Consider the following 72,089-nt stretch of genomic DNA (forward strand, 5'->3'; position numbering starts at 1 on the left):
ACATTACTGTTCATTCTAATCTGCAGAATTTACATCAAATTTAGCCTCAGAAAAACTCTGCACAGTTCTTCAAGGGTATTGTTGCCACATCAGAACCACAGATATGAAACTAATTTACTAGTTCCTTTTTTTGTGATGGACCCACATAAAGAAGTTCATATTTGTGAGTTGTAAGGTAAATGATTCAAAGTTTTCAATTGTCTGTTACAAATAGAAATCCAAAAAAGTGGGGTGAGTATCATCCATCCTAAAAATGGAAATAGTACAAACTTTAAACATACCACAACAAGGAACATGGTAACAGAGATCCACAATTTAGAGGGGAAAACCTGGCAGAACAACAATTATGATTTAGGCTCTCCATAAATCTGGCTTTTATGGAAGAGTGCTGAGAAGAAAACCACTGTAGAATGCCATAAGAGGCAGTGTTTGCCACAAGCCAAGACACACCAAACATGTTGAAGAAGGTGCTCTGACTTGATGAGACAATACCAGAAATTCTTGATTGAACCAGAAGCAAAATACTGTGTTTTGCAGAAAATATGCAATTTAATACTTGAGATATGTTTTTTAAAATGGGTAAACTTTTTTGTCCTTTTACTATGTTATACTGGTGTTGGTCTATCATGTAATTGTCAATTCACGTTTATCAGGTGACAAAATGCGAGAAAATTTAAGGGTTGTGAAAACTTTCGTAAGGCGCTTTGTATATCTTTCTAGAGTAATAAAATTAATTATATAAAGATGGCTTTGTCAATTAAACACGATATAATTTCTCTGTAACACATTCAGTCATGCACCCGCTCCCCTTTTCCCAGAGTGAATAAGCTGCAGTCAGTGACCCAGATCTATGTGCAATGAACTGCTTGACTCAGACTGTTGTTTTATTCAGCGCACTCACTGTCAACAGACGGGCGAGGAGAAGGATGAAGGGCGGGACGTCACGCTGATATTCCATTCTGATTGGCTCCCCATCTCATAACCCTTATCGCTATTGGCCGCGCGGGGTGTCCTTTCGGGGAAGATCTGTCATCGCCGCCGCTTCCCGCGCCATTCGCGTGCACGCGCGTGAGAGGGGACCAAGCACGCAACCGTTAGAAGACTGTCTGGAGTCTGTCTCAAATTGATAAATTTGGAAATGGAGTTTTACGGGTCTCTGTGCATCTACAAGGAAGCCGGCTGCTGGGATATTTGGATCTTTGCACTCATCCTCAGACGTCGCTTCACCTTGAGTCGCCACGCATTGACGAAATGTTTATTTTTCTTCTTTAGAAAACAAAAAACCCAAAGTTTTTCCCCCCTCTTCTGCAGTCCATCAGCAGGCAGACAGCTCCTTATGCCCAGGTAGGTTATGGCAAACCCTGGAGGGCAAGCAGCCTAACAGAGCGGATGCTGCAGCATTACAGCAGTGCTTTTCGTATTTTTAACGCTTTTTCTCCAACATCTTCCTCAGCTTACATACGCAACAGAGTGAGAGAAGAGATACTCCCATTCATTTGTGCTGTTAAAAAAATAATTCGCACCGTATTCGCGTTCGTATTATTTTGTGCAACTCATGCCAGACAATAGCGGTGTTGTTGTGGGGACTTGACCTCATTCACTACTTCAGGAAGATGCGCAGGTGACGCACCTTTGCTGACGCGAGGCTTTTTGATTAACTCCACGCGCGCTCGAGCTCTGTGTTTACTCAGCAGTCACCTGAGGGGCACAGCCTGGCTTTAGTGCGTTTACTTTAACCCTTTCAGCCACAGCACCAAGCACTGGGGATTTTTTCTTTTTCCCGAAAAAGCTGCATTCTATTTATCCTACGCAACATGCACCTAAATTGTTACATCATGATGAATTATGAACTCTATAAAATGCTTCCCTTTATTTTGTCTGTTTATGCTCTGCAGGGAGTTGTTCCTCACCCATGGAGTTCAAGATGAGTGCATCATGCACGAGGCAGCCTATAAAAGCACATAAAGGTTTGTTTTGGCATAAATTTTAGGAATAGATATTTTTCTCCCATAGATAGATAGATAGATATTATGAAAGAATGAAATTAAGTGTTATTGTTGAATTGGGTCTAAGTTATTAAATTCCACATTACCACCCTTGAAAGGCATCAGTGCCAATTAAACTGAATCCAACTGGTCAAATTTATCACTAGCATGGGGAATATGACTTAATTGTTATGATGTCTCAGATATGTGATAATGCAGTAATAATTACAATTCAATATGTTCAGCAGCTCTAATACTATGTTGCTTAGAAATTTGGCCTAAACTACACAAGGCCTTTAACGTTTAAATAATAAATGCACCATAGTTTGGAGCCTGTATCGAAACTCTTATTCTTTCTTACTATATTTATTGTTTATCTCCCAAAAACTTCCCTATAAGTTCTCTCATTCATCCCAAGATTTTACCGTCATTTTAGCGTCAAAGTACAACAATCCGTAAAACAACATGTAGGACTAAGTTAGATAAGATTAAACACTCAAAGTCCACAGTGAAAACCAAAACTCATATTTGAAGCATTAAGCAAAAAAATAATAATTATAAAGTTGTGAGTTTGCTGAAATCCGGAAACCCTAGAACGTATGTAACCTCACCTAGTTTAATGCGCTTGATGGTCTTCATTATTTACAATCAATATGTACATTTAAAAAAAATACTTTTTAAATGATTTAATTAGATAGAAAGACAATCAGAATTCTTTGATTTCTGGAAAAATCACAACTAATCTGTGTGAGATGATGCTAGTCTTCTTCATCTAAGATGAGCTTTGATTTGTCTAGACACTTTTTTCCAGTCGCTGCTGTTGTCTGCAGACTGTGCAGTCATATGACTCAGTCAGACAGGCAGTTCCTCCTTCCTCGTCTCAGCTCTGTTTTGGCAAGATGGCTGCTGAAGCTCTAATGCTGCATTCGTGACGTGTACAATCAAAGATAGGATTAAAAAATTGAAACACGAGACTAATGGTGAATCAGCAAGTCTAGATTGCACTGGATTGCAATGCATTAGTATAAAGAGCTTGCGGACAACATAGGGAGGTCGCATTTTTGAACCGACATTTCTGACTGAAATATTTTTTGGTTTGCGATTTAGAGGCTTCTTTCTCTTCTTTTCAGCAGGTTGCATGCATTGATCAACTGAACTCTGTACAATTTTATTATTTTCATCTGGTTCTCAGTCACATTTTCTTTCACTAGCTCATCGAGTGCTGCAGATCTGAGACGCCTGGTAGCCATTTTGTCTGCTACGTGCATGCAAGAGGCTTGCAGGACATCGAACTATTAAGAAAAACACTAAACAAACACTCTCCATGTTGTCCTCTTGACTCTGGATTTTTAAAAACATGTTGAAATATCGTAGTGTTACATAGAACCAGTTTAATATTAAATCTGAATGTTTATTATTTTAACAACTTGCGACTGCCTATGATTATACGTGTGTAAGGATAAACAATTTAATGTTGCCAATAAGTGCTAATTTTATAATTCAAACATTTTTTTAATTACTTAGCTGATGTTTTTAAGAGCTGTAGCTAAAGGTTATTGAAAAATATACTGACCTACTAGAGTTTACTATTTAGTGGGGCAGAATTCAATTCACGGTATTTGTGTACATTTTGTCTAATGTTGAACTAATTTGCTACTTATAAATTCTATTATTAGAAGGTATGTGATTAAGGACAAAGTTTTTTATTTACAGTAGTAATTTACAGTATATTTTTATGAAGAGGAATACAACAGTAGGTTTCGGGAAAGTAAATATAAACTTTGATGCGCTGTAAAAAATATTATACAGTAAATTATGTTCTTTATAGCTTGTATAATCATTAAAACAAACCAAAAAAACAAACAAAACCTTTCCTGCAGTTGAAAGTTTTTTTTTCTTTACAACTTTCTTTTCTGAGGGAGTAATGCAAGTAGCTGAAATTAACTTTGGCTTAAAAAGTGCTCCGAGCGTCCGTCTGACATTACAAGTTACATCCACTCACTGAGTCTGTGATGTTTATCTGTTTGCCATATCATTGACCAGCCTGGACAGATCTCTTCATTATCATCTACTTAGTGCATACTCATCTGCCGTCAGAGGAGCTCCTTTAATCTCTTGTGGTCCTGGTCGCTTTAATGCTTTCTGAGTGCTTGCTGATTGTGTTGCTTACTGAGGCATGAAGCCGCCTTTGAAAACATGCAGAAGTTTTTACAGGTCCTGAGTTTCTCTGAGAAAAGTAGAAAGTAGAGGTATTTTCAGGCTCGTCTATTAATTTTGTGTATTCAGCGATAAATTGGCAAACATGGATTATTAAAAATTTTTCATGGGAATAAATTATGCACAAAAGATAGTTTTTGCAAAACGTATAACGTATACTTTTATAACTAAATGTATAACTACGTTATAAAGAAGTACAAATTTCTCTGATAAATGCGGCTGGTGTTTTGATGATAAATTATAGAAATGCATCTGTTCAAAATAAAATTATTTTGTATACATGTCCTACATTATGTGTGCCAGAAAGAAGCATTTGCAACCTTTTTATAATTTCTACGTTAAAAATTAAATCAAGCTTAATTTATCATTATGAAAACAAGCAGCTAAAAATTAGTTTTTGTATTTTTCAGTTGATGTAGTTTAAGTTGTTTTGAACCGTTCAGCGCTACAATGACAGCGAAATATATTTTATTTGAAAATGTTTTGTGCTTACAGTCAAATCTTCCACACAGTCTCACACTTGTTTGCTAGCACTTCATTCTCACACGTGATTCATGTTTTTGCTTTCCTTGCAGCTGCTGACATTGACAGTTATGATTTCCTGTCAACAAATGGTAAGATATGTGTTGACCTTTTCATTAAAGCACATTTGGGTAAATTTAAAATGGACTAAAGTAATTCTAGGAAGGTTTTAAGGCACTACATCTATTGAATATGATTGCCTGAGGGAAATATCACTCCATGGCACACAATGATGTTTGCAGAGGTCGAGCTCTTGAACTGCAATGCCGATTCTGTACGCTACACAGCTGAAAATTTGACTAATCAGCACCGTCGCCATCGCTCACTTCTAAACTGTGATTGGTTTCTATCAAGGGGGATTTTTTTGATCTCTTTATGACATAATCATGGATATGAAACTCGTAACTTTCACTTGAGGCTCGGTTGAAAAACGCTGATGCAAAAAAGCACTCCGAAGCATCCTCCCTTCTTTTCTATTGGCTTGCTGTCTCCACCCACTGTGAGGTCATGAGGTCCAACATCGTGACGATGTCTGGTGAAAAACAGGCTTTCATCTTGGCTCTAATGCTTCCTGAGGTTTAATGAAAGGATTTTTCTGGGTCTATTTCTGAGTGCGAACAGAGTTAAATCTGAGCACGTTTCAAAACACGGCCCTCTGGAAAAGCGTCCGCAGCAACACTTTTTGCCTGGTGGCGTGTTTATCTCAGCAGTTCTTGCTGCATGATGATGCAGTCTTTTCTGACACTGTCGTGGGACATTTCAAATGAATACCTTGTGTGTACTTCAGAATGTCTTTTGGCAGTCTGGCAAAGCTTGGGTCCACTTACTTGGGCCCACAACTGCGCAACTGAGACCCTGGGTTGGTGTTAGCCTTTATCTCAAAGCCATCAGCGTCCATTTTACTTCGTGGCAGTTGAGATAAACTGTACTCAAGCTTTTAAAAAGAAGAATCTGAACTCGCAGTCTAAGTACTTGAATAAAATCCTAAAACTTTTATGCACCACATAAACTTTTCCTCAGAAGATATTTCGAAAACAATTATGCACGAACGGATGCATTAATAAAAATGTGGTTAATAGTTAATAAGTTAAATTTTCTAGACGGCAGCACAAATAATTATGTTTTTTTATGCTGTTATAATTAAAACCTTTGTGAATTTTCTGAATTTTAAACATAATCTTACGCAAGCTATGCAACGTTTGATACAATGAATTAAAATACGTAGAAATGAAAGTTTCAAACATTTTGAAGCAGTATTTAAATCTTATTATATACGGCAATTATATGTTGTTATAAAATGATTTCGGTTACCATATGATATATGCCATGCACCTTTTTTTTTTTACCAATTACATTACACAAGAAATTATACAAGCCATATGTTAATTAATTAAATGAAGTGTTTTTAAATGAGATATTTAAGTCTTAAAAAATACTTTGACTGTGAATTTTTTTTTATTTTGAGTTTTCTAAACCAATATAAAAAACTCCCTCCTTAACTGTAGCTAAGTTTTGATTTACAGCTTATGAAAACTGAATAAAAAATATTTACATAATAAGATAGATTTTAACAATGCAGCAAGTCATGTTAAAGTCATCAAAAACACTACATAATGCAAAAATAAATATTGTATCATTTCATCGTTCAGTATTCCAGTATAAAATTTTAAGATAGATTGTCATATTTATTATTTAACGGTTCATATCTTTTTTTGCTTACAGATTTATGCGCTCATATTTATCCATTTATTTTCATTTTAAATCTAATTACTTAATTCACAAAATATTTGATTCATATTAAATATGAATTCCTATTAAATATGAATTTATTTTAAAAAACAGCAACTAAATGATGCTATTTGTGTGTTAGGTTGCAATAGTTTAAAATGAAAGATTTGAACGATAACGAGGTTGCATTATTTTGGGAATCTAGGTTGAAGTAAAAAGAAGCTTTTTCAAGATTTTTTGGAAAGTACAGTACACTGTGGTTTAATTGAGCTAAACTGAGTGATGTGGAGGTTTAGGAGACCCTCCTCCTTACTTCTTGTTTTCGTCCACTGTTAAGATTTTGTATGAAAGCCACACTGGGTTCTGATGCCACGTAGCACAACAGTGGCTGTCCATAGCGTCAAGTTTAGTCTCCTCTCCGTAGTGACGCAAAAAGTGAGAGAAAAAGCTAATCTTTTGGGATCATGCATATGCAGAAATTCCATGTTCCCAACTTATAGCTTAATGTCAGACTAATCAGCTTTTTCCTTATTAAACATACAATTTCTTGGCTTTTGTGGTGTGAGTGTGTATGTGAATGGTTGTGTGTCCTGTATGTCTCTGTGTTGCCCTGCGACAGACTGGCGACCTGTCCAGGGTGAACCCCGCCTCTCGCCCGGAACGTAACTGGAGATAGACACCAGCAACCCTCCCGACCCCATTAGAGACAAGGGTGAACAGAAAATGGATGGATGGATGGATTTCTTGGCTTTTGTAACAATGGGAGATAACTTCACCACATTCATTTCAATGCATTTTTATAGTTTCAGTTTATGTTTCTTAATGTTGAATTATTGAAAACATTATGCGATTTAGAATTTAAGTTTGTTTAGAGCACAAAAATATGCAGAGAATGAACCACTGTTGGTTTTTAACAGTTTTTTTCTCTTTTTTTAACTAATATTCGGTGTTTAGCGTTCTCTATGTTTCTTTATCAGATGGATTTTTCTAAATAAAATTTCGGCTTCTTAAAGCCATCTTGAGCTAACATCTGACTGTTGTTTGGTTAACCACAAGTTCTGTCTTTCTGCTGAAGCCGCAAAATAATTAATGAATATTAGGATCACATTAATTACAGTATGTCGCTCTTACATTATAGTGCAAATGTAATCTGCTATTTTTGGAAAGGTAAATGATTTCACTGTCAACAGTCTAAATGTTGGGTGTTTGCCCTGCTGTCGTTGCACTTTGTGATCCTGCCACTCTTCAGATGTGCACATGTTGCATGTCCGCTCCCCTTTGCCAAAAAACTGCAGCAGTGACAGCTTTAGCAAAATACTCCCTATTCTCATTTATCTTCAAATTTATCCTGACTTTAACAAAGAGCGTGCCCATCCTCAAACATTTAAACGACTCGAGGAAGGCTGGCAAAGTCCGGCAGACCGCTGTTCATTGTAATGTTTCTTCTCGTCAAGATATTCTCCTTGTCTCAGACAAACTTCTGCTAACTTTAAGTCTTGAATAGTAGAATTGAATCAGTAGAATAGAATAACATTTTAATTTGATTAGAAATCTAAAGAAGCCATCAGATTTTTGAACAAAAAGCAAGTGTTAGACATATCTTTAGGGGTTAGTCTAGTCTTCACTTAACCACATATTTGGTGTAAATATAATAACACCGAAAGGAGTTTATAAAAAACCCCCCGACAGATTTCTCGTAACAAAAAAGGGAGAGAGCTGGACAAAATATGATCGGAGAATAATGTAGTTGTTTAGTTTTGAAACAATAACTTAAAAACATTTTTTAATACTTCACTAAGAACTATAGTAGCATTGGTCAATACCTAAGTTTGATAGACCTTGTTTTGTTCCAGCTTCCTACACAACACATTAAGCATTACATTTCAAACTTAAAGAGCATTTATAGCAAAAGAAAAGTGCTGTAGTTTGACTAGCAACTGACATACGAACGGACTAACCTTTTTGGTAAAATAACAATAAACATTTTGTTGAATGAAAATTAATCAGATGCTTATAAAAACAGAAATCAATAAAACTTTCAATACTACATCGTAAAAGAAGATTTTTGCGGATGTTTAGGAAAGGAAGCGCAGACTTCCAGAGTCAGCATTGAAGCTGAAGTTAGGGTTCTCCTTATAGTTTTTCGAATTCTGAGGGAAATATTTGAAATGTTTTTCTTACAGGAACATTAACTCCCTCCTGACACACACACATACACACCTACAGTTCAGGGGATTTGCTCAAAGTTACCATCAAAGCCAGACTTGTGAGAATTGGCAGTATTGCCTGCATTTTTCTTTAATTGGGGCTTATTCCAACACACCTTGAATACCTGCTTTCACTTTAGCCATTTGACCTTTTTTGTGAATTAAGACAGCACGGCAGAGTTGAGCTCGTCATCCCTGCGGTACATCATAGTTCAGGGGAGGCTGCACCATGACTAATTAGTAAATCTCACTTCTCTCCAAGGTGAGAAAAGAAAATGATTTTCTTTGCAAGAAGCTCGAGGGCTTGATGAGTAAATACCCAACTGCACTAAGTTGCAGTAACCTAATAAGTCTCCCTGGACTTCGAAAGGGAATTTTTCATATTTCACTGATCTCAAACAACCAGTTTTGTGTGTCTCATATTCGACTCAAAAAGCCCTCTAAGGTGGCTCAGGCTGCACCCATCGACTGCAGGGTCTCTGCTGTCACACAATGGCATGGAAAGGTCAGGCCTAATGAAGTCGGGGGTGCGACCCCAAGCATTCAGTGACTTTGCATGGGCTCCCATCCCACCGCTGCAACCATGCCGGTTAATCCCTTTTTGATCCTAATTGATAGGCATTAACATGATCCTTATCCAGGAGCTGTGTTTTGTCTTCCACAGTCCTTCTCTCTTGGTGTCAATGACACAAAGTGTGAAAGCATTAAGCCAAATGTGAAATTGATATTTTTCATGTTTGTGCGCTTAAACTGTGGCTGTGCTTCCAAACAGTCACACTGAAGTTCTCAGTGCTCAGCGTTTTGCCCTTTGAGACTATCAACAGGACTTAGCTTCTAACCTCTGGAATCCGACTGAGATGTGAATGGTAGCAGCCCATTTCCACATTGTTTTCTTTAGAGTCCTTTCATCTTCATCAATAGGCAATTATCGTCTTTAACTGGTAACTAATGACCCTCTTTAAAATGTTTTCTTAGACTCTTAGGTCAGAGCACATGTCACTTTGAAAGTGAGGACAAGGTGTGATTTCCAAAGTGCAGATGTTACACCAGTTCTCTCACAAGTTTTAACTAAACAAATCTTTTCAGTAATGTTTTAATATAGTTCATATTGTTCATTGAAAGAAGTTCAGTTATCAACACTTTAGAAATATATGTAACAATTTACATACCTTTTAGTTTGGGTAGATTTAAAAAAATATATATTTCTCCACATAGAAATTATGCTTTGCTGCTAAAACACACTTCAATTAATTATTTGAATTTGTTTACTTCAACTTTTAATTTGAATAAGAATTCCTTATCAATTTCCCAAATATAAGATTAAAAATATCTACAGTACATACTGTAGATCACATATGTCAGAGTCAAGGCCCGCGGGCCACATCCGGCCCGCGAGAAGATTTTTTACGGCCCCTGGGATGATCTTGGTTTATTATTAGAACCGGCCCGCAGACCGCAGCAAGCCGGCACCCCGTCTGAAAAAAAATATCTTCCTTATTTGAACTGTAAGTAGTTCTTTAAATGTTCTGTGAGATGATGTACTTACCCATGTATCCATAACAACCGGAACTTTCAATATCCACCAAGTTATTGCCGAAATATACCGTCTATTAAACGAGTGCCCCCCGGATTAATTATACTCTCTGCAGCTGCAGCTGCGAAGTTACCGTATTAACCCGATACTTGCTGGAAAGTGCAACGTCTCCCCTTTCAGAAACCGTTGGAATTTTTCCACTTAGCGCTACGTGTGGCGGAATTACGGTACTGCAAATTTAGATGTGTCGCCGGCGACACGTCCGGTCTAGAAGGGTTATTAGCACAGCAGTCGTCAGCATAACTGTAAAATTAACTTTCAGATACCCATCAAAAATGGCAAAAAGGAAGGTGGACACTGAGAACCGGGGGTTTCAAACAAGGTTTAGAGTTTATATTTAGAGTTTTTACTCAGTTCAAGTTTAAAAGTTAAAGTTTAATATTTGTTTTCACTGCATATTACTTCTCCTTGATGAAAGTGTTGTTTTTGATTAATAGATTTTTGCACTTTATTTTATTGTATTTCAATCCAATTATATTTTAAAAATATTTCAGTTGTGTCTGTTGAAAATTAAAGATTACTGACAGAGCCATAAGAAAATATTGCTTTATTTATCTGATCATATTGGAATATATTTGTTAGGTTTTCAGTAGGTTCAATTGGTTCACTAGACTATATGCGTCATTTAAAAAAATTTCAATGAACATTCGATCAGTCCGGCCCTCGGCTTGTAGCTAAATTTTTTATTTGGCCCTCCGTCCATTTGACTTTGACACCCCTGCTGTAGATGGATTTACACCAGTGAGTTGTGTACACAATGACCAAAACTGTGAAGGTGCAAAATAGTGAAGCAGTAAAATGAACAACGCCTCACTTTTTGTTTAACCTCAACGCTGCTGCTAAAATAATTTAAGCTGGATGTACACTTAAATTCTTTCGCCATCTTTCTCAAAGAACTGGTTTATGACATTTCTTTAGCCTTACTTAGTTGAAAAATGGACAACTTGCTATATATATATATATATATATATATATATATATATATATATATATATATATATATATATATAATTAGACAATTTGCATGAAATGAGAAAACAGCAGTGCTATAAAGACTTAATCAGTTTTTTGGGGGAAGTGATGGTTATAAAGTCTTACAGCTGCTCTGAGGAAGAACTGTGGTAATGCTCCACTGTGTGTCTAGTCAGGGGTGGGCACTCCTGGTCCTCTAGGGCCGGTGTCCTGCAACTTTTAGATGTATCTCTATTTCAACACACCTGAGTCAAATAATGAGGTCATTAGCAGGACTCTGGAGAACCTGACTGCACTTGGGAGATGATTCAGCTATTGGATTCAGGTGTGTTGGACCAGGGAGACATTTAAGAGTTGCAGGACAGTGGCCCTCGAGGACCAGGAGTGCCCACCCCAAGGATGATGTAGTTTGTCAACGAAAGGAGCTCTCCATTTCAACAATGGCTTTATGCACTCAGTGAGAGACATTGTCTAACACTTGCACTGGGGAATCCTAGTTTAGTGTTATTGCTAACGTAATATAAGCTGGATGCAAACCTAAGTTCTTGCTCCATCTTTCACGGCCTTATGACAGTTCTAAAGTTTTACTTTGTTGATTCATGCACTTATACAACATGTCAAATAAATGTAGAGATGCCTCGCATGAAGAATTAGAATAATGCCTGAATAAACCAATTTCTTGGTTGATTTTTGCTGCTAATTGCATGTAGCAAACCTTACTTTTAGAAATATTTTTTCTTTTTGTTTATTTTTGTTTCACATGCTTGTACATATGTTGGAAGAGCTAAAAAATTTGTTTTCTCTCCCATGGCTGTGTAAAAATTATTTTCTTCGCTGCACTGGATTGAGTGTTCTCGAAGTTTTCTCTCAAAATATCCTCTGGGCTAAACTTTTTCTTATGTGGTGTCCAATGACTGTTGTTTAATTGTTTAGAAATGTTAATGGAGCATACTTAATTCTGGAAAGAGAAGAATGTTGTCATTTCTGCTCTTTTGCTGGCATGGAACTTCCCAGGAGATCTGTACTTAGAGTTTTTCATAAAGTGTGAAATGGCCTTGGTTCTTGCATTAAACCTATGGCTTATATTTAATACCGATCAAAACCTTCTTTATCACGTTAAACATTTAGTACAGTGCATCCAGAAACAGTACAAATTGTTGCATTCCTTGTTGTATATTGAAGTATTTTATTTAGAGTTTATCTTTTGTAGCTAAGTTTAGCTGAATTGGTTCAATACAAACGTCAGTCACCTTGATTTGGAATAAGATTTTAGGTTAATATTTAAGCCCAATCTTGCATTTTTCCCCAATTATTGCTTGAGTCACCTGCTTGTAAATAAAAAGATGCCAATGACATGGTCTTTACTTAGACTAACAATATATATGTATTATCTGGATAGTTTCAAATGTACAAATATTTCTTTATCTAGATGGGATAGGTGGAGAAATTGTTCACATTAAATGGTAAAGCTTTCCAATAACCCCTGCTGTCTCTCAAAATGACATCAATTTATCTCATTTATTTGCTGTTACATTTTAATCACTAAGCTTTTCAGCACACAGTCAGTGTTTTATAGCTTCACTTGAGTTTAGAATTATTGCGCACAAAATATTTGGTGGCAAAATATCAGAATTAGTCATTTTGATGTAAAATGAAGTCTACCTATACATACCTACAATTCACAAGCCAGTCTTGGAAAAGCTTATGAAAAGACTTCATTTTTCTCATGAAAAAAATACTTCAATACTTCTACTTCAAATGAGAAATGTTGCTGTTCTTCACAAAAAATCCCAACTAAGAAACAGGAGAGAACTTTAGGACAAACATTTATCTTCCAGCCTGCTTTACAGTCTACTCCACTGTCAAGCCTGTGTGATTTAAATTTAGTCAAATGTCAACCCAGCAAGGTCAATGTCTACTGTCTGTTTGCAGCCAGAAAATGTTTGTGACTGCGCTGACTGCCTGCCGCCACGAACAACAATACTCCCAATTACAGGGTGACATCAAACACACTGCAGATAAAGAAAACCTGTGTGTCACAACCGTGACTCATATTTTTCTGAGAAGGAGATTTACTGTATTCCATGTTTTAAATCAACATTTTTTACTATAAGAATAAAACAAACTCAACAAGACACTTTTTAGGTTAAATTTTTCTTCTTCTTTTGTAAGAAATCCAGCCTTGGCTCTTTCTGCATGCATGTGTAGTTTCTCTCTGGGTACTCTGGCTTCCTCCTATGGTCTAAAAACATGACTTTAAGGTTGATTTGTCTCTATAAAATTGTTTTTAAATATGCAGGTGTGGTTAACTCTTTGTTGCCCTGGGATAATTTGACATCTTCCCAGTAACTACTGGAGTTGGGCATCAGAAGCCCCAGGAGCCTGCAAGGACAAATGTGTACAAACAAAGAATGAATAAATGCGATTATACAGTACGTTTATTTATTTGGATTTCCCTCACTGTTAATTAAGTATCACCTAACCAAATCAAATTTTACGTATTAGGCTTTGTTCTGGTTGGTGCCAAATCCTGGAACTGGATGTCACAATGATGAGTTAAGATCCTGAGGTTAAAGAAAACCCAAAACTAAACCCAAGTATGATCTCAAAGTACAGAACTGTTATAAAAGTAGACTCAGAGAAGGAAGCAATAGAACAAAGTCACCTTTTGTTTATTGGTTTGGTGACAGAGTTACACATGGCTGGACTTTGTTATTTTACAAAATGTCATTTTACAAAAGCATACTTTTGAGTTTAAAATGTGAAAAACATAACAGGAAAGGACCACAGATATTGTTGTGAAGTTTTAAATGGGACATAGATAGGAAAATACCTGTGTTAGCGGGAAAGCTGAGGCATAGCAGGCTGTTTCCAGCACCAACCCCAAAGCAGCATTTTAATGGCCCCCATCTACATGTCAGCTTGTCTAAAAATGCACACCTTACATCCTCCAAGGAAGGTAACTTTAGACAAAAGTCCAGTTTCTATTGGATTCCACTCTTCTTGGTGTTTTTGTTTAGCTGCCATGTTCTTTGCAGTTATTGATTAAATAAAACTTAATATGTGAATAAATTCTTCTATCATTCCTCCTGGTCAGATTTGTATGAGATTTGAGACTAACTTTGTTGTCCTTGTATTTTCAAAGGCAGTATGCTTATTGCCCATTTGGAAAACCAATCTGAACCGGAGCTTTAACTTCCTGGCTGATGTCTTTAGATGTTTCTTCAATATTTCCTGCTTTTCTTACAGATATAATGATGGTCTTTATGACCAAACAGTTCCACTTTATTTCCATCAGACCACAAGATGTGTCTCAAAAAATGAAGGTCTTTGTGTCTGTGTGTATTTGCAAACTACAATCTGACTTTTTTATTTGTCCCTTGGAGTAATGGCTTCCTCAGTGCTGAGTGGCTTTCAGGCAATGTCAGTACAGGACAGGTTCCACTATGGATTATGGCCAACTTTCAGTATAAACTGTGGACGGCAACATGTCATGCATTGAGATAGTATTTTAGGGGAGCTCCATTTAACACAACTAGAACACAACAATAGTTTTTTCCAGCGTCTTGTTAGATCGCTTCTTGAAGCAAAAATTTATCCACGGTGATCCAGGAAAAGTGGCTTTGTTGTCCTTCACTGTTTGAGAATCCTACATTACAGGCAAAAATGCAAAAATACAGTTTCCTACCACAACCTTTGTAAAACATATTGTGATTAATATTGTGATTTTTTTTTTTTAAGTCGCTGTAATTAATCAAAATTAACACATAATAGTCAAGGCTCTAATCTTATTGTGCAATATGTGTACAATTCTGACACCAACTGCATGATATAGGGAGCAATTCTTTTCAACATCTGTCTGAACATGCAACATAGAATATAAAAAAGTGTGTTCTGTATTATTATTTAAAAAAAAAAAAAAAAGGTGCTCATCTTACGCATTTATATTTCTATGGAAATTTATTTCTATGTGGGATAACATCCTTACCAGAATAAAATTACTTTTATTTCTTCAAATAGTACTGCTGAAAATCATAATTTTCTTTAGCTCAATGTTCCATTTCTGAAATCGCTAAATTTTGTGCACTGTAAAAAATAATGGGTGTTAGTATTTATATTCAAATAGAACAAAGTTTTTTTCTTTCCATTGTTTTTTAAAGCAAATTTAGTTAACAAAAGAAAACAGTAGTGACTGTAGCATTTTCTGGACAGCCGTATTTGATTTTTGTGAGTAAACTCAAATCTGTACAATTAAGAAGCACTCCTCACCATTGTGCTTAGCAGTGTGCAACAAACCACTCTGAGCTGTAAAACGCCAGGTGTCATGTTGGTTCTTGTTGGTTTCACACAGCGATTCCATTTCCTCCCTGGAATACGTTTTGCATGTCTCCAAAGGATTGAGAGCTATTTCCAGTTTGTTTGCTACACTGACTAATGAGTTCTCCATAAGTCCTGATGACATAATTTGAAGATCGCCAAGGAAAAATATCTAATTATGTAGTTCAGACATTACATACTGGGACTGCGCTCATGTACTTCACTTTGACTGGCACCACCTGCCCTCTTTAGATGTCGCATTGACTTCCACACTGTTGAGATGCTGAGTTGGTATCTGTGCAACCCCCACCACACATATGTGCAGTGACTCCTTGGTGGGTTGGACCTTAAATACTTATTGTTCACTATAAAGAAATAAAATAAAATAAAATAAAATTATTAAACGCTGAACAGAAAGATTGAGAGATTGACTGGATAGTGATGCATTGACAGTAAAAAGTGGGAAAACTCTTCAATGAGATGACAACAAAGAGAAATATGTGGAAGGGATCTTTGTTTTGAAGATTTTATTCTGCTGTGTGACTAACTTGGTGGTATTCGTCTTTATTCTGATCTGCAGAAGGCGCTTTTGTGCTTCTTGTTACTCTTCTTTTGTGCAAATTTAAAATGTGTGGGTTTTTTGGGGGCATTTTAGAAGGGAGTGGGACTATACCCCAGATGTATTGTTGTGTAAGTACTGTATGCCAGTGCTTAGGTTTGCTTCATTTTTGGCTGGAACTGCACCAAATATGTTTACACTTCCACTTTGTTTTATTCAAGCAGAAGAAAAACATGCAAAACAGTTCATGAATTTCAAAACAGGACAGTCACCTGAGTATGTAGAGAACTATGTTTTACTTTTAAATGATGCAAAGGCACAGAAAGCTCAATGGAATTTGATTTGCTCATATTATATATTATTAGATTTTATGTTTCAAACAGTATTTATTGTGTTGTCTTCTTTAAAACTGAAAAAAATCAGCCATTATTCTCACTGATAAAATAGCACAATGAGATGTGGATATAGAATGTTACATATTAATGTTGTCAAAATGTTATCTTGGTTGTTAGTTTGTTATAAATTAAAACAATCATTGCTCAGAATACAATCAGAATGTCATATTTTGACATTTTGCTCATTATAGAGTAACAGAACCAACCTACAGTCAGCTGTTTAACAAACATGCAACAGTAACTTGACAGTAGTCTTACCTTAATATGAGTGATGGCTGGTACTCCTTTAGTTTTCTTGGGATTTTCTGTCTTATTATTAATATTACCAAACAACTGAATTTGTCTTTCTTGGAACATGGGGCAAACATTTTGTTGCTCTCTTTCAGTCAGCTGACTATCAGTGCACAGTCAGGTAGGAGACTAGCAATGCTAGGCATCGGCTACTTGATGATGCATGCAGTTTCTCTGGTGCCTTTTATTAAAAATCATTAAAAGGATTTAAAATGCTCAGAAAAGTATAACAGAAAACTCTTAAGTTTTTTAAAACCTTATTTTATAGACCTCTAACTATTTCTATAAAATAAGACAATTATATCTTTTATACTTTACCATTCTAATTTGGTATAGAATAACTTTCAATAAGTAATCCATGACTTCCTCTTTCTCTGGAGAATAGACGATGTAACGCAGATGGTTAATTTCCTCAATCATTTTTTTAAAGGTTAAGTTAATTAACATATTTGTATAAAACAAAACAATATTTTGCTGCAGTAGCATTATTTCATACTAAAAAAATAGAAAAATCCAATCTTTGGTTTTAGTACATTTATTGATTTGCTCAAAAGATTCTGCATTAAAAGAACATTTTCTACCAAAATAACAGATGTGAAAGCAAACTATTCACAAAGTAAATGTATCAAAAGTATTTTTCTTTGATTATACTTTACATTTTTAAATTGAATCTTTAATTAGTCATGTGTGAGACCCTGTTTCTTGGGGGTTTGTACACATTCATTTTAATTAGCCACTTAGCCATGAAACAGGTTAGAACAACTAGAGCTATTTTGAACCAGCCGGGAAAATGACTCAAGTTCATCCTGCCACAAAGCACTTTGAAAAGAACAGTGATGGAAGTTAAAAAATCTCCAAAGCTAACAAATACCAATCTACTTCCCCTTTTTTAATAAAACTATGCTGATACAATAAAAGATGTATTCATTTAAAGGTTTTTTTGTGCCCCTCTACCAAGGGTGCCAATAAATATGGATGGTGCTGCAGACATAAATATTTTTTGGCCCTTGCTAGTCAGTCATTCTATGCACATCTTTGCTGCATTGAACTTTTGTCTTGCTGTTTTAGTCAGTAATTGCAACACACATCACTAAACCACCCGAAATGTGAAATATGTTTCATTTTTCACAAGGGTATAATAGTAAACAAAAATGTGCCGTATCAAAACTCTTGCATCGTGCAATGGCTTGTCCAAGTCCTGCTTATAGAGAGGAAATTGTAGCTTGAATGGAGGTTCATAAATCCAGGCTTTTTTTGGACTTCTTTATGTCATGAAGTAGAAGCCTTGCAGGTTACCCTCTTTCGTGTTTCTTTTTGTATATCATTAGGCTAGAAAACTGCTTCCTCTGTGAACAGATGAACACATCAGGATGCTGCTTTAGATGCAGCAGGGAAGGGAGAAGCTTGTTGTCATGTGTTCATGCAGGTCTTTTAAGACACAGACACTAATATTTGTTGCACCCAGGGTATAGCTGTCAAGAAAGTCCAAAGTCAGTTAATTTTTTTTTTTTTTAAACAACCTTGCAGAAATGTGCTGTGTGACCATTTTGGACTGTATGTTGATAATACATCATGGAACAGATTGTTACATGATGTATTAATACTCTTAAACAAATACTTGTTTCTCATCTTATAGCAGTTGTTAGACGCACCAAAACAAGGGGGAGACCAATAATTTTTGTTGAAAATTATTATTTCATAGCAAGTGATTTTTTTTATTCCATGATTTAAATGTACTCTAATCAAAGGTTGCATTCTAAAATTTTCAGTGTAAAATCATGCTTCTGCACTAAAATATACATTTATTTCAAGGCTTTTTACACATCCTTTCTGCAGATATCAATAAAAGTGGAGGGTGCTTTAAATTCTAGTTTTTAGATAAGACAACTTAAAAAAGATGTTGCAATATGTAAAAATGTAGAGATTATAATTTTTCATTCTGGTTAGAAGCGCAGATAAAAATAACATTGTCAAAGTTTTGCCTGTTTTCACAGTAGATATTGTGGGAGTTCCTTATCTACAAAAACATGCAAGTTAATAATTTATGCGTTTTGTTCCTGCAAAGTGGATTTCTCTAATTCTTCCTCTCCTTTTGAAATCTAAAACCTTAAGTATGTGCGTTCTTTAAAAAAAGAGTTGGTGATAAGTTATAACGGTAATCTTGCTGGGTGCATGTGTAAATATGACTAAAATAGACAACATTAGGACTGGCCGTGACTGGCCGCAATAAAATTTTAAGTGTTGAAAATCTTTTGGAATCCAACAAATTATTGTTTGTAGAATAGCACAATTAAAAAACAAAATCACACTTGCAGTTATCTGAAACAACCTTCCTCACCAGTGCTGCACATCCTCCTTTTTTCCCCCAACAAAACCGTTCAAGAACCAGGGCAGCATCACCTCTGCCACTAATGAGGTTGTTTATTCTCCAAATTTTCTTCTAAGCTCAAACTGAGAGAAAAGACAGGCCATGCACAACAGAGCACATAATCAAGCATTAGCTAAATAAAGCATCAGAAATCCCAGGTTATATATTTGTGTGACAATATAACTCAGGGTATCATACCTGCAGTGACTGCATGTTGAACATGAACACCTTTTTAAGGAGGTTAGTGAAGTGAGCAGAGCACATTATTGCACTCAACAAAGATGTGCAGGATTTTAAATTGGACATAATCTTCAAAAGAGGGCAGTGGGGAGTCATCAGGTTGTCGGTTTCAAAGATGAATAATTCTTTAAACTGCTGTTGAAAAATGAAGGTTCTTCAGAATGATCTCATGTTAGAACAGCAAAAATGAAACCTAAATAAGTCTCTGAAAGTGTACATGGAGACATTTTATTTGATCTGAAGATACATTTTTATGCCAATTTGTATTAAAATTCTGACTTTTGTTTCTTTTTCTTTTTTTTTTTTTGCTGAATACTTGCACTTTTTGTTGGAGTTCTGATATTGACATTATCTTCTCCGTAGGTCAAATAGCACAGGGAACATTAAATCAGGTCAGCGGTGTTGCAACTAAAGAAAAATTACGGTACTTAAAAGCAGATTTATAAATTGCAAACTGACAGCTATAGCAAGAGTAATTAATGTTGCAAATCAGTCGGCAATCAATTAGTTGAAACTCAACAAAATCTACTACATCTTAAATCACGCCTATTTGTTTGATTTGACTTCTTAATTCTTTTTTTTTCCAAACTTTTATATGTCTTTGTTTTTTAACACTGTTTACATCTAACATCTACTAGCATTGGTCAAGTTAGAAAGATACAACATCAGGTTTTCAAATCATTGACAAGGCTCACCACACAGAGCGCCCTGTGGTCAGGGGACAGCCAAATACTTAATCAAATTTCTATTAATTTTATTAAATATTTTAGTGCTTTTGTACACAGTCATATTCAGTAAATTAGAAAATAATTTAAAAGATTTTTTTAGAAACTCAGTCCACTAAGTGAAACACATCATATAGTTTCATTACAAATACTAACGTTTTTAAGCCTTTATTTATGGTAACTATGTTGATAGCTAAGATTAGAACATAACATCAGATCAATTAAAAAACATTTTTAATACAGAATGGTTATTTCAAAAAATTACTTTTAAGCTGACAAATTAGTCTCATTGGAAGATTCTAATTTATTGAATATAATTGTTTATTATGGTGTTTTTTAGACATGCAGGAATATCCTAAGATATATCATGTTCTCTTTTTCTATAGCATTTTAACATTTAGATGTAGTTTGTTCAACATTTTGTGCTAGAAAATTGCAAAATGATAAAATTTATTTAGTGACACTTTCTAATATGGATGTAATAGCCCTCTGACAAGGGTGCCAAACTGCAAAGGGTGTAATAAATTATTCACATACTTTTTTTTTTATTGACTTACTTGTTTCAAACATTTCAAAACATCTTATGTTTGGGGTAATCCAATATATTTTACTCCTTATTCCTTAATTTTTGAACTGACTGTAAGAATATACTCAGTGCTGAGACTGCAAGAGAAAACTCTGACATACTTTGGCCGGGTAATAATGCTAACGTTGGTATTTGCAAAGAAATTTTCCTTTAATCTAAATGGCCCTTTAACTTACCGGTATAGATGCCAGTTTGACTTTAGCTTAAAATCTAAACGTATTTAGTTTTAGATGTATTATTAGTGTATTATTACACATTGCACATATTCTTGAAAATAAAACTTTGGTATTTTCAAACTTTTTTTCTTTAGAAAACAAAAATTTTCAATTCTTTATTTTAATGGAAAGCACAATATTTCGACAATTTAAACCCTTTTTTAAACTCGTTGCAAATTATTTGCAAAAATGGTGGTTTAATTTTCTAAAACTTTTATTGATAAAATATAATCTCATCCAAATTTGTGAAAGAGGGTTTTTACCCAGGGCGCCATTTGTGTTAAAACCAACACTGGTACCATAGTTCACTGTAAACTGATGAAGACTCTCTATACTTCTGTGGGAGTGGTATTTGTGTGTGTCGGTGGCACATCGCTCTGTTTACAGACCTACTTATCAGAGCCCACGTATGCTGCTTTATTTGCTGATGTAGATTGGCTTCCAATCTCCGCTTAAACATGAGGCTTTACTGTATGTTTGCTTAACTGTCCAGCCATCCCATCTATTCAAACAGCGTTTCTTTCAGTTAAAGCTGTGTGCTTGCTGGGCTCTTTTTTTCCCCCTTTCCTTTTTCTTTTCTTTCCTGGGACCTTTTCTGTTATTTTGGGGACCAGATGGCGAGGAGCATGGAAGAGCCTCTTTGTCTGGGAGCCCCTGTGTGAAAAAAGGTTGTCCTCCCTAATGTAATCAGCAGCACCGGAAGGGTCCATTTTGGGCCGTGAAAGGAGACAATTGGGCCTGGACACGTCTAGATTACAGAAACGCAGGGTTCATCTCCCGACCCTGCCTTCTTTTGACCAAGGTCCTGGTGAGGAGGATCCTCATCTTTGATCAATGGAGGGTGGAGGTGCTGATGCGACCCCATGCGGGCCAAAGGCCACCCCCTCCCCTACACCATGCCCTGTTTACCCTGTACTTGGCTGCCACTGACACCTCCTTCCGGAAAGAGCCAGGAATGGAAGGGGAGGGGGTGCTGGCACTCCTGGGGAAAGGGAGGGGGCACCATGACCTGTCTAGACACCGTTGTTTCTAGTTGCTGTGGTGTTGCCAAGGGGATATAATGAACTTTGACCTCAAACATAGTTGGTTAGGAGATGCTGTGGTCAGTCAAGGAAGACAGTTTTTTTCTTCTTTATAATTTTCAGAGTTGGAGGTGGGGAAGTGAGGCTGCGTATGGATGCAATCCACATTAAACACATGCTGCTTAGAAAGACCACAGGCATGAATTTACTGCCTTATGTATTTCAAACCAAATATAGAATTGCTCTTTGATTTCAAAACCATTTTATTGGACACAACCTGGATGCACTTGTGGAGTTATTTTTTATATATATATTTGCAGTAAGTAGCCACTAAATCTCTTGTTATTGAAAAATTAAGTAAAAAGGATAGTTGCTATGGCGACTTGTTGTCTATACAATATTCATTGCTGCGGTTCTTTAATAGAGAGCTTCTTTGCTATCCTATTCACTGTGGTGACAAGATAAACTTTGGTCCGTTCTTTGGCTTGTGTGTCACAGCTTCAGCCATTATTGATGACTATTCTAATGAGCAAATTTAGGCCATTAGCCTTTATAATGCATGTTTATTTCTTTTAATGCCATGTTTTCCTGTCTTTCCCACTTTGAACAGTCATGACTGTATGTTTAATTTTTCCCTCTGAATAACTATACTCAGCATAAAGTTTTAACCTTTCAGGTTTTCAGGTTTTAATTATAGTACTGCAAGAAAAAAAATTATCAAAACATATTTATTGTTTTATCCATTTTAAAGGGTGGCTAAGAGAAATTTGCCTCAGTGTCCCATCATGTTTATACAGGGAAACAGGAAGTCAAAAAATTACTAACTCAAAGGTCCTCAACTCTGTAGGTAACATAAAATAGTAAATTACACATTTTTAAACTGTACATTATAAGTTTGTAATGGTTTAGCTATATTTGATTTGGAATAGTTAGGTTTGCCATCACTCATTGTTGTATGAATGATAAAGTTAGAAACAGCTACAGTTCTTTACTGGTATGTTTTCTTGTCTTTCCAGTTCTACAGACTTGGAATTAACAGACCTTCAACTATGTGACCATCCTAGAATGAAAAAGCATAAATTATGTAAATGGTTTAATTTAATTCATTTTAATTGAATAGTAAGGACCGACACCAAATTTGGCAGCACAGATTTAAGAAAAAAACATGAAATACTTGAAGAAATGTTCTCTTGTCTTCCCAATTTTGAAGGGTTGTTGTGTTAAAAAAACAGCTGTTTTTATCATGTTTTTTTGAAGTTGAAGTTTGGCTTTCTAATGTCATGATCACCTTAATTTGTGTAAAAGATGTGAAATTAGAGAGGTTTTCTTTTAAATAACCTCGAAAGATTTTTTTTTTAAACAACGTAAAATTACAATGGTAAAACAATGTTTTTATTTTCGTGAGAAAATATATTTGCTCTTATTTAAATTTTGTCTTACTAACGCAAGATCTCAGTTGTTTCTGTGCATAGTTGTTTTTTATCTAGATGATACAAAATTAACCAAAAGCAAATATTGCGAAATTAGGAAAGCATAATGAACACATTCTTATTTGTGATAGTGTCCTCAGTGAAACGTCTCTTGCATCGTCTGTTCTACACAGTACCTGAGTTCGAATGTAAACTACAGTATAGAGTTTATTCAGAACCTGACTGATGAAGCCTCTGCACAGGAGCTGCACTGGTGATTCCACCATCATGGCTGCCGCCATCGCCAGCCACGCCCTCTCGCCTGCCATTCAGGAGTGAGTTAAAATGGCAGCATGCAGCAAAATGAGTGAGAGGGTAACAGAAAAAAAAGCAGGGAGACGCCCACCCCAGTGAGCAAACACGATCGGCTGAGCCGCAGCTCGCCTCATCTCGTATGCCAACTCAATAACGTTCTCAACAACGAGAACAATGTTTTTGGCTAAATTGCATCCATCTGGGTCCAGAGTTAAGTCCAACGGGGTAGCATCTAAATTTATGAAAAGGCTAAGATTTTTTTACATGACTTTATTGAATTTTACGATACATTTAAATTTTTAGGCGCTGATCTAATACACCCCAAAACCCCAGTTCTGTAATGCATCTTTAGAATTGAGACAGAAATTTATTGCGCACTGGCTGCAACGTGGGGTTGTGTTGAGTTCTTCTGCACCAAATCTTTGCTTCTAGAAAGGTGTGGACGCTGATCTAAATTATTGAAACAAATGTTATTTATTTTTCAACTGCACATATTTCTTTTGAGATATGTGTGAAAATTGTGTGACTTTCATTTTTTTATTACAGTATGGATTTTGATGCATCAGTACCCTTTTATACATGTCCGTTACTAAATTTTACTGTAATTCAGGCTCCATAATGATGTTTGTTGAGGTTTAGTGTAGTAGGGTTGCACACTTCCACCAGATTTTGCTCTTTACAAAATACCAAAAACTACCTGCATGTTCTTCTTTAAGCTAATGCAAAAGTAAAAAAGGGGAAATTTACTCCATCGGTTCCAAAAATCTGTTAATCCAATACTAATATCTTCATTTCAGTGTTCAGTCTCACTATACAATAACGCTACTGCTACTTGTCCAGTTTGTTGGCAATATATATTTTTTTTTTTAAATGATTCATTGCATATTGTTGCTGTGTCTTAAATGATAGCTCCTTATCCCATTTTTTTTTACTATGTATCATTTTAAAATTTAAAGTATTTAAATTATGTATGCAATATATATGTGCTTGACATCTTAGTTTAGGCATCTGAAATTATTTTCAATTCCACATTAATTTAAATCATTAAAAAAGAACAAAGTGGAAAGATCACAGATTGGCAAAGCCCATTGCTCCTAGGCTAACATCTCTGTGGATGTGATTATTTTGTCATCTCACTAATTAAAGGCTATCTTAATACAGCAACCTGACGCTGTTTCACTAAGCTCAACACTGAACATTTTCACACCCAGTCTGTGCGAAAAGCTTAAATTAAGAAATATACCCTGTCATTTTAAAGCTTGTAGCATTGGCTGCCACTTCTTAACAACTCTATTGCCAGACTTCCTATATTCAAGCATCAGTGTGCAGAATTTAAAGGTAAATGTCTATATTTCATTATTTTTAGCGCTTCCCCACTCCCGCTGAATGACACTTTATTATTAGCTCTCGGTGTGTGAATGTTGTTTTTTTTTCTCTCCACAGTGCAGAGAGAGCTGTGTTGGTGGACTAGGAGGAAGATGTCACACTAAGGATGGGTTTTTTTGGCGATGATGTTGGTGCTGTTGATGCAGCATCGAGCTCTCACTTTGTGCCTCTGTCAGCTATGATCCGTAACCATAAAGTGAGTGACAGGCCATTCTCCGGGGGGAAAGCAGAGGTCTGAGGTGAGTCAGATGTATCCTTGACCCTGTCTAGCTGTGTGTCAGCAAGCAACATGAACTCAGTAAAAAGCAGGCCTGAACTGGCATGACTGTACATTGTAGCTACATCTTTATTTTATTAGTGTAAGGAGAATGTAACATAAGAAGCAACCAATCTGCTCAAGAGATCTACTTTCTACTGCCTGGACTCCCTTGACTTATGAAATTGTAATGTACCTCATAACGGAATACACTGATGTTTTTCAGAGCATAATTTGCCCCTGTGTCTCTTGTGACAACTATGTTTTACAAACTTACCTGAGCAAATTTTTTGTAACCAGTAATAGTATTTTCTTTCATGCATTAAATACAGAACAGGATGCCCAAACCTAGCTTTGGAATAATGCTTGGTTAATCCAAAGCAGAAGTTTTAGGTTAAAAACTTTGGGATTTCACATAGTTTTGAGCGTAATCTATGTTGAAGTTTATGTTTTGAGGTGTGTAGTCACTCTAAACTAATATTCAGGGATGCATACCAAAAAGACAAAATGCTGATAATTGTTTAGTTACTGGTAAATGTAGGCTGGTTACCAGTATCAAGGTATACCATGGTGCTAAGAGTTAGTATCAATGTTTCGAAAATATTTTGGGCATGCACACACAGTTGGTGCAGTTTAATGACATGTCAGAGAAAGTTTTCTTTGGCATAATATTTCAGTTCCCCTCTGAAGTGAGTTACTGCACACTGCCATTCAGCTGGCTTAAAGAATGCTACTGCACTTTTTCAGCTTTTACAAGAAAGCAAAATTTGGCAGTTTTGAAGTATTTCCAGTCACAACAAAAACAGAAAATTAATGAGGTAGCTCTGTATTTCAACATTTGTCTGTCAAGTCTGCAAGCAGCTGACTGTAAACATAACCTGCACTGATAGCCCCACTAATTATTAAGTTAATATTAGAATTGTAAAAGTTTCGTCAAAAATGTTAATCTAAAAATTTCTAGTAAACTCTTGTATGCTTTTATTTAATATTTCCACTTTGGTTATTGTATCACAATAAAAATGATATTGAATTAATATTAATCAACATGGTATAGTATTTCAGCTGCAGAATTCATGTAAAATTTTCAGTTTTACAATGAGTAATTAATTAATAAAATATTTTTTGTTTTAAATTTAAGTATAAATAGCAAGAAACATTTATCCATATTACCTTGTTATTTCAAAAACATACCAGTTTCACCAGGAAACAACGGCATATAATGTGTATCCAAATTTACCTATAAAGTGGTCTAATTTCTTCAAAAATCCTGCTGAGATGGAGAAAGTTTTGGAAAGAAAATCTACCATGCAATGCATATATGTATATATATGTACAAATCTATAAAATTAAAGAGTACCTTCTGGACAAAACCATTTTTAACTCATCAATAACTGAAATTATAAGCAGACACAAAAAACTGTGAGATATTAATATTGTATCATTTGCAGAATACTGGGATTGTCACACTGCATTTACACTGCATCTAAATATATAATTTGATTGTGTTGGAATGAATCTGATTGAAATAAATTGTTTATAACTGTTTATAAATTGAACCTGTTTGTATAAAAATGGGCTTTGAGACGACAGCTGTTGTGAATTTGTGCTTCGTCAATCGACTGAATTGAACTGAATTGAATTTGATGGAACTGTAAATCTAGAAGAAGTCAGTTTAGGTTGAATCTCGCAATTTGAACTGTACCTACAAAGTCAGCTCCATAAGAGCCTCAGCCAGTCCTTCAGTTATGTTTCCAAATTTGACAATGCTCTATTTATCAGCTCAATTGAACTGAATCATGTAATTGGTGATTTGAAGCATGCTATTTGATAATGTATAAGCTTTACTTTCACAGCAATACCTATGATTGTAAGGTTCTAGATTATGTAATGTGTACAATGGATTTGGAAAAATACAGTTTTTTGAAAGATCTTTATGGACTTATCAAATTTTTTAATATTATTTAAAAACTATGATAGTCATTCGAGATAATAATAGTAATAAACTGTTGATAGTTAATTTTTCTCTTTAAATTATTTTTAACATTGATTTTCTTGAGATCTATAACTCAAAATTTTATTAAATGCAATTATATAACATTTAGCAACTTAGTATCGCCACTGAATGGAACTGTTTTGGTAATGAGGTTGTCTATTTGATAATAGATAACTCTTATTTTTTGGGGAGTCTGATTACATGCAGATGTTTTTTGCCAAAAGACTGATACATTTTTAATGTATTTTTTAGTCATCACCATAAATATCATAAAATGCCTTGATAAAAATTTAAGCCACTTTCAGTCTCTTTAGTTTGTATTATGTTTATTGCAACTTACATTGATATCACCATAAGTACCACAAAATATTTTATTAAGTTGCTTAATGTATATTCCTAGTTTTTGTTACTTTTTTCACAGCTTGTATTGCCTTTGCAATAAATACCATATAATGTCTATAACACCCATTCATTATTTACTTTGTTCTGATTTATATGGTAATCACTATAAATGCCACAAAATCTTTCAGTCATTTTTCCAAATCTGTAGTTTTTATAAGTTTTCCTATACGTTTTACCAAAAATGCAAAATATCTTCATAACATAATGGACCTATATTTGTATTATATTGATTTGTATTACATTTCCTAATTACTTATGGGATCTTGACTAAAACCTCCCACCAAATAGCTTGAATCAATTTATTAAAATTTTTGCTCCTTCTGTGTTTTCATTACTTTTATGGTGACTTAAAATATAACCGCTACTAATATAACATAAAATTCTGCTAAAACTTTAATCTCCTTTAGAGTTTTGATAGTTTGCAGTACTTTTTACATGACTTATAATAACTCGTAATTGCCACAAAAATCACAAAAATGTAAGTATGTTTCACTTATTCCAAGTTTCTACAAGTTTTACTCTTAACCTACGTAATTAAAATAAGTATTACAAAATATTTGGATGATATTCAAACTCTACATTTCTCATCCCTAATTTCATATCAATTTATTGTCTATCTATCAATATCTTTATAGCATTTTATGTACACTTCAATTTGAACTCTTTTTCATGACTTTTGTCATGATTGTCTTCATCATCACCATCATCATAAGGAGCATCATCATAACAAACATCACAAAAATCTTCAATTACTAGTTGATTTTGCCTTTACTATCATTTATCTTAGAATTACCATACCATTATTTATAGTGATTCCCACTGGTCCAGTATTTGCAAATATTTTCTTTGTTTTACCCTTAAGACTTAGATCAGGAAGTATTTTTGAAAATTTAGTATTTAGGCTTGATGTGTACTTTTTTTGGTCCATACATACATACAAACATATATACATTGTCTATACATGCCTATCCACATAGGATCACAAAGGGGTTGGTGTCTAACCCCACTGGTCACTGAGTTAAAAGAATAAAAAAGGCTTAGTTTTCAGTATGCTCAAACTCGGTCAAAAATTGGTCTACAAATCAGAGAATGTGGATCTGATGTTTATTAAAAACAACACTCTGACGTTAATTACATCAGTTCTACTTCGTAATGAGCAGAAAGCAAGACTAATAAAAGTCGATTATAGATCAAATGTGTTGCTAGCATTAAAAAAAACAGTCCACAGGTGTGTTTTCTAAGTGACCCAAAGAATTTGAGCTTAAAAGTTCTGGATCCTTCTTCAAGGGTCACTCAAACCCTGTGTGTGAAATGAGAGTTGCTTGGGTGTGACTTTTACCAGAATGCATCCACTTCCTATTGTCTGCCCAGTCAACTTTTGCAGGCCCCAGTACCCTGACTTCCATACATGAGAGATCAAGGGTTACCAAGGTGCTTTTAGAAAGGAGGGCTCAGTGTGAGAGGGGACAAACTGGTCCACAAAATACTCATTTCCTTTGCATGTTAGATGCCCTAGTGGGGATTCAAATAGGGTCACTGACACTTTTTCCCCCTCCCATCATTGTTCTTAATGAAACTGTTGCTTGCCTTTTCAATGGCTTGGGACCTCTACAGTATCTGCTGCCTGTACAGTACGCAGCTTGATAATACGGTGAGTATCCCCAAAAGAAAGTTTGTTCAGACTATGGCTGTTTATTCGGCAGTACCAGACAGAGGCACCTCATGTAGAAAAGGTAAAAGTAGTTCTGTCCACCTCTCATTCTTGCAAAAAAAAAAAAAAAAAAAAGTTCAGCCACTGAGCCACGGCATTAACTTGTATTCTAACAAGATTAAAATATATTCGTCCTGGGGATTAGCATAGTTAGGTGTCCTTTTGCCTCTTTTTTTTTTTTCCTGCACTGGTGCGTTGACAGTGGGCTTTGATCTGTGTTGCGAGGCAAGAGTCCTGGCTTGGACCTAGCGATTCGAGTGCCAAGTGTGAAATTGGCCTGATGTCATCCCTATTCTTCACCTTTTACATCTTTCACCACTTTAATTATGTTTCCGCCACAAAGCCTGGGCACCTCTGAGCAGATTCCACTCTGGCCGTAGGAAGCATTCAGAAACTGTGGGTAAATGACACAGTAGGGGAGGAGGAGGATGGTAGAAGAGGTCATAGCAGGATGGGGCCCTTTTGTGTGCAGAGATATATACACTGATACTTTACTTGATGCATCCCACACTCTCTTCAGTAAGTTTAAATTTCTGTAGTTTTCTTTGGACCAATAAGCCAATATATATTGATGTACACCAAAGTTTTAAAAGCTTACGGCTTCAAAATCTCCCATAAAATTCTGTCATACTATCATTATGGTTTAAAGTTGAATGAAATGCCAGAGAAATCAAAAGAACTGATAAGAGGTTTATGGAGCATAGAGTAAGGCAGCAAAGCACCTCCCCCACTTGGTGCTGTGCACTGGTGGTCAGCTAGCTGGAAGAAGGCTACTGTATGCTTTCAATGTACAATAAAGAAATTCCAATAGATAGTTGTGATTTAGAAATTAAAGAAGCATTAACTCTCACAACTAGCGTATAACTAGTGTCTACTAAGCAGCAACTTGTATTCTGGCCAATTTAGCAGGTGGTCTGACTGATAAACAAGCACAATATCAACTTGTTAAATTTGTGCTAGTCTATAAAGAGCAGATCAGCAAGAAGAGAGCAGCAATATTCGACAAAATAAGCCCCTGAAAACTAACTCACCATGTGTTATTTTTTAAAAAAAAACATAAGATATCATTTTTAACAGAACAATATTGTTGGAGCTCACCAAAAGTGCAGTTAATGCTGAAACCACCACTGTCTGTAGGCACGGGCTGGCTTCAGATTATTAGGTACGATAACTGAAAAATAAAAACATTTTATGGTTTCACACTATTGACAAAAAAATCTGAAAAAATATGGAACTCTTTATTTTAAACTGAAAACTAGTTAATCCTACTGTCTAAGATTACATAGCATACTGATTATTGCACTTTTTCTTGTGTTTTGTCTAATGCTTATTATAGCTGGTCTTGTTTCTCCTGACTAAAAATATTTCCTCTTGTTTCTTCTGACTAAAAATATTTCCCTACCGCCTAATTTGTCTTTATTGAAATGAAAGGGAAAGTGTAGTAGGATTTTTTCAGCCAGGAGTCCAGAAGTGCATAGCAACAAGTGGCGGAGGAACAGAACTGTTACTCCATACAGACGTAAAAATAAAAACACTTTAAAATCAGTATGACAGAGAGGTTTTGTGCTCTGCCCCTTTAAAATTTTTCTGTTACTAATTTACCTATGCTTAGCCTTCCCGTGTGAAATATGTTGTGTAACACTGTAAAACATTTACTAATAAGAAGGTATTGCAGTGTAAAATTCAATAAAATGTAATGTTAACTTAAAGCTTGTTTAACCTTTTTGTTCCGCCTGAATTTTACATGAGATGTCTATTTTGACTGGAAATACCTTATATATCATATATTGCATTCTCAGTATGTCTTTCACACTAGAGGATTGTTTGTGGTGCACCCCCTCCCGTCTTCATTTCCTGTGTAAATAGTTATTGGTTTCTCTGCTGATAATCACCCAGTGCAAATGTGAAGAAGATTTGAGGGGTCATCAGATATCTTTCGCAAAAGCGATAAAGATGTTTAAAAATGGTGGATGTCTGTTTCCTTCTTGGTCTCCTCTTGGACTCTCCATTAGCATTAACTTCCAGAATCAACATATCTGAAATCATACTAAATGAAGACATGAGTACAGTTATCTGCTGCAGGTGAAATATTAACTGCTAGTATCTTTTGACAGAATCTCTCTTGAGAAATCTTTAATCTCCTTTTCCAAACCATCCACAGATAACGCATTTTCTATTAATTTCCAGGAGAATGCGCCCATGTTGCTAAACAGCTTTAGTTTCTGTTCATTCATTGGTGTCCCTATCTGAACTTCCCGCAGCTCTTCTTCCTGTGAACATTCAAATGAAGATTCCTATTGGTTGAATGAAGGATCAAAACAACAGTGGAGTGTGAATGTGTGTGTGTATACGCATGTGCGTGTGTGCGTGTTTGTGTGTGTGTGTGTGTGTGGGAGAGAGAGAACTAACAGAAATGAATGGAGTCTGGGGAATGTGTGGGAGAATAAAATGAAATACAGTGATAAATGTGTGTGCGTGCGTGTGTGTGTGCGTGGGTGTGTATGTGTGTATGTGTGTGTAAGGCAGACTTAGTGTATGAGTTTAGAGAGTGAGAAAGCTGTGTGTGGAGAATGGGTTACTAAGAGAGGCGGAGGTGGAGTAGGGTGAAGGAGGGAGGGAAGGGGGGACAGCCACCTGCAGCCATGACGGGCTTTGACCTTCATTGCTCTCTTTACCCTCCCTTTCCCCCACCCCCTCCCTATCTTCCCTCTCTGCTCCCCATTTCTGCCTCGCGATAGAAGCTCAGGCTCCTTTCAGAGGCAGCGAAGAAGACTGACCGTCTCGAAGACAGTGCTGGGAGCAGCCCCCAATCTGCTCCAATGCTAGTCGCTGGCCGTTAGACATGGCGTTCAAAGACTAGCGGTGCAAGTATGGAAATGCAGATAAGGCATTGTTGAGGAAACATGCCTGGGAATTGTTCAAGGTTTTCACTTGCATAATGTTTGGATGTTTTTTTTTTTTTTGTTTGTTTTTTTTTTTGCAAATGTTTTAATCTGGAAACTAATGAATGTGATTTTGATTAAATTTCATGGAGATTTCTTATGTTTATACATACATTTGTGAACATGTAATGTATTGTTTTGAGTAAACCAACACAATAAAAGTTTTATGTATGTATATTCACTAGATGACTACAAAAAGAGCCAGAAACCTACTCATGTATAATCTCCAAGGTTTTATTTACTCTTTTGCGGCTTTTCGGGAGGCAGTTAATTACACAATTAATACATGATACAAATTATGTACATTTATACCAAAGAATACTTCCAACATAAAATAAAAAATAGCATTGTATTCTACAACTCTGTGTTGTAATTTCATTTAAACATGTTCATATATAGATAGATATACGCTGATGAGTAAATTCATAATGTCGTACCAGCAGTTCTCATAAAGGCATTAAAACTTGAGTAAGTCTGCATTTGAAGTAACACTGCTTCTCTGATTCGGCACAGTTCTGTTTCAGGAAAAAGTTCCAACTCGAACTTTTTAAGGCAAAGTGTGTTTCTGTTTGGTGGATTTTTCTTTCTTTTTTTTATTCACACACACTTTTTGCAGATGCACAACAAAAGAAAAAAAAACACATTGAAAAAAAGGCAAAAAAGTCCACAATTTGGTATGGATACAGTCTGAAACTCGATCATACTTTTTTTTGTCGATAAAGACCAAAGTTAATAAACACAGTTGTTTTTGCCCAAAGTACAACAAATTGCAGCTTTCATGCAAAAAAGGCCCCATAAACTTTTTTTTTTCATTCACAAAGAAAAACAAACAAAAATGAAACAAAAAGAAGTTATTGCAAGATAAACAAGCAGTGTAAACACCTCAGATATCTATTCTAAAGCAACACTGGTCATTGGATAGATTTTTTTCTCAATATAATCTATATAAATACACATATGAAGTCCTTTCAACAACGATAAGAGATTTGTAATACAGTCACTGACGCAGTTCCCTTCTTTTTATGATATATGGATATGCAATAAAAATGTAAACAGAGAAAGATTTACCAAGAACATCCAACAACCTGCATGTAAAAGTCTAAAGAGTGCGCAGAAATGGTTGTCATCATTGTCTTTATGCTACAGAGTTGTTTCTGTGACTCAAAAGGCAGCATTATAGCCTTTGTTTAGCTACAAAAAATTATTTAGATTGCTATTTTAAACTATAATAGCTGCACTGATGCATTGGCATATAATGAAGAGAACACGCACATTTATTTAAAGGCTGTGAGATGACCATAATCATATAAGCAAGGCCTACCTTTGTGTGTTAGTTACAAAAAGAAAATAAAAAAAATATTTTGCTCTTTCACTTCCAGTGGCGGTTTTTGAGATATGGCTATCTCCCCAGGGCGGCCTGGTCTGGGTGCGCCACGACACAGAAAGGAGAAAGAACACATCTTAAACTGAGAAAATTATGAAAAGCATAGTATGATTAGTGGTGAAAAAAAAAATAAAAAATCTCTACTGATATTTTCTGTAATTCTTATGTATTATCTCTATTTAGAGAAAAAAGATTATTTTTAGAGATGCACCAATTAGATTTTTCTGGCCAATATTCAACTTCCTATGAGGTATGAGGTGCTAATTCTCATTTTTATGAATTCAGATTTTTTTTTTATGTTAAACTAAGACACATCAAAGAGAAAATAAAATGTTTTGCAGCTCCTTTGATGGGTGTAGTTTTAATTCAAACAGCAAATGTTGAAAGTACAAAATTATTGCAACTTATGCATGAAGAATATATCCCTCACCTCAACTGGATTTTGAACCAAAGACAAATACATCAGAGTACACATTGCTAGTTAATGTGTTTACAGACATAAATTTGCCGATCACAGATTGGAGCTGTTTAAGTAAAAATATGATGCAATTTTGACATATGGCCAATCCATCGGTGCATCCCCAACTCTTTGTGTCATAAATAAACATAAGAACAAAAATGTAGATCAATTATAGGTTCAATATGTGTAATTCTAAATGATTCTGCTGAATTATATAAAACATTCTCTGTAAAATAGTTTTTGGGTGTGGGTTTTTTACATGCATTGGGTGACCAAAAGACAACCTCGCCCAGGGTGCCATTCCTGCAAGAAACGCCACTGGTCACTTCCAACAAACTGCATTACAACAACGCTTGGGGAACAAAATTAAATAAATAATAAAAAAATAACAATAATGCGGTGCCCAATTAGCCCTAACAAATTTCGCTGTCCACTTTTCACGCTAAAAACAACCAAGAAAACCAAGCGAGTATGGCATTAGAAAAACCTTGTTAGCATATTTAAATTCACAGTAGCCTGGATGCAGCAGAAAAATATTCTTTGGACTTCAGTTTTTCTTTTTTTTCTTTTTCTTTTTATTAATTTCCCACTTTACTGACAAGTAAAAACGTCAAGTGCCAGTTAGTTAAAATGTAACACGATGACAATCATGGATAGCAGTAATCCTTATACGGCTTATAAAAATGGAGAGTGTAAGCATGTGTAGCCCCGGGAAGGGGGCGGGGACGACAAAAACAATGAAAACGTACCTTTATACATCTTTTATAGACGTGATATTGCAGAAATATCTCTGTTTTTTTAAAACAATTTATGCTGGTAAAGGCTATACACTGGCCCTTTATTCGATCATATTATTGCATTGTAGGCTTGATTACACCTCCCATATAACGAAAAAATCACTATAATATTCCCATAGGAACCTATAGAGGCCTATGGTTGGGTTAGAAATTCGTGTAGGGAATCTATTCATTTGTTATGGTTTCTTGGAGCCATTGTGTACATCCATGGTGAGTGATAGTTAAAGTATCTGCAGTGGTAACATTAAATATTCCTGTAAGTAGAGCTTTAATCTCTATATAAATCTATCATAGGATTACTATAGGTTCTTTTTCGTCAGGAGGCTGCTGTTTACTTCTCTGGGAATCAGTCGCTATCTGATTTCTCGTCTTTCGACGTGACGGTGGCGTGATTGTAGAGTCCCTGCGCCATCAGGTGCAAGGCCAGACTGTTCTTGGTGCCGCTGGCCTTCTTGATCTTGGCCCTTTTGTTCTGGAACCAGATCTTGATCTGGGATTCGTTCAGACCCAGCTCCTGCGCCAGATTCTGCCGCCTCTGCTCCGTCAGGTACCGGTTGGTCTGGAACTCCGACTTTAGTCTCTGCAGCTGCTCTGCTGTGAAGGCCGTCCGTGGTCGCTTGTCCTCTTTGCTGGTCGATTTCTTCTTTGGTTTGCGAGATCTTGGCCCTGAGTGTGGTGGAGAGATTGGGGAGCGGGAGGTGGAGGGGTTTCAGAAACACATGCAGTTGTTTGTCAGTATATAGAAGAATAATTGGTCAAATAATTGTAAAAAAGTAATACTTTTTCGCCCATTTGCCATGTTGTACTTTTCTAGTTTTGTCCATAAAAGCGCCAAAAAGTCGAGGTATGTATGGTCAAGACGAAATGTAACTATTTCCCAAAATATGTGGTAGAAAGTTCTATTTCGTACCAAATAAGCTGTAGTCCAGATAATTTTCCATATTATCTTATCTTACCATCAGTAGCTCGATGAAAGTTCTTTTAGTACAATCAGGGTTCAAAATCTTGCATATTAAATGAGAATCAACGGGCGCAAAACAAGAGTCAGAATTTAAATATGGAAATAACGCGTAACACAATGTTTTCAGATCATCACTGACAATTAAACAGCAGTTTACTCGAGATTTGAGCGTTTCAATTGACATTTATCACCACCACTGATGAAAGTACTTCTCTACAAAGACAAATAAACAGATTACAATAGCTTAAATACAAAACGGTTTGTTTGTGAAAACGAAATGGTATCGTGTGGAAACAAATAAGGATAGGAATTGTCGAGACAGCGAACTAACCACAAACCAGCCAAAACATAAACCAAAACAGCTCCACCAGGAACATATTTTTATGGTTTCGACCAAACTACCTCGCTGAAACGTGAATCGTATAATATTCTCCCAATTTGCATTATGAAAATTAACATCAATTGCACCCAAAATCCGTGCGTAAAGCACACTTTACAACAAAGGGTCACTTTTTTCTTTCTCGAATATTTATTCTAGTCGTCCAAAATGAATGTAAACAAACCTACTCATCTGGTGCGTGCTCAGTTCGGTTTGTGTTTCTGTAAAACCATCAAAAGAGAGAAAAAAAACACCAAAAACATCCAAAGTAAAATTATCTGAATAACTTAAACCCATATCTTTCGCTCTGAAAACTTGCAGAAAAAGACAGCAAACAATGGCTCAAAATCTGCCTTAAGCTCCCAAAAGCAGTCATGCCTCCCTGTTGCTCCCTCTCTTACAAACGCAGACACACATCAGACACACACTCACACACGCATACACATTGAACATTTACCGACATCGTCTAGTCTTTAGGCACTCATATTAACAGATTTCTGCAGGAAAATAGACGAATCCGTGTCTTTGTTGCTCAGTGAAGAATTAAGAATAATTTTGCTGCCACTGCCTTGTCGCTCTCATTCTGCCTCCCTTACTTTCTGAAAAACTCATTGGCAGACGGACGTGAACAGAATTTTGGATCTGAGCTTCTCCCATAACACGTTCAGTCACTTTTCACCTGGAAAGACGGCCTGCTAGCTCTTCTGATCCGAAACAGTGCGCCAAAACATAAACGAAACAGACCCAGAATCAACTCTATATGTTAAATGAGAACTGAAGCACTGAAGCCCTGCAACTAGTAGTAGTCCCCCACGCCACTCTATAGTATAGCATTACATAATGCATGAGAACAAGTTGTACTCCACTTTTTATATGCACTTAAAAAAATCTTTAAAGACGTATCTGCTTCTCAGTGAGACGATAAATTACTGGGAGTTTATTAGTTAGTTTATAAATATACCAAAAAGTTGACTGTTGCATCTTGAGCAGCAATAGTTATTAAATCACATTGCTATAACCCCAAATATAACTTTTAGAAAGCATGCCCAGACTCTACAAGTGCATCAATTATTAGTTTTAAGGCTTTCCGTCGCCTAGAAGAGGCTCAGCGCGCTTGTGTTAACTTGCAAAAAATAAAAAATAAAAATACTCCAAGAGTCTCGAAATTGTATTACCATACTGGGAAACAATCTTTGCGTAAAGTTTTAAAAATGTGTCACTAGTAATATATTTTTGTCGAGAGCTAAAAATAAAAGTAAAAATTCTGCTCGCCGACACTAAATATTTATCCTCTTTTGTTTTCATTTTCTCAAAAGGCCTGCTTTCCTCGTTCGAGAATTCTATTTTAGGTTTAATAATAATAAGATACATTAATTTAGTTTGTTAGGACCCGATGGCACGTTTTTGTGTAAATTCTATTTCTGAATGCAGATTGAGGTTCAAATACATATTTTTTTTTGTATTTAGAAAAGCATTTTTTTTTTTATTTCGCTTTGTGCGCTACACAGCGATCGTTCTCCCTACTGCAGCTAAAACTCGGTCAAGCCATCCTGGGTCAGTGTTACGGGGTATTTCAGGTTACAGAAAATATACAGTATGTCACCAACCTGAAGAAGGCCTGTCCGAGTATCTGGTGCAGTAGACCCAGGCTGGCCACAACATGGGCTGCGACATGGATGGGTTGGAACTGGCTTGGGAACTGTCTGAGTCTGAGCTTAGGCACTGGTCTCCGCTCTCCCCGCTCGGTTTCAGGGACTCCTCGGCGGCTTTCGCGGGCTTCTTGGGCCCGGTGACTGTGTGTGGAGTGGAGGTCCCCTCCGCTGGCACAGTGCTGCCCACCGGCTCAGTCTGAGGGGCGGCGGGGCTGCCGCGGCTCTCCCGCGACGCTGGGCTGCTCTCATCGCGGTGAGCGTCCACGTCCTTCTTGCGTCCGAAGTCCGGCCGGAGGATGTTGTCGATGAAAAAATTGGTGACCCGGTGCGGGATCTGCAGGTTTCCCGGCGCCTGTAGCAGGGGGAGGATGGCTCTATTGGATTCATCCGCGGACTCCTGTCGCTCCACCGCATCTCTGTTGCCGTGATCATTTTCTTCCATACTGATTCACTTTCCCCCACTTTATGCTCTTTAACCCCTTTGTCGCTCCCTCCGCAGCAAGAAATTTTGCGAAGAACTTTGAGGGAAATTACCCCAAAAAACTGCACGGGTAGAATAAATAAATAAAACAACTCAGATACCAGTGAGTGCCTTGGACACCACGCAAAATCTTGCCGTAGTGTCCTTTGAGAAAAGCATAATTTGTCTCATATATTCCCTTAAAATCGGGTTACAAGTGATATCTTAGAGCTAAAGCGCTTGCCATTTGCGCACCATCCAAATTTATACCACCATCCGATTTGTGCGTCCTCGGGATGCCTACACCTAAACTAAACTAAGGGTAAATAAAGAGGCTCCTAAACTGATGCTCTAATACTCTCACTCTGGAGTTTTGTTCTTATTTTCAATGCGAGCCCCCCGAGTGACGTTCTCCCACCCTCCTCCCAGACACGTGCCTCTGACCAATAGGAAGGCAGAAACTGGGCCACATGACGCAGACTACGGAGCAGTCTACAAACGCCCCATCCTTGCCCTAGTAAAAGGGGAAGAGCCCTGAACATGTACGAGGAGGAAAGCCTAATTTGAATCCGGTGCATGCACACAGATACACCCAGTATTTCATGACACGTTGTACTTTATTTTTCTCAGGACTTTGAGAAAATGTGCATTGTGAGTAGAAAAACAAAAACAACGGTAGGGTTGACATGTTCAGCCATGCACGAGGATCCCCGGGGTTTAACAATCTCAGTAACACATAAGGAAATTAGATTTTCATTTGTTGAATATGCTCCAGAACATATATGAATGATCTGAAGTTTAATTATGGTGACTTTTGTAGATGAAAAGTAGAAATACTCATCAGCTGATTAACAGTTGAAAATCTGCCTAAATCAATACTAATTCTGTAACTGACCTATTTAGGGGGGAATTCAACATATCCTGGTGTATCACGTAGAAGTGAGGTGCTATTTGATGAATTTAGGCCCACTTGTAACACTTGTGATAAATTTAAGCTATATATAGTTTAAATAAGAACGTTTTACATACAGTCAGCTGGTGTGGATTATGTGTAAAAATCAACATTAGGAGATGAAGTAAAACAATATTGGATTTCTAAGCTATTATATCACTATATTAACATTTACTAGATAATTGAACTTAACGACTTTTCTTTATATGTGTTTGTTTCCTCCAAAATAGCGTCACTTCATCTCATAATATGCAACTAAAAAGCGTGATAATTAAAGCTCGATGGCCAGAAGAGCCAACACTGATGTGCTTTTAGTATTTTAAATGTGATTGCTTTCTCCTGCCGTGACGCCTGCGGTCGCCCCAGAACAGGGTCCATATCCCTTTAAAAGAAATCAGTGATGCAAACAAACTGTTTTGTGCGCGCCGCTCGGGATCCGGAGTCGCGCCAAAGACAAAACTTTGAGTAACTTTGCTGACCACCTCCAAAGCCGAGTTTTCTGTGCTTTTCTCCCCCAAGCACAGAAGTGAGGACGGACGGTGCTCCTCTGGCGTTTTGGAGCCGGGACGGTTTGCGTCAATAAGGAGAAATCTGCAGAAAAAGCGGCGGTGAGAGTGACTGAGTTAATTCTTTAGTATAAAAAAAACAAAAAAAAACAAACAAAAAAAAAACGTGCGTTGTCTTTTCCACATTTTTTCCTCTTTTATTTTTGTTTGCAATTTTGGGGAACGCCTATATTTTCTAAAATGCTATCTTGCGCCTGACATGTTTTGTGCTTACTTTGATGGATGTGATCGTATAGCATTGTTTTATTATTGCTTGAATATTTTTTTTTCTAATATCTGTTTCTATTTGAAATTTTGGCATATGAAACTACTCTCGTCTTGGCTAGCTTTGCAGAAAAAAAAATCGTATTTTATGCTTTCGCCTTTTTGATTGCTGCTTTGTTTCTAAAGAGTACATGTATTGTTTTTTGCTATTGTATTTTCTTTTTTAGCTAATTCCGGTCAAATCCCTAACTTATATGTGTCCACCATTTGGTTTTTTAAAGAATATTAGAACAATAGCTTCATTGTGAAGTTAAAAATACATATCTTATTTCCGAGCCTAAACATTTGAATTTTGATTACCTGACCAAGACCCACCGCTTCTGTGCTCCAGTCCAAACAGTGGCAAGTTGAGAGTGAAAGGTGTAATTAGACAGGCCACTCTCACGCTGTGATTGTTTCTCACTTGTGAGGGGAAGCGCAGATTAATGTTGAGCGCTAAATAAGCAGCAGACAATGGATCCACAGACAGGCCGCTACCGCCTGGGCTTGGCCTCTAACCTCCCCAGCAAAAAACCAGGGGCGTCTGGAGGAAATGACACCATTGCAGACTCTGAATTAGAATGGGGAGGCCTTTTGTGCATTACAATATATTACATATTATTCAACCAAGCCCCCCTAAAATCCCTGGAAAAGACAAAAAAACATTACAAAAATGATTTTTTACATATAAAAAATACGAGTCTAGGACAGATTGTAAATTTTAGAAGATTTTTGTTCCCGAAAAAGAGGTAGAAATAGTTACTTTCATGCAATCATTCTTTTATATGTTCATTTTTGGCAGGCGAGCGCCCATCGTGGTCACTACTATCCGCTTTGTTAAAGGAAAACTGAACATTAACTGCTATATCATGGTTTTTGTTAAGTTGCCCGCATTTAATGGCATGCAGCAAAAAAATTAATTATTTCACCTATTTCTGAAATTATTTACTTTTTTTTTTTTTTTTACTCGACTTGCAAGATTTTTGCAACTCGAGTCAACCTCTTAACCAGCCACTTTCCTGTCTGGTTAAGGGATCGCAAAAGGGCTACAGTCAAATGAAATCCTTATTTTACTTTACCGCCTTTATGCTATAAACTGGTAAATATGTGGTAGAATTTTCTTATTGGCTGAGGTGTTTTCTTACAGCTGTTTGGTTTTGTTAGGTACTTTGAATAAGGATTTTTGCTCTTTCATGCAAAACCATCCTGTAAATAAATAAATGTACGCCAACTCTGTTTTCATCATACCGGTTGCCTTTTTGTACTCCAAAAGTGCAATAAGGCTTCTGTCGTATACATTCCACCTAAATGTGCAATAAATAGTTAAAACATATGCAGTTTGGGCAAAGGCTTTTTGTTTAAAGCTGGTTTTGTTGTTGTTTTGACTGTTAACGCGTTTAACAAAGAGCCATGCAGCTGTTGCTGTTGTGCAGAGAAAACCTTGTTTATGGAAACCAGTCATAGGCCTCGACGTCTGCAACGATTTCACATGTTGAACGCAAACATCCCAAACATCACGTCCTTGCAGGCCCTGCAGCTGCTTAAATTTCTTGTTGGCTGCGCATGGAGCAAAAATGTACAATTTTGTTTATTTGCATTTTTTTTTTGCAGTAAACATACTATTTACTAATCACACACTGAAATGCTTTCCTTGCTTCCATTGCAGAAATCCACATTAACAAATACGACCTCTATTTGTCCTGTTCCTGTATTTTCTTGTACAAAAATAAGACATACGTACGCTGGGATGCGTGCGTGTGGCCTATATATATATATATATATATATATATATATATATATATATATATATATATATATATATATATATATATATATATATATATATATATATATATATATATATATATATATATTACCTGTTTTTCATAGAGTATTTTTCAAATTTTTATGAAGACTTATGTATCCCTGCATGTATATGGCAACATCCACATATAGCTCCACTCCCCCTCCCTCTTCCTGAGTCGTGCACGCGCGCGCACGTAGACATATCGCTCCTCCCGACGCCTATAAATCAATCGCGCGCGTTGTGCGCATGTGCCCTGTCCTTGAGTTCCTATAACCTATTTCATTCCACACACACCCCCTCCCCATCCACCCCCCGCCTCCCCCGTATCTCTCCTGGTAGGATTGTCGTATACGTCAGTACTATGGAGTACTACAAAAGGTGACGCGCAGGAGGAGGATTTGTGAATGGACGCCGTGATGTGTGCCAGCTCACTGATCAGAGGGCGGTGGGACCTTCTGCAGATGCGGCCCCACCGTCCCCGTCCCCCCCCCATCCACCCATCCCTCCTTCTTCCCGATCATCCTTGCCTCCAGATGAATGGGGGTCCCCTAAGATATCGACTATGTCACCATCGCAGGGGTCGCACAAAATCCTCCAGCTTCCTGTGTCCTTTCAAAAACCTGAAAGCACGTCTCTTCTATTTGATGATCCTGTATGATTTTTTTCCCTCCCTTTTTCACTTTTTTAAAGATCTGGAAGCCGGCTGTCCCCTGTTTTTTTTCCCTTTCTTTTCTTACCCTGGGTCGCCCAAGAGCATGGCATCCGACATAAAGCATATTAGAAGTGCGCCCTAAGAGTGGAAACAGAAATAAAAAGTCAGTTGGTAACTGACTATGATAGATTTTTAAGCTAACATTTACACCTGTTAAAATGTGAAAATAAGACAAAACAAAGAAGATCTGCAAGGAAAGTGAAACACTGTAAAGCAATCCAGATGTTTAGAGTTCTATTAAGCAATTGATTGAATCTTATTGCATGGGTTCTCCAAATTGCCTAAATTATGATGACCCTTTTTTTTGACTAAATATTTGCTTTTACACGAATCATCTCCCCTCTTATTTATTCCTCGCACATTGCACTGCAGCTACATGATGTCTATATAATTTGTTTGTATTTATTTATTTTTTTCGTAATTTCATTGTGATTACAGAGAAATCCTCTAGAGTCGCCACGCTGTGGACTCTGTGGAATCTTCTGCTTTTAGCCCTTTATAGGTTTTAATAAGTCTTAATCCGTCTGATCGTTGTGGCGTAGATAAGTCTCATTTGAATTGGGATTGTTCTTTTTTCTTCTTCTTCTTTTACTTCTTCTTCTTCTCTCAACAGAAGCCTCAAACGGGGCTTAGCGCAAACAACTACCACCCTGAGCGCAATTAGGGCCTCAGCTAAATTAGTTAAAGGCTAATTGAATGCAGCTGAGTTCCTATCAGCGAAGCCCTGAAAGCTGCTCGAACGTGGGCAGCTATCCCCGTCTGATGGTCAATAATTGCTTTTTTTTAAGTATAGGTGTTTATTTTGTGAGTTATATAGTTATTGAAAGGTTCCATTCCTCTCCGTCGTTTTGGAAAGAAAACGTGTCACATACTAAAGTTTTATATACAAACTAGCGCTATAGTTTGTACATAAAACTGTGACTTTATATATATATATAACTCAAATTTGCACGAATCCAATGATAATGAACCCATAGGAATCAAATTGGATTTCTTGAATAATGTACACCTAAATGAAAAGTATAAATATGTAAGTAAATACAGTCTGTACACAAATAAACAAAGATTGCTCGCAGTGAATGAATGCATAAGTAAATAAAATAAATACATTGTCCCTCATTTATTCCCCCAAAATAACAATTTGTCTTTTTTTTTTTTTTTAAATCAAGTGTACTCTAAAATCTCCCGTCTTTTAACCCACATGCAACTTTCTAAACAACAAAGAAGTATTTCACGAATGTTTTGATGTTAAAATAAGATAATAATGACATTAAAGTTTGTTTTTATATACATTGTTCCCTCTATTAGTATAATGCATATTCATATTCTAAGAGCAGCTATACGTCTGCGATACTTAACTAGTGCCAGACCCCTGGCTTGTCCCGTTGAACTACAGGTCTGCAGTTCTCACAGTGCGGAGGTTTTACTCCTGACACCAAGGAATGCTCTGTCCGCAGTGGCTATTTCTGTACGTTTCCAGGCTTTACATTCCCATTCTTCCAGAACAAACAAGCTGCCATGCGATTGTTCCAGAGTCAGCTGGAGAGGAACAATAAGAGTTAACTTGCCGACAATTATTTAAAAGAATAAGAAAAAAAAAGTTTGAAGAAAAGAACGTGCAATCTCAAAAATCATCAAAGCAGCAGCACCTGTGCGCTGTTTGCGTTCATCCCTCAAAAGTTGTGGATCTTCCACTCTCTTGTGCGGGTTAAATCTGGGATGTTTTGGATTTTTGACATGCCAGGGAGGGAGGAACAAGTGGGAGATAGACAGGTGGAAAGCACTTGCTGCAGAGTAAACACAGATTTCTTGCTCTGAGAGTTTAACCAGCCTCTATACAAGGAAGAATGCAATAACAGGAAATTCGCGTAAAGTTGAGAGAGCCTTTTCGATTTTCTGCTGACTGATGATGCATGCAAAACACAGTCAACGTTTGTCGCGCAGCTTGATGATTCCTTTTCTAAAATCGTTCAAACATGAGCCTACTAAAGACAGGCTCAAAACATGTACACAAAAACGAGACCCCATAAGTGAGTTTTAAAAGTGCACCTGAGTTGGAAAACATTTATGTAAACTTTAAAAAGCATTGTTTTATCTAGATTTTTTTTAAAGGTGAGAAAACAATTTAAGCTATGTCCTGGCGCTCAGCTCCCAGCTTTAATTATAGATAAAAGGGGTCAGCCAGAAGCGGCTACCCGACCCCTCTCCCTGTGTGGCACTGCGCCCTTTGCAGTCAAACTCGCCAAAATAGTGCCGGACTCCCCTGAAAGTGCCATGTGCGTCCAAGTTCCTTTCTCCCCACCCTCCTACGCTACCGCACCTGGGTTGTTTTTACCCCCCACATCGCGGATATGTTGTGAATTTGTCATTTATCGGGAGCACGGGCTCGTCAGCACCGCAGCACTAACTTTCAGCCATGCCAACTCTGAACGTCTCTCAGCTGAGAGGCGCAAAGCATGTCTGCCCACACACACAGAGACTAATCAGTACATGGCAAACACTGACCTTTGCGGGTGAAGCCGCAAGCTTTAACTAGGTCATTAAGTATCCATTGATTGAGATTATTCAAAAATGACAGCGCATGGACTTATTGTGTAAGCCTTACAAATATTTAGAATGTGCGCAGTTTTCACTTATAACTAATACTAAATATGTATTTTACTCATTTTGGGATAATCAACATAAGGTACTAATGCAAGGAATGGAAATGACAGAAAATATTAAAATATAAACTAACAAAATCTACAGTGTGGTATGAATTTTTATCCAATCCCTATATTCTCGTTCTCCACAAATAAAATCCAGAGCAACAGCTTGTCCTAAAAAGCCACCTTATCAAACAAAATCAATCCGCCTGTCATTGAGTTCATGTAAGTTTATCTACTCTGGTCTCTTACGACCTCGGAGGTTCATTGGAGAACAGGCAGGTACTCGGATCCAAAACTTTTTTTATCAACATACGAACCATTATTCCTGGTCTAAAACATCCAGGACACCGTCATCATGACTAAACAGAGTAGTGGCAGCATTATGGTGTGGGGATGCTTTTCTGTTGCAGCCAGTCCAAAATATTGGTAGAAATCCTGCCAGAGGCTGCAAAAGACTGCAGAGTAAACATGTAGCTAGATCAAAGCATGTTTAAGAGTTAGAATGGTCCAGTCAAAGTCTTGACAAAAATTCGATTTTGAATGTGTAAGACCCAGATGTTGTTATCAAATGCTTCTCTGTCTAGTTTGACTGAACTTGAGCAATTTTGGTAACAATTCCAGTGTCTAAAGGATATCCTAAAAATAACACCAGCTGTAGTTTCAGAAAAGGCAGATTTACAAGGTGGAGGGAAGTTAGCATAAATGTAGGTATGTCAGACTTCTCAAGTTATTTGAAAACTAAAAAAAACCCCAAACATAAGGAAAAAACATCCAAAATCATGCATCCTTTAAATTTCGTTTAGCAATTGTCCTCTGCTTTGTTGTTGGTCTAGCATGTTAAATTCCAATAAAAAACAGCTTGTCTTTCTTTTGGTCTTTGCTTTCCTATTTCCTCTGAAGTAAATTTTGAGCTTGTCGACCTGTGTTCTACTTTTAACCTTTCTGTTGTTGAGTTCCTAAAATTGGTCGACTTCAAGACAGATAGTGGAATGGATCTTGATTTATTCCATTAATTTTCATCGTCATTAGCCTGGCTGACATCACAGAGTCCGATCTGTGCTGTGAGATGCTCTAGGTGTGTTTAATTTACACTGGCAAGAATTTGCTAGGATGGCATGCACAATGTGGCATCACTACAGGTTTACGCTGTCATTTTTATTATTGTCCTGCAGAAGGAAGAGGAGGAAAGCAACATGGATGTGGCTGAGCTCGCTGACTGAACTGATAAATCCTCCACTCCACCATGATGATAACGATGATGGCTGTTTATCCTTTTAAAGTTGATGCTGGATCAGTTTTTTTTTATTTACTTTTGGGTAATTTCCCATGGAGCAAAGCAAGAAAAGTGGGAATAATGGCTTCCAAAATGCTTTAATGGAAAAGAGGTGTGAACGGATCATTTACCCTGCAGACAGGGGTACACAGAGAAGCCAAAGAGCAGCCTGAGACTGCCATTTGAATGGGATCTGAGACGTAATTTGATCTAAAATGGACTCCAGTCATTCACCCTCCTCCTACTCTCCCATGGCATCAACTGTAATTCATTATTCCTGGCCAGCACAGGCAATGAGCGAGGGCAAAGGACAGGAGTGGACTCTGCTCTGGTGTAATGAAGACTCAGTAGACCTAAACGGCCCCCTTCCTCCCTTTCCTCCCCTCTCTCCCTCCATCACTTATACATACACGCAATCTTTCATTATCTATCAGAGGGAGCAGCACATTAATGCTGCCGAAGACCTTTTGGTGGAGAAATAAGAGTGTGCAAGGATTTTCTCCACTCTCAATCTATTTCATTGACCTTTTCCATCATGCATGTAACTCAGATTGCTTGCTGCAGCACCAGATAAATATTCCAACAATAGCATGCCTGCTGCCACTTAATAATGCATCTTTTTAAAATGCAAAAATGTATGTTCATCAGACTTTAAAGAAATTATATATACATCTTTTGAGTTATCAATATGCTTTCTTCACTCAGACATGGAATTTTAACACTTTAGAGCTTAGTTTGTCAGATTAAAGAAGAGCACCCATTTTATGATTTATGAAGACTAAGAACACAAATGTTAAAGAACTGCTGGTTTGACAAAGCTTTTTAAGACATTTCAGTTCCCTGTCCCTCCACTAGGGGTCCACAGATGTCTTGTCCAGACTGGCTGAGAGGATAAACACTGTCATCTGGTGGTAACAGGAAAGACAATTTCTTCAATTTATTTGGAGGCAAAACTTCCTTATAATATGTAGTTTGTGCTTTATTGCAAAAACATTTTTAGATGGATTTTGAGAACTGAACTAACTGAACTGAACTAACTAACTGAACTAACCCTTAAAAGAAAAATTGTAGAGTGGAAGGTTTCCAAGAAAAGTTCCCAAATATGACCAAAGCTGATGTAAAGTATTCATTAAATTAACTTACTTTTTAAAACGTATGTGTAGTGACTTAGAACACTTAATAATGTGTGAGTTGTAAGAGTTGTGAGTTGTTTTCCACACATTTTATACATATTTATATGAAACATGCCTATGGAGTAAAAGGATGCCTATGGAGTTTAGTACACAAGTTCTGGATCCTTAGTTTTTACTCACCACAAACTAGATGTGACACAAAGGAGAGAAAAACAAAAGTCAAGAAAAAAACTGTTCACTTTTTAATGCATCGCCATAACATACAATTTTATTTCTAAAGCACTTAAAATACAACATAGCAGCTGGCTGAAGTGCTGCACAAAATTAAGATAACAGCAATAAAATAATAATATAGTTACAAGAAAACAACAAATATTACAACTACTAGTTTTAACATGTGTTAAACTCTGAGCAGTTTAAATGACTTTGTGTGGAGGAGAAACATTAGATCTGCTGATAATTTTTCATATACATGTATGAAATGTGTACACACAAAGTCATTTTATCATAAAAACAGCAACTGAAAAGATTCTTATTTAAACATTGTTTTCATTAAGCACCTTTAAATATCCCTGTGTATTTGCTTTTAATTACTCGTGTCACTTTGCTTTTCTTTATTTTAAACAGTTTTATATTTTTTTTAGTCATGAAACACTGGTAGTTTCATGTGGGAAAGCTGCTAAGTAATATTTACAGATTTAATTAACAACATTGGAATAATTGGCTTAATCAAAGCCACTTAGTAAAAATGAACAATATATATACTGTACTCATTATTAATACAATTGTATTTGGAATCATCATTGTCCTGCCAAAACACCCAGCTGTGTCCAAGATTCAACCATCGGACCCAAAGCCTCACTGTCAGAGGAAATGAAATTGGTGGGGTGTTCGGTAACAACCCAGGACCCTGAAAGCCTCAGGTCTGTCAGCAGATAGAAAATGATGGGACACCACTATCAGGGATTACAATAATGGGAGTTTAACATTACCACTGACTGAGAAGGAACAAGCCAAAGAATAAACACCTGTTGCAATCTAAACACCTCTAAGGTCAACTGAGAGCAAGTGTCCACATGAATAAGTCAAATAGTTTCTGGAGAAGCTTGTTTTTAACTGAATGACATAATGATTGGACTATTTGGCCACTAAGATAAAATATTTTCACGTGTCAAGCTCTGTGGTGGTAGTGTTATTCTGAGGTTCTTTTCTGTGGCCATAAGAGGGGATTGTGAATGATAATCCCTAACAATACATCAAAACTGGATTTGGATAGCATGAAATCAAGAGGTCAAATGTCCAGCAAGAATTTCAACTGTTTAGTTTTGCAATAATAGAACATTCAACTAAATATCAGCAATATTATATTTAAATCTGTGTACGATAAATTGTTTTTTTTAAATAAGTTAAATAAATAAGTTTTTTTTTTACAACCATTGAAGTTTTATGTTGCACTCCTCCAAAGATAGAGTTCAAACCAATGATTCAAAGCCCAAAAGCAATGTCCAATTCATGTAAACTTTCGTCTTATTTTTATTTTTACATATTTGTAAATTTTTGTTCATTTATGCGTTGCATGGTGGATGTTTCTATCTTGTTGTTGCTGCTTTATTTCAGCTCCTTCCCCTTCAGTCAATAAAGATTGATCTCACCTCAGCTGGGGCCATCTGTATGAGAGAGACTGTTCGACCTAACTGACTCCATTCCGTATTTGCTTCAAAAACGATAGTTTTCTTAAGACATAAAAGTGAAGTGTGAAATAAAACAGTCAAAGGCAGGTCTACTTTCAGAGATTTCCTGTTTTTTAAAGACACCAGAATGCAGCTCGGGTTAGTGTTTGTCTGCCAGGACAGAGCTAGACAGGGGCAAACTGATAGATCAGATTGGGGCCCAGCCTGGCCTGTCTCAGTGCCCTGGAGGAAGGATCGAGCTTATGAGTGAGAGGGGGTAGGGTGGTGGTGCTGTTGGCAGAGAGAAGGTGCCTTAATGGAGTCTTTCAGTTTGCTGTGGCTGTAAATGAAAGGAGGCTGAAAGTCAGCCAATTACCATTCCTTAGAGGAGGGAGAGAGGGCGTGTGGCGCTAGATCATTGCCTCCGTGTGCGTGTGTGTGTGTATATATATTTATATATATATATATATATATATATATATATATATATATATATATATATATATATATATAGACAGACTTACATACATAGCTACATAGATAAATAGGTTTATTCAGACTAGCCTCCAGACATTGGCTGCTCTCCCAGAAATTTCCCCTCAGTGCAAAAGGTTAACTGTCAGTCCCCCACTAGGTATAAATAGAAGGCTGCCCTGCAGAAAGGCATGTTCTGGGATGGGGCAGACAGAGGCAGGAAGAGCATGAGGGGCAGTCTCTTATGATCCCAGTGACACACAAGTGGAGGGCAGCAGTTTCAGGGCTATTTGGCTCATTGGTGATGGTCCCACAAAGAAGAGGAAGGAGAAGGAAGATGCAGCCAAAAACATCACGGTGGCTTTGGGGACTGACAGAGCACAGGGACAAAAGAGCGTCCTCATCCATTGAGCTTCACCCTGGCAGCAGAGACAGTCACCACCAGCTCCCCAGACAGCTTAATTCTGATATAGTCTGAGACTTAAATAAATTTAAGGGGCTATAGCAAAAGCTGTTTGGGTTAGTTGTGTTTTCACCAACAATGGAAGAAGTGTTTTTTGTCTTTTAACTTTTATTTCAGAAACTGTTTAAAATCAGTGAGTTGCAAACTGTAACTATTTTGTATACCTTTCCATTAATGGGATTCAATAAAAGCTTCCCTGTGTAATATTTGTGGTGTAAATGTTCCTATTGTTCCAAAGTATATGTGTTTTTCATATCTTGTGAGATTGCAACTAAACCTTTGATATACAAGGAAAAACTCTAGCAAAGCTGCTCTATGAGGAGAAGGGTGTAATTTTTGATTAGTTCTATGAAAACCATAATAGTGTAAAGAGCCTGAAGGCGAACCTACACCCCAACCTGAAGTCTTTTGCCAATTTCCTTCATGTAGCTGCAACCATCTTTCTTTTATCAATTCTGGCCAAATTCCCTTTCATGATGCTGCCACCACCATGTTGCATGGAAATTTTCTACCAAACATGTATGCAAAGAAAAACGTTCAGATTTGGTCTCGTCTGCCTAAATCTCTTTCCTCCACTTTCTGTGCCCAAATAGCCTGTGGCAAACTACAGACGAGATTTTCTTCTAGCCAAAAGTGCATGACTTAATAGTTATACTGTTGGAAGATTTATCAATCTGAGCTGTGAATCTATGTTGCTTCTGTCGAGTTACTTCAAGCCCATAAAGTATGAACTACCTTTTGTTATGTAGTGAAGCTGAGGTGAATTTTCAAGCCTCACTGGCACTGAAAGTGATTACGTAATTTGGAAAGACAAAGATTATTTTACTACAATACAAATTAATATTTTACTTTATTTTAAAGAATCAATATATTTCTTAGTAGTTTTTTTTTATATAAAAATGCATTCAGATCACTATTTAAAAAAAATAATCTGATGTAAAAGTTGTCATAAATTAATAAGTTGTACTTTAATTTACTTTAATTCTTTTCAGTATTTTCAGTAAATGTATTCTTCCATCCCTTCATGATTCTAACAACATAGATATTGTCATTTTTTTTTATTTTTCACTTGAACTCAAGGTAGCAAAAACCATACATTGCTCAAATTTAAGACAGAATTAAAACACATCAAAACAAGGTGATATGCCGCATCAGAAGGAAAAAAAAATACAATAAATAAAGCTTCCTCTCTTGTTTAGCATACCTGAATGAATGCAGACCCCACTTGGAGCGGTCTGCCACTGAACGCATTTAAAAAATATATATACCAGGTGTCGTTAGATAATGCTACACAATGAACTTTAATCAACAGTTTGACAACATGGAATTTTTTTTATCCTGTTTCTGGTGAGAGTCATTAGTGTTGACTCCAAAGGCATGAAATCTGACAAAGAACAAAACGATGTTATTGCTTTTTTTTTGTTTGTTTTTCTCCAAGCAACTCACTGCATGTACATAGATTATTTCTAAGCCTTTGTCAGGAATAATAAATAAGAATGATCGGCTCATGTGTGGTGTGATTGCACTTAATCCTCTTGACCCCTAAACACTAAACATACTGTCGGTCTAGTGTGGCAATACCTGTGTGATTACATCAGCAGAATGCTTTTACACATACAAGCACTAATAACAATATCTCTACACAAAGGAGGAAACTAAACCCTTATAGTGACAAAAGCACTAAATTCTATAAAACACAGGCAATCACAGATTGCAAATCTTAAGTAATAATGTCTCGCCCACACATTTGATCGGCGCATGTTCCCAAACTGTTGAAGTGAGTTTTTAAGATGTGACTGGGAAAATGAGTGTGATCACATAATTCTACGAGACATTTAGCTCCTAAAAGTTATCTACTTATGGGACATTCTCCTTTCCTTTCAACTACAATCCTGTTCTTTTTTGTTGCCCAGATCTAAAACAGTAGAAAATACAGTCTGTAAAAAAATAGATATTGTACTGACAACCAATTGTAAGTCAATATTGTACTTTTTTTTTTTTACAAGCAAAACATAAAATCAAATAAGAGGCTGTCAAGTTTGAGGTGTCCCAAATGTCTTACAGTGTACCTCTTAAACACAAATGCATGTGCTTATACTCACTTAGTATAGAGTATTCTAACAATGGCACTTTTTACATACCACCCTTTTGCTTTTCATTCCAACTATCTACATCTACATAAACCAACACTGTGGGAAACCATTTGCTTTCTTCTGAAATCCTGAAAACAAATGCAAAGCTCATCTTCATTTATACCGGAACTAACCAAGCAACAAGCCTGTTTTGCCATTTGCAGAAAAGCTAAGCAAATTTTTTTTGCTCCCGATGTTCAAAGCGCAATTTCCAAATAAGAAAGTCTTAGAAGAGTCCAGCTGCAGATCTGCAACCCTGAGAGGTCTGATGCAAGAAATAAGCAATCCTGCAACTATTTACTCATATCGCATCTAATCTGCAAGGCCTCGTATAAAAACTTTGCTCCAACTTTGATGAGGTGCGGGAACTAGAGTTTACAAATTGCATTTACAATTAGGAGGCTCTTGAAAATTTAAAGCAAGTCTAAATTAACTGTACATTAACATTCACCTTTTAGAAATCATGTATTTTTTACATATACAATCTCAAGTAGTTCAGCTAAGGTTAAATTTGAAAGAAAGCAAATCATTTCCCATAGAAGTGAAGAGTCTCAATCTGTATCCCACATGCATCTGCTAGTTTAGTGAAAACATTCCAAAAATAAATACTTTAATTTGGTTTGATGGGGAACATGCAATACCGCTGATTCCATTTCTATGAAAGAGTGAAGACAGGTGTGTCCCCACTCAGACTAAGTTTCCCTTTTATGACCATATGACAGTCAGGTAAAAAAACCCAAAAAATCTCGAAATCTTTGCAAAATTATCAAGTCTTTTCTGCTAAGACCGTAATACATCCACGCTCAAACACTCGCGCACACAGGAGTCCACTTCATGAAACAAAATTATTGTGTGTCCATTTGTCACATGAGACAAAGAAAAGCAAAATCAAAACAAGGCCAAGTCCATCCTCCAGTATGGTGCGAAGGATGCCTTAATGCTAATGGAGGACGCCGGGAATGGCGATTCATTTGGCTGCAGGAAGATTCGAAGGGCATGGCACGTTAGCGGATGGGGCAGAATTGACCTGTGCTTTGTTATTAGAACAAAGGATGGAGTCAAAAACAAGGAGTCAGTTTTTCTCAGGTTATCCTTCTCATTCTTCCTTTCCCGTTAATCCGTTTCTGCTTAAAATATTCTTCACTTAAGGTCTTCCTCTGTAGCAGTTGTGCAGATCACAGTTCAGTCCATGTGGGGTTTCTCAACGCCACCCTGAGGAAAGACAAAGGCGAAAGCAATCAGCTGAGATGAAAAAACAAACTCAAATACATGAATAGAGACATTAAAATGTATCAAAGTGTATCCCTAATGTCAATTTTCAGTCATAAGCTATTGTTGTGCTTTTGGCTTCCAAAATTAGATTAAGAACCCAGAAGTGCTGGGTTCTTAATGTCATTAAAAATCAAACCTAAATTTCTGAAAAATAATTGGGTTTTTATATTCATTAATATAATGTTGACATTATAATAGTTAATAGTTAGTGAATAAATGCACTAACTATTAACTCTAAAACTATAGAGAAAAAAACAGTACTTAGTAGATTGCATGTGGAAAAAGTCTGCTAAAAAACATGTTCCACCACAACAAGCTTACATATGAATCTTAATAAAGATGCTCTGAAAACAAACAAAAAAAATGGTGGTGCAAAAAACAACTTAATTCTCCCCCTTATCCTTAGCCGAAGCACCAGAAGAAGGGAAAAAGGACAACAAAAAAAAACAAACAAAAAAAAAAAACGCAGCGAACAAAACCCCCAAGTTCAGACTTGTGCCAGCATTCCACAGGCCTCATCATAAACAAAAACAACAAGCAGCAAATGACCCTCTGGTCAGCCGAGTCCTGACTAGCTCTCATTGCCTCACAGCAACTGTGAAAAACAAGAGCTCTTAATCTGCTTTCACGCTCTTGCTGAGTCAAACTGAGGGAGTGACGGGACTCTTACTTTACAGACAGAATGAGGTGAGGCTTCCAGGCACAAGCTTAATGAAGACATCAAAGCTGACTTGATGGGATAATTATGACAGAAAAGCAAGAGGACTTGGGGGGGAGCATGCAATGCTCTTTGCAAAAATTTTAACCATTTCACAATCTTATCTGCGAACTCTCTGGCTCTGCTGTGTAATTGCTAAAAAAGCATATGTGGCGAATAGGAGCCCTTTAAAAGTCTTTATTTTTATTAATGAATGGCATGGAAGCTGATGGAGATCAATGCAGTGGAGTTATTCTGAGCAAATACAGCAGAATAAAAGATATCTCAGAATTTCAACTTGGTAGTCCACATCAAGTCAATTATGTGACATATTCCACTAAAACATCTGGAGCGAAAAACTAGTTTGATAACCAAATGGCCTCTGATTGGTCAAGATAATCATTCCCATTGATGATTATCTGCATCAATGGGAATGATGCAGATAATCAATAGCAGAAACAAAGGGTTTTCATACTTTTATCAAAGGCAGATTTATTGATCTAAGAACAACCAACATTCTTAAACTGTGTGATGTAAATGTTACGTTAGGCATCAGTTTGCAAGTTTAACCTTTCGTATAGAATTAAAAACTCAAAAGAAAAGGCAGCGAATGTTACCATGGCCAGTTGCCGTCCGATGTTACCCACGGTGACACCGCCTGAGAAGAATATGCAGGGGAGCCAGGAGCGCACATACAGGAAGTCTGGAGATGTGTACCTGAAAAAGAGGACATGAATAAAGCTGATTATTAAATGACTGTTAAGGTTTTTAGAGTAACTGATTTATAACTGAGTAGTTCTGGATTTGAAATGCATTTAAATTGCAGTAAAATGGTCCATAGACATTTTTTTTTTGCCTAAATTTGATAAGCATATTGGGGCAGTGAAGCTCAAAATATTTAAAAGTTGTGATTACCTAACTACAATGCCTCCTACGGTTTAAGTTTCAGAAAATATTGTTGATGGAGAATTTTAGTTAATGATTGAAACCCCTATTTGAGGCTAAACATTGTTATACATGCACTTTTACAAATTTACAGAGGGGCTGGAAAATACTTAAGCAAGAAGTTTGATTTTAATGACATAGATACATAGTTTTAAGTCAGTTTCACTAGCAGATTTCTTTTGAGGATATGCAGGAAAGCCATGGATGTCAGGTGATAAGTTTCTTTATGGCTTTATTGGTCCCCTTCATTATGGGATTTGTAGTCTTGTCACACTATGGTGTATATGGGTGTATATTATATATCGAGTAGGTTAATAAGGAAACATGTAGTTTAAAAAGTCTTGCAATTATAGCTGAAGCATGTGCAACTATATATAAAATTTTACTGTCAGCTTAAATCCCCAAAGAGTCATGTTTCCTGTCTTTGGACCAACACGTACAACACTGTGACCAAAAACTGTTTGACTCACTGATAAACTCCGTTGTAGACCAGCAGCTGTGTGATGACGGTAGCCAGGAAGGCGGTGGTGATGCCCAAGCCAAAGCCACTTCTGGAGCGGTCAAACGTCCACCACAGGCCCAAAGACAAGGCGGCCAGGGTCAGGGAGAGCTGCACATTGTTGGCGAAATCTAATTTCTGGGTTAGAGTAAGTTAAGGGCAAAGTCAAACAGATTGACATCAGAACAGGAGGATGTGTAGGACTGTGATCTCAAGCAAATATTTGTCTGACCGATTGTGACCGAGTTCCATCAATAACAAATGTAAAAGTCGGTCGTTGTGTCCAAACCGTATCCTCTGGAGGAATTTAAAACAACTCTGACAAGAACTTGACTTGGGAATCTGCCCTTTGAGAAAGGATACAACACTAGCGTGGTTGATTCCGACAAACACTGCGATACATCTCATTACACTGGCCCACTCTCTCTTGAACTTGTGCGGCTCCCCCAAATGGCTGTCGAGGCAGGGATAGAGAAGGCCGATAACAGCTGCAACAAAAAAAGGAGGAACAAACAGGCCTGATTTATACAACATAAGCAGAAAATCGTGTGACCTTCAGTGGGCCAATCCTGACAAAGCTGTGAAAGATTATCTGCTGAACATGGATTTTTATAATTAGTGACTTATTTGCACTCATGCAGGGCACTGTGAAAGTATTCAAATCCTTTAAATTTTATATATTATATTACACCCCGTAATGTATTTTATTAAGATTTTATTATAAAGATCAATACAAATTAGAGGATAATTGTGAAGTGGAAGGGATACAAGACTTAGTTTTCCAAAATATCTGGACTTCAATACCTTCAGTACCTTCCTTCATTTATGAGATCCCATTAAAATATACAGTATTGAAATTTGTAGCCAAAATGTCCCAAAAATATAAAGTTTGAACTTTATTGTTTCTGTGGTTAAAAACTGAATAAAATTAATTTCATTTCAACCCTTCTTTAACTTATATTTAAAACATTCATCGTAAGCTAAAAAAAATCAACAAAATTCATACACATTGTTTCAAGAAGAATAAAAAGACACAAATTAGGAAATGACAGAATTAAGAAAAGAATGAAATACACAATGAAGAAAGTGAGGAAAGAAACAAAACAAAGGACAAAATGAAAGCAGGAAGTAAGGACAACTTTTCAACAACACTATAGGAATTCACACAGCGTAAACAACACGTGAAATAAACAATACTTTTAAAGATTTTATCAGGTTATGTAGGAAGCCTGCCAACATGTTGTTGCACACTGTCTTAATTTGATGCGAGTCTATCAAATTAAGAGCTAAAAGAAGGGTCTTTCACTTTTACCTCACAAGAGAAACATCTGGTGGTAGGGAAATATTTGTCTGTAAACTAAATTAACTGGATTAACACAAATTCTGGATATCTAAGTAAGGCGGCCTGGAAACCAGTGCTGGCAATTTACAAGTTCTGCGAGTCCATCAAATTAACTAGTTAATATAGTTGTCGTGTGTGTGGATTTCTATATTAATACTGAAAGTTTGTTATTCTGGACAATAAACAGAATACCCTGAAAACTGCCAGTAAATCTAGCTGAAATGTATTTTCCCTTTTGTCTTAGGTTTATGAACTAAACCAAAATGACATATATATATATATACAGAGAGAGAGAGAGAGAGAGAGAGAGAGAAAGAGAGAGAGAGAATGGAAGACTTAATATTTATTAAAATAGAAATATGTAGCTATAATATGTTAAAGAAAATTGGTTTAATTTATTCCTGCTTGTTATTTTAAATTGCATAACCCCATGTGTAACTGTTTAAATGGCTTTTATTTAATTCAATGCATTAAACAGCAGCTGCCTTTTCCTCTAATGTCGTGAAAGGAAATATAAAAATCGCTTTCAAGGAACTATAAAGTTAAATAAAAGACAAAAAAATCAACATCATTTTTTGTTTCATTTCTCTTTCTGCCTCGCAGCACATGGGGGGAGGAGCCAAACACGGATGTGTCCGGTGTTTTCAGGGAGGGCCTTCAACTCACCCGTTATGACATCAACCAATGAGCGCACACCTCACGTAGTGTGTAGCCAATCAGAAGGCAGGCATCTCTATTACGTGTCTATACTCTGGTTTTTGATAACAAGCTGGCTGACATACCAAATTTAGACTGTAGCTTGTGAATGACAACCTTATGTATCTGCAAGGAAATAAACAACAGAAGGAAGCGCCCTACTTGCTCAATACATTATTAGTTGTTCTTCATGAATAAAGGCGAATGTGTCATTTTGTCCCTAAGTTAGCAACCACTGAAAACACGGTAGGAAAGTGTTTTATAAAGTGAATAGCCACTCACCAGCTCCTGTCCCGCAGCATGGCGGGATCCACCAGGCAGATGACAACAGAGTTGTCATCACCTCTTCGGGAAACAGAGTGACATTTCTCTGTATCTGCAGCAAGTTGAGTACCAGCGCCAGAAATGCCCCCACTGTGAAGAGGACCAGACCTCTTCGGATGAGGTTGGCGGTGCGGACGTCGTGCAGGGAGCCGTAGGCGCTGCCAAGCATCGCAGTGATGATTGACATCATTTCTTCAGCTTTGGAAACGAACCAGTTCGCTCCGGACGAATGCTTGGTTTCAGCCTTCGGTGAACAAGAGCAGCTCCAGCAGTGGTCCTCTAGTCTGGGCATTTGGCACTTTTGTTCTATTTGTCATAAATAGACAGATAAGTTTTATTAGGCCGATGCTGAAAAAAAAGGATTGAAGTGAGACGAGTCAGAAGTCTGGCTCCCTTACCTTGCTCTCTAGACGGTTTCAGAGTCTGATTCAAACAGAAACCTCCACGCCTGCTCATGCAGCCAGGATTCCCCCCGCTTTGTTTTCCTGCTCTCTACAACAGTCACACGAATGACGTTGTTTTGCTCATATTTTCTTCGGTAAACACACCGTGTTGCTTCATTCAGCGAGTAAAGAAGGCTGATCATACCAACAAGAACAGCAGCTTCCTCTGCAGAAAACAATCTCAGCTGTGTCGGGTGAGGGTTGGCAGCCAATCGGAGCGCGGCGGCTGATATGACGTGACGCCTCTGCTCCGCCCCCGTCGTCCGGTTCAGACAGACGCACAGAGATTAGGTGGTTCTGGGACAGAAGTGAAAGTAGAAACTGAGCAATACTTTAAAACCTTGACTTCCAAAGAGAGACATTTCCAAGGCATTCATCAAAAGCTTCGCTGTGTTTCACAATCAGACGATAACCAGCAGGGTTCATTTTTACCTATTAAGTCGCAGTTTAATGACAAAAATATGTTTTAGTTTTTGTTCCAATTTAGTTATCTTGTGTCATATTTTTTTCCCCTATGGGGTTTAATTCACTGTCACTGCCCATTTTAAGGAAACAATTCCACATCTCAAAATCCAGATCGTGTCTAAAAGTGCACCCGGCACTTCGCTGGTAGTGGCCCCATGTGGAAGTGGCACTCTGTTGCTTTATAAGGGCTGGGCTTCAGTGCCCCAGGAGGAACCAGGGAACTTATTTTGAACCACCTCCAGAGCGGTTCCCTAATTTCTTTACTCCAGATGAAGTACAGCAGCTATCACAGTCTTTCTTCATCAAGAACAAAACCTTGAATTAGGGGCTGGAGACCTCAACAGAATTACTAGGGTAATAGAGCTACCCAAACCACTCCAACCCTCTTGTGGTAACAAGGATACACACATTTTCCTAAATACTCCCTGAAGGTTCTCTGAAGAATAGGTTCAACATCACAGTGTGACCTTCTGAAGTATCAGGTGATCCATTCTTTTTGCAACTGTTATCTTCAAAGAACCTTCAGAGAAATGTTTCATGAATGTTTCCCAAAAGTTACTGCAATTTTCACAATGCAACATCAAAGCATTTTAAATGATAATATAGCTAAAAAAATTAGATACAAGAAAATATGTTTACCAATCAGCTAATGATCCTATTGGGATGGAGAAGGTGAAGAAATCCTTAGTTGTTACTTTAAACACAAACTTGCCAGGTTAGCTCTCATTTCATTCACAGGTACTCTTATATATAGGCGGGCACTGGTAAATGGGGTTAGTGGCACAGCTTTTTTTTTCTTCTCTGTTTTCCACTTGGTGCAGGAGTTGTTGAACTTTGGGTCAGTCTGCAGGAGGTTTGGCTTAGGGGTGTGTGGAGTTCTGTCACGTCTGTCTATGATTTTGTTACTGGCATGAGGATCAATGACCGCCATTTGAAGATCGACAACAACACAGATACGTGTTTTAAAGTACCTACCCTGCTCCAGAGGCAGCAGAACAACATACACACACTCTGCTAAAATCAACCAGATGACACATGCACGGATATTTCTTTGCTTGTAGATGTGTGTATTATATGTAACACTGATATTAATATGCTAAAAAAAAACATGTTTAGATAAATACAGTCCTCATTTCTTCGATGATGTCCTGCCAATTGACTATCCAGGTGGATGTCAAATTAGTGATTCAAAAATAATCCAAATTTCTTTGTGCTAGCTTTTTGCACTTTATGAAAAAAAAAATTATGTATGTAAATCACCAGAGTGGCAGGTCACTTTCTTTGACCTATAGCAAAGAAAAACACAAATACGGAGAGCAAATTATTTTAGATTGTTGGTATATTTCTTATGGCTTCTCGTGTCTTATGGAAATACATTTGTGAAATATGCTTTTTTACTTTGGAGTCAAAACTAGTCTGGATACAGCAAAGACTTTTATTCTCCCTTCAGACCAGTTACAACAGAAGCACAATCTTATTTTTATTGATGTTTCTTTTATAGTTGCCCTAGTAGGTCGCACATGAGATATGAGAGAAAGCAAGCAAACAGCAAAGGAAATCATAAATTTAAAAAAGCAAAAAAACATGAAGTCATTTTCTGACTCATAGACCAATAACGCACAAGGGAAACTATTATTAGGTACAGCTTGCTAGTACTGGGTAGCTGCTGACAGCCGAGGCCACTGGAGCAGTTGTGCTAAAAAACAAATTAGATGATTTGAGTTTTGTAACAAGATAGGTTATCCTCCTAAAAGTAGGCATCAGATGATGGATACATTACGGTTCCATTGGTTCCATTACATTGCTTCTTGATTTGAAAACCAGCAGGTGGTCTTCATCATGTCTAGATGACTGAACACATTGACCAGGCTCAGTTGTGTTGAACAGTTGAGCAGGTGTACCTTTTAATGTGCCTGGCAAGTGTAGAGGGCTTCCGAATTCAGTCTTTTGAACCTTTTTAATTCTCTCAGCAAAGATAAAAATGGTGAAAATGGAAATCAGAAACACAATATGAATTATAAATACAAGGATCCCTGATACATTTCTGGGACTTTTAATGTCAGGGTCAAGCTGTAAATCAAATATAGGCCAATATATAAAAGCCAAAGTGTCCTACTTTGTGTTCCAACCGTGACATTATACATTTTGAAAGATAAAGCAGCTTCAGAAGGAATTTTTTTCAAAGCTTTACAGCTTCCCCACTACACATTCAAACTGACCGACTTTAAATTGGATTCACTTGAACAGAATGAGAAAAGCTGTTCTCTTAAAAGGCACCGATAACTGAGTGCTTAAATATAAATGTCACAGTTGCACTCTGCCTGAGCTGTTTTACCATACTGAAGCAAACAAGTCAGGCATGGAAATATGTTGAGGTTGAAAAGTTAGCATTTGTCTCCCCGGTTTCATTTCTATGAGATGTCCTGATGTTGGCAGAAAGCGGAATAAATAAACCATGCAATGGTGAAGAAAATGGTTTCCTTTTTTATTTTTTAACCAAAACAGGTCTCATTTTCTTTCAGGCTATAGCTTTGAAAGATGCTTGAATGTAAGATTACTAGTCTAGAGGATATTTGCAAGCACTGAAATAACATAGAAGTCCATATATAATGATATCAATCATATTACCACAACGCAAATTACAGGGAGGCATACGTTTAATGCCTATAAATCAGCATACTCAAAATTTTTCAGAAAAAAAAAAGATAGAATACAATGAATGATGTTGGAAGCTAGATTTGGCTTTTGGGATCCACAAGGTGCACAAAAGTTCTATAAGACCCCTGAAGTTCCACCACCACCAAAGTAGTCCAACAATAGTAGTCCTTTCTGCAGCAGGACTAAAGGCTTGTCTCAGGGAAGCAGAGTGTGTATGTTTCCCAAATGAATACATTTCTTTTAATGTTATTCTTTGCTATTCAGGTGCCTCAGGATAAAAGCCTACAGCAGAGAGTGTGTGTAGGTTTAAGAGTGTGCAGAGCTTTCCTCTTCTGCAGCAGGAACATGCTCAAAATTCGAGAAGGGATCCACAAACAAAAGATGAAGGTGTTGTTATTATTCATTTAAACATTGTTTAATGACAAATAAAAACTAGAATTGTGCATGTCTTCAGCTCCTTGCCAATATTTATGTCCTCCTTAAAACTTGGAAGATTTTGTTGCTACATTTTAATGGAATATTAAGTGACATACCAAAGAATGGAAGGGAGCATAATTATAAAATGGAAAGCAAATTATACATTTTTCTATAAGCTTTCAAATAAAAATAAAAATGCAAGTATTCTGCCAATTTCATGCAATATGCCTAAATAAAGTCTAACAGGAATAAAAAGAATAATAAATTGAGTCCACCGGTGTGCGATTCAATTTCTTTCTTGGACTTTTTTGGAGAACATTAATGAAGAAAAAGCATTTTGTAGACCCATAAACATACAAGTATCAGAGATAAAGTTGTGGAGAAAATTGAAGCAGTCAGGTTGAAAAAGAATATCTGAAATCCAATTTAATCCATCACATGTCACTTAACCTGTCCACATAAACTAACAGAGTATTATTCAGAGAAAAAGGCCTGTGTAACTCGGGAGGATCTACACAGATTCATAGCTCAGGAGAAAGCGTCTGTCGATAAGGAATTATTCTTACTGTGTTTGTGTTTTATAGACTGGTGGGAAGAATACAGTGTTAAAAGAAAGTGATAAGTAGCCCGTTTGAAAGTCAGCCACAAATGGAAGAATGTGCTTTGGTCAGATATCCAAATTTGACCTTATATACCTACAACAGCAAAATGCTATGTGTGCTGGAAAACCAACATTGTGTATCAAACTGAACTCACCCTCTGCTGTGAATCATTTTCACTGTTTCACAGCTTCACTGTCTCTTGTGGAGGCAGTGAAGCTGGTCAGAGTTAGGGGAAAGCTGGAGTAGCTGAATAGACAATGTACCTGCAGAAAAACGTTAGACACCGAAAGATTGATGACAATGGAACAAAAATTCATCTTCCAACAGGAGAATTACCCTAAACCTTTTCTCTTATGTAATAATGTGTTAGGTTCTAGTGACCTGTGATTGAACCTGTGTGTACCAAAACTTTGTAGCACACTCTTGTGGTACATATTGAGAATATTTGTGTGTTCAACTGATGAAAGTAGTTCTTTGTTCTGGTAAATAACTGTAAAAAAGCAGCATCATAAAAGAGTGGAGAGTACTTCCTGTTATGACTAATGTCTGCTGTTTGCCAACATTAAAGTTTCTCATACAGCTACAGTGATAACAGAGAAAGAAAGATGGTCCAAACCTAAGCCTTAGGTCAGCGGTTTTCAACAGATAAAAAGGTATGTAGGACCCTGAACTTTGAACTGTACCTGGAACAACATCAAGCTGAATGAACACATTACTGATACAGTGAAGAGTAAACCAAAGCCAAAATGTAGTTTCCTACAGCATTCATTGCATTGGCCTAAAGTTTTATTAACTCACAAAATCCAATGAAATAAAGTAAAATCTCCAGTCAGTTTTATATAGGCCTATCAATTGGTCTTATCAATTCAAGGGTACCAAACCCGCCAACTCCAGAGAATTGACTCTAGGGAGCAGTATAGAAAATCACTCCTTACATTTCAGATTTTTATTTGTTATAAAAGTCCAACATCCTTTTGTTCTTTCAACTTCACAGACATATTGAAAGAATAGGCATTTATTCTGTTCTAATTACATAAAACCAGAATAAAAATAATTTAGTTTTCTGGTTCTAGAGTGACAAAGCTGGAAAAGTTCAAGGGGCATGAATACTTTTCCAAGTACCTGTAGATTATTATGTCTAGTGACATCATTGATAGAACATGCGCAACGATGATGAGACAAAATGCACGCATTACGTTAGCGAATGCTTTTCCCTAAACCATGAAAATGACTCGGCATATAGCTCTCAGCAACCAGCAGTGTTGGCGCTGGCGTCGGGGAGGTCTTCCTCACATCTGGAGATAAAACAGGATGGTGTATGACACTTCAAATGAAGAGCAGATCAAGCATGTCACAGATTATGCCTTTAGACTCGGAGGGATTTTTCCAATGGGAAAGACGAGGAAGAAGCCTGCTGGAAGAGTTGGCAAATTAATCTATCAAACTCAAGCTTGACAATTTTCCCCCTTCAATCCTCTGTGAAATTATGAAAGGAAACATCCTAATCCACCCTCACCAAGAGTTGATTAAGATGGAAACGGTTGCAGTTTCATCCTGTTTATTCCGTACGCATCATGTGTCAGAAAGCATGGCATTTATTCCTCTCTTAACACATTTTCTGGAACCCTTAATTCAGCATGAACCCATTGGTGATGATGCATTCATGTAAATATGACACATGGTTACAATATGTATGTATTTCTAAATGAACAATTCATTTCCCAAATATGACTCATCGTTTTTTTTTTTCTTTTCCCATGTAACAATATTTCATTGCATTGTGAGTAGTTATCCAAATAACAGTCTTTTTTGTGTAGCTCTGCATCTCTTTCTGTGGCATAGGAGATAAAAGAGGAGTCATTGGGTGGAGAGTGTTTCAACCACCTTAACAAAGGTTGCTATAAAGGCCCTGCCTCAGCAGCTGGAGGGCGTGGCACTGCGATTCTATCTCCATATCCCTTTGTTCTGCGGCACTCAGCTCTGAAATTGTTACAGTGCAGCTGAAATGCGGATCCTGCACACTTCCTGCTACAATGCTGTAGCGGGAAAAGAGAGGAAGTTGGAATAATACGCAAATTCCTGAATCAGGAGATCTGCCCACATGTAGATTTTTCAAGGTAATTTTGGGTAGATATACTAAACTGTTTTAGGTGGGAATGCTGTAATGAACGCAATGCGGACATAAGTAACATCTTTAAGACATATTTCCTGAAAGAAAAAAAAAAGAGCAAATATTAATTTAATATATTTTTCTTATTCTGTCAGACACCATATTTTGAAATTTTGTCAAAAAGTTTTGACAAAAATAGTAAAAAGAAAATCCTGAAACATTTCTTGGTGTGTTCTTGGCTCTTGGTTTTTGACTGAATTTGCATTTTATAAAATGTTAAATTTTATTGTTTTTTTTTGTTTTTTTTTAAATGTCTATTCAATTTCTCTGATATTGTTTTTGTGTTTGTTTTGTTTCTCAAACTGAAAAGAGGTGGGTTTTTTTTGTACATCTTTGACTTTCCTAAAAGTTGCCATTGTTTTTTTCTTGACTCATCAAGTTTCAGATTCTTTCTTCAGTGATGTGCCTTTTGTTAAAAAATATATTTTGTCATGTTTTCTAAATTCTTGTTGTGTATCTTGTGTATAATTTTCTTATAGTCTAAAATTCTGAAAAGTGGCATATGTGCCCCCAAATAATCTAATTTATCAGCAGTAGATTGTTTAGAGTTATTTTTATTTGAGATAGGGGTTGTTATCTGTCTTATCTCAAAAGAGTTAACTGTTGGGGTGTAACTACACATGTAGTAAAACATACATTTTGGTTCACCAAGTATATTTACTTAACCTGTTCACAAGTAGAACATTTATATGCTGAACTTTAGAAGTGTGAAGAAGTTTTCACAACAGCAGAATTGCGTCTATGCTCTGTGGAAAACACCAATACTTTATACAGAAAGGTCTGCTGGTTTCCCCACCAGGCATACTCCACGGTGAATTGAAGTATAACTTGTATACCAGGATGTCCCTATTGAAATAACTCAAGTGATTTTATATTTTTTCATTGTCAAATGTTGACAAAGTTTGAAGTCTTCTGAATTCCTAATAATTTCCAAATGATTTTACTAACTGATCAAATTTGACCAAAACTCCAGTTAGTTCTATACAAGCAACTTTTTGAAATGCTTCAAGACGATAACTAATTATTTTCTGAGAAATGTCTACATTTTTGTACTGTTGAATAACAGCAAAAACGAGATACCTATCAGACTTTGATTTTTGTGTATATTTACATCTCTATTGACTGGCCTGTAGCTTAACCAATCCTACAGTCAACAGAAATTGGGTGTAATATAAAACCATAAAAATACTCATTATCACTTGAGAATGATTATTTAATATATTTAACTGCCAAGAGAAATAAACTGCTGCACTATACATGCTATTCCCGGTGGTGCTGCTGAGATGTCTGAACATGGATGCTTGCTGCATTTCAAAGTGACCAATAAAATGACAACCTAAAATGTAATTAAATACACAACTAATGTTCTCACACTGATTTAAAAGACAATATTAATACTAAATAAATTAATATTGTTAGCAATGTTCTTTGTCCAGGGCAGGAGAGCTGATGAAACAGAAAATTTGCCAATTGCCTCAACTCATTCCTTCAACCTTTCAAAGGCTAGTTTTACAATTTTATCCTATTTAAGTGGTAAAAGTTGATGTTTCCCTATGTTTGTTTTTTTTTTTTTTGTTTTTTATTTATTTATTTATTTATTTTTATTTTATTTTATTTTTTTTTTACCAGTATTTGCTCTGGAAAAGACCATTTAATTTAATTAGTGGAAAAAAAGCCAATCTTGAAGTTTCCAACAGAATTTATGCAACTGAAGAAGTGCCTGATAGCAAAGAGGAGCCTTGGTTGTGCTTGGAGAATGTTTTCAAACTGAACCCTTACACTGATACTGACTAAAGAATGAAAGTTCTGGATCCCAAAACTATTTGGAGACAGTTGAGGTCATGAGCTCAGGAAGACTAGATATGTAAAGTGTGCATGTGGATAAAGCCTGTTTTCAAAGTTAGAGCTGTATGATAGCCAATGCCAAATACGGTATTGTCTACAGTTCTGTAAAAGATTCTCTGTCTAAAGATCAACAGATAGTCTTCTATGATTCAGAAAAAGCTCCTGGTAATTTGTTCCTGGTAAGGGCTGCAGTTTGAAATTAAAAACTTAGTTGTTCAACTGACGCAATATCAGTAGTCTTCTTCCCTGAATCCTCAGTGAACTGAAGACAATTCCGTCACACATAACAATATGCATATTAGAATAGAGGAGTAAGGAGGAAAGATAAAACATGTGAAAAACTAACTGATTATTTTCTGAATTAAGTGTTTCACAAAAAAATTCTCACATTTTAAGTATTTTGTAATTTTGTGTTTCTTTTAATTTTATGGACTTGTGCTAAATGTTGTGCCACTTTATGTATCATTTATTGTGTTTACAATTTCCCTAATTGTTTGTGTTTTGCTCTTTAAAAAAGGGATTCACAAGATCAACCACTTAGCTGTAAATTTCTGAGTTCTGACCTTGTATTCAGCTTCTTTCTACACTTTTACAACCAAGACTGTATTGGAAAACAACAAACTTCGCTGACTGCATTTGAAATTACTTTGTGATTTTACAAGTCAAATAAACAGATGACTCAACAGCAAAATGAACATGTCACCATGTGCTTTTGCTTTGAACTGCTGCAGATAAAGTGTTTGTGATTGCCCTACAGAGTGTGTGGCATGTTTGCACAAAAGCTCTATTCATGCCAGCTATGCTGAAAGGGCTGACAAACAGCGCAGCACTGGCAGCCAATCAGCATTCTGAATGATCCCCAGCCATCTACTCAGATGTCATTCTCAACCAATCACAGCCGTTCCCTCGGTGGGTGCATTTGTTTGCGTTTTAACAAGGGGGAGATAGTACGTGCGTTGGAGTGAGTCAGTTGGAAGTTGCACAATGAGCCCGAAATATTCCCCACATGTTTGTCCTCAAGCAAAGCTGCACAGAGACACAAATTAGTCACAAGGCTGACAACAGGCAGATCTTGGAGCTGCTTCACATACACTGACTAATGAGACAACTCACCATGAGAGCCATCACATGGAGCTGTATGTGGATGGGTACATGACTAACAACTTATAAAATCGCCTTGATTGAATTGGTTTTGTGAAGAAGATTGCTGTTGCATGGTAACATCAGCACCACTCATTGCAAAAGGTGAAGAGGGGAAGACTCAAAAACATGAAGAATCCTTTCTTCGTATTTTTGGGAATTTTGTTTTAGCAAAGACATTTTCAGGGCTATTCAAATAAAAATATACATGGGAAGCATCTTTATAAAAGCTTATTTTTGTAAAGGGATCATGGTTGTGCAGGACCCACATGCAGCCAAAAAGAGAGAAAAGTGGAGCAAAACTATAGATGTTTAAGCTGAGCTAGACAAAGAAATGACAAATCAGAGAAAAAGACTCAAACTGATAAAAAATAATAATAATAATAAAAAAAAAACCTAATCCTAGTGAACAAAGAATAGAACATAAGAATAAACACAAATGAATTATTTGGTGTGTCAAAACTTGGGGATTAAAAATACATATAGTAACAACAACAACAACAACAAAAAAGAAAAAGTCACAAACACCTGTGGATCCTAACACAACCTGGGGAAAACACTCTACCACAGTCAGACCAGCTTTCTATTCGTCCATACATCCATCCATCCATCGATTGATTTTGTGACTGAGATAGGACATAGCATTGACTTAAATTCATTTCAATAACTCTGTTCAGTCTTAAGGCCTGTACCTACATACCCCATATGAACAGGTAATTTTGTAATTTTATTCAAGATGGGAAGAAGAGAAACAACGTTCTATCTGGCAAGGACATTTTACATTTCTCAAGAATTCAAGTCTAGATTCATATACCTAATGATGAGAAGAGTAATTTGTAGCGCTTAGTACTAAAAAGAAGCTATGGGCAGGTACCCTAGGCTCCCAGACGCCACAGCAACCCCAGACAGACTGATACAGAGTAGCCATTCACAGCCGACATGGAATCACATCATCAGTGAAGCTCATGGACAGCAGCCCCCAGGCCAACGAGAAGGGCCCCAACTTGCCCCCGTACAAGTCAAGATCAAAACCTAACTACCTCGGCAGTCAGGTGCCTGTACAAGCTCCCAGCAGAAGAATCACATGGCACTAAGGAGGAGGAACCTCACAAAGTGTCCTAAACTCAAACCTTGGGCAGCTAAGCTGCAAGCACCCTTAACTGGGACTGAAAAGAATATAATTTTGTTCTTGCAGCTCTTGGAGAGAAAACATGTGTCTCTTTTCTTGTGAAGTGTGTATTGGCTTTAACCCTAATAGTTACCCTTTGCATTAGGACAAGGCTTTTGGTCACTGTAAGGTCCATTTGTCTTCAGAAAATAAGTGATCATGCCAGAATAGGTGCTAAATAGAAATCATAAAAATAGACATACATGCACATGCCTTAAGGCAATGTGCTCCGATTTAAATGGAGCTCATCAATGCTTTTGGAATGTATAATACCCGGGAAGAACTGACCAACTCCCCTTTGCACAGAAAAATATAAAGTTACCATAAAAGTTGTTTTTTATGTTTTGTTTTTTTCCCCAAACAGTGCATGTCTACCCGTGGGACTTTGATGGGATTATATTAATGCATTATAATTCATGATGCAAAACTTTCAATATTTTTTTCTTTTTCAATAAGAAAATTGTATTTAAAAGTGGATTTTCTCTCATTATCACATACTTTATAACAATAATTCTAGCTGCCCTTCACCTGCCCCTGGAAGAAAATCACACCACATATGTTAAGTGCTAAGTGTTTCTTGGTTTAGTTAATATTTAACCATCAATAGTGGCCTCATATCAGGAGAAGTGTCAAACACTTGTGTGTGAGTAAAAGTTAAAAAGTAAACTTGTCTTGTTTACTGTTCCAAAGGATTCCCACTTGACCTGAAAATAGAGAAAAACACTTTAGATTTGGATAAAAACACAACCCATTGCCTGGATAAATTTAGATGTAAGTTAGTGTAAGAGTTGTATATAGTTTTATGTTTCAGTAAATAGTGAAAGTATTTTAAAACTCTGGAGGAAAACCTACATGGTCTCAGTGAATAGTAAAACAGAAAATGATTCCTTATTTTTTTTGGCTGGTTTGATAACCCAGTATATCAGAGTTCAAGACCTTGATGTCACCGCTGGACTGTATGACTTCTTAACACTGCTGCCACTTGCTGACATCATGTGATTGCAAACGTCAGAGAGTTTGAGCATTTTGTCTCGTACAGTACGATGGTCCTACCAGTGTCCTTGTTGGCCCGCTGTGCACTTGTCACGGCTGAATCCTTGATGCACCATGTGTGCTGCTTTTTTGGGTTTTAAATTGAATGTTCAGCCTTGAATCATAGCCTGGCTTCTCAACTTAAAGTTTATGGGGGCAGCAGATTTTTAAAGTGACCATTTTTGAGGGGTTTTCACAAATCAAGTTAGACCAGTGTTTCTCAATTCCAGTCCTCAGGCCCCCCCCCTGCATGTTTTAGGTGTTTCCCTTCTGTCACACACCTGGATTGAATATTTTGGTGATTAACAGGCTTCTGCAGCTCTTGATGGTCATGCAATCATTTGAATCAGCTGTTCTGGAATAGAGGTACAGCTAAAACATGCAGAGCAAGGGGGCCTGAGGACTGGAATTGAGAAGCGCTGAGTTAGACCAACAACAATGAACACATTGTATGTTTAAAGAACTACAACAATTTTTTTTTTAATCAAACTGTTTTGTTTTGAAAAAGTCTTAATTTAGAACCTTTTGAGGAAAAAAACAACTGGAAGACATCAAGAAAACAAAGGAACACCACAAATAGATCAGGGTTTTAGTTGTGGAAAAGTTTAAAACCATTAGAAAATCAGCAAACCAAAACCGAAGATCATGTCCTACATGTAATGCACTTGTGGTGGTAAACACCTCAATCACAGCACTGGTGGTAGTAGACTATATGGAAACAAGAATAGAACTAACGATTGGGCAATCCTTGCAGAAAAACAGTTAGAAATTGCAAACAGCTTGACACAAGTATGGAGGTTCACTTCTGTAATTGCACTTATATAATAAGCCCATGCTATCGCTCAGGTTTATTAGTCATATCCGTCTGATATTGTACTTTCTGTCTCTGATAAAGCACAGCACTTACTGCAAGGTAAGTGTGTGACAGGGTTTGTTCATTCTGATAAGCTTAAATTGTCCCAGTGGCAGAAACACACTCATTTATCAGCAAGTGATAAATGAGTGCCATTTATGGATGACAAATATTTTCATCCATAAAGAAGGGAGCAGAAAACAAGACTCATGAAAAACATGTACTTCTTGTGTGAGAAATCATGCATGCCGCATTGCTGTGGTGCAGTGTCCTCCTAGTGGTAGGTTACGGTATCACATTGAACTGTTTTTACACAATCAACCAGCAGATGGCACCCACATCCAAATCTATAAAAACTGTAATTGAACAGCTCTTTTTTGGTCCTTTTCCTTGAGTTATATGCGTCTAGAGCTCTAACCGCATGATTAGTCTGTTTCAGACTAAAACCATACAGCACAATTCTTCCTTAGCAGCTCATTTACCTGATTCAGAAAAGAATTAACTCATTATTTTACAGTGCAAGTTTGAGCCACATGCCTCTAAGTTTGTATAAGATATTCTGGAAAGAGAGTGTACAACCTTGATCCTAAATTGTGTTTCTTAAAAAAAAACAACCCTCATGAAGCTCATAGGTGGCTTGTAAATTATTTTGTTGACTGGCTTCTGCAACTTTGATATAAATAAGAAATTAAATAGGCAACAGTTTCACTAAGATCCAGACATGATCATAGCTTTACAATAAGAATATTTTCCATTTTGTGCACAACTCTGTTTAAGCTGTACTAGTGACAACCCTGTTTTGGGTGCTATTCAGTAAGTTAAAAAAGTTGTTGGCAAGTTTATTTATTTCATAATTAATTTAAAAAGTGAAATTCAATTATTATATAGGTTTGCTACATACAGAGTAATATCTTTTAAATGTTTCTTTTGATTACAGGTTACAGCTAAAGAAAGCCATAAATACAATTTCTCAGAGAAACAGGAATATTGCAAATTTT

General features: G+C 36.8%; 2 protein-coding genes and 1 long non-coding RNA gene across 5 annotated transcripts; 1 reads left to right on the forward strand and 2 right to left on the reverse strand.

Annotated features, from left to right (window-relative positions):
• The first annotated feature begins 1,040 nt into the window (after window positions 1–1,040).
• LOC122824120 lies at window positions 1,041–49,894 on the forward strand. 2 transcript variants are annotated; one of them, XR_006369449.1, is made up of 5 exons: window positions 1,041–1,344; window positions 1,896–1,967; window positions 4,778–4,816; window positions 25,111–25,292; window positions 46,551–49,894. It is a non-coding gene; the product is annotated as an uncharacterized LOC122824120 (long non-coding RNA). The 2 variants fall into 2 exon arrangements; XR_006369448.1 differs by lacking the exon at window positions 46,551–49,894 and adding an exon at window positions 32,154–32,425 and having other exon boundaries at window positions 1,075–1,344.
• Window positions 32,570–39,026, reverse strand: en2a (engrailed homeobox 2a). Its single transcript, XM_044104354.1, has 2 exons — window positions 37,946–39,026; window positions 32,570–35,664 (listed from the first exon to the last, which is right to left on the reverse strand). The coding sequence occupies exons 1-2, from the start codon at window positions 38,430–38,432 to the stop codon at window positions 35,345–35,347; spliced, it is 807 nt and encodes a 268-aa protein (XP_043960289.1). The 5' UTR covers window positions 38,433–39,026; the 3' UTR covers window positions 32,570–35,344.
• Window positions 49,895–51,434: 1,540 nt separating the features above from the next.
• On the reverse strand, window positions 51,435–59,990 carry insig1 (insulin induced gene 1). 2 transcript variants are annotated; one of them, XM_044104357.1, is made up of 8 exons: window positions 59,846–59,990; window positions 58,887–59,038; window positions 58,697–58,790; window positions 58,257–58,604; window positions 56,300–56,424; window positions 55,908–56,074; window positions 55,110–55,209; window positions 51,435–53,735 (listed from the first exon to the last, which is right to left on the reverse strand). In XM_044104357.1, the coding sequence occupies exons 3-8, from the start codon at window positions 58,752–58,754 to the stop codon at window positions 53,706–53,708; spliced, it is 828 nt and encodes a 275-aa protein (XP_043960292.1). In that variant the 5' UTR covers window positions 58,755–58,790; window positions 58,887–59,038; window positions 59,846–59,990; the 3' UTR covers window positions 51,435–53,705. The 2 variants fall into 2 exon arrangements, with proteins under 2 accessions (XP_043960292.1, XP_043960291.1); XM_044104356.1 differs by having other exon boundaries at window positions 58,697–59,038.
• Between the last annotated feature and the right edge of the window lie 12,099 nt (window positions 59,991–72,089).

The sequence above is a fragment of the Gambusia affinis genome, linkage group LG21 (genome assembly GCF_019740435.1).
Source record: "Gambusia affinis linkage group LG21, SWU_Gaff_1.0, whole genome shotgun sequence".
NCBI lineage: Eukaryota > Metazoa > Chordata > Actinopteri > Cyprinodontiformes > Poeciliidae > Gambusia > Gambusia affinis.

Coding starts and splice junctions, on each gene's coding strand:
- en2a (XM_044104354.1), bottom strand. CDS start 38,432: ATGGAAGAAAATGATCACGGCAACAGAGATGCGGTGGAGCGACAGGAG. Junction 35,665..37,945: donor CTCGGACAGGCCTTCTTCAG/GTTGGTGACATA, acceptor CACCACACTCAG/GGCCAAGATCTCGCAAACCA.
- insig1 (XM_044104357.1), bottom strand. CDS start 58,754: ATGAGCAGGCGTGGAGGTTTCTGTTTGAATCAGACTCTGAAACCGTCT. Junction 58,605..58,696: donor GAAACCGTCTAGAGAGCAAG/GTAAGGGAGCCA, acceptor TATGACAAATAG/AACAAAAGTGCCAAATGCCC. Junction 53,736..55,109: donor TCGGACGGCAACTGGCCATG/GTAACATTCGCT, acceptor GTCTTTCCTCAG/GGTGGCGTTGAGAAACCCCA.